General features: G+C 36.6%; 1 protein-coding gene across 1 annotated transcript; it reads left to right on the top strand.

The window, feature by feature from the left end:
* Positions 1 to 47,793: 47,793 nt before the first annotated feature.
* LOC128555004 (uncharacterized) lies at positions 47,794 to 63,274 on the top strand. The gene is made up of 7 exons (XM_053536347.1): positions 47,794 to 47,997; positions 57,553 to 57,996; positions 60,501 to 60,665; positions 61,502 to 61,643; positions 61,950 to 62,050; positions 62,476 to 62,802; positions 62,993 to 63,274. The coding sequence occupies exons 2-7, from the start codon at positions 57,562 to 57,564 to the stop codon at positions 63,257 to 63,259; spliced, it is 1,437 nt and encodes a 478-aa protein (XP_053392322.1). The 5' UTR covers positions 47,794 to 47,997; positions 57,553 to 57,561; the 3' UTR covers positions 63,260 to 63,274.
* Positions 63,275 to 63,779: the final 505 nt, after the last annotated feature.

Raw genomic sequence — 63,779 nt, 5'->3', positions numbered from 1 at the left:
GATGCTTCTTCACATAACATGCAGTCGAGGAGGGTAAGTGGAGTAACTGCAACATTTCTTAACCGACAAAAAATAAACAAAATTACGGCCATTCTTACAGACATACATATTGGCTTAGTTAAGGTTTAACGCCCTGTTTCAACACTATCTCAGTCATACACATGCAGACAGTCTACCTTACCATCTCTCCAGGAAAGGACCGGTACTAGATTCGCAACTTTCTCACATAAAGATTCATGGTCGGCCCAGAGTGTGAACAAATAGCCCTTTTCAAACGTCAGTCAAATAGTGTTCGCTATACAAATTGTGTTCTTAATACACACCTCGGTTACAAGCAACTAGTTCTCTATATGGATACAAGGAACCTCAGATATAAGGAACAATTTTTAGAGGTCCTAAGCTGTTCCTTATAAGCGATGTTTACTGTAAACATATTTCATTACTATTTAGATGGTGCACATTTTGTAATACAATATTTTTGAAAATTGAGGAATAAAGATTTTTAGCCGAAATTCAACTGCCATGGCCTTCCTGTTTCTTTATTTTTGGCAATACAGTAACACTGACATTGACCCTACATAATATACACATAATATCATGAATATATTATTTAAAATTGTGCCACTGATACCTGATAAAATCATATTTTCCAGGGTTTTTTTTCTTTCTATAATTATTATGTCAAAATGAAACTAGAGCTGCTTTTGGGAAAAGTGCATGTCTCCCACAACTGCCTAATCATTTAAATAGTAAGTCAGTTTTTATTATTACTGTTTACCCACTAAAAATACCTTTGAAGAGTAAAAAGGCTGATTTAGGGTAATTCAAGGGCCATAATTCTTAAGTGCCCGGGGCGATAAACTTGGTCAAGGACTTACTGGCAAACAAATTTTGTTCAAGTTTGGTAAAGATCTGATGAAAATGGTTAGACTTAGAGTATTACAAGAGTAAAAAGGTTGATTTTCCATAATTCAAAGGCCATCATTCCAAAAGTACCTGAACTAATTTGGCTATAGTTATTGAACTTGGCCAAGGATTTATAGTCAAACACATTTTGTTCAAGTTTGGTGAAGATCGGATGAGAAATATTTGATTTAGAACGGACAAGAGAAAAAGGCTAATTTTCGGTAATTCAAGGGCCATAATTCCAAAGTACCTGGGCAGAGTTGGCTAGTTATCAAACTTGGATGAGGACTTATGGTCAAACACCTGTTCATATTTTGTGATGATCGGATGAGAAATGTTTGACTTGGAGTGCGGACAAGAGTAGAAAGGCCAATTTTCGATAATTCAAGGGCCATAATTCCAAAGTGCCTACATGTTTATTAAATTTGACCAAGGACTTATTGGCAAACACATATTTTGTTCAAGTTTGGTGAAGACTGGATGAGAATTGTTCGACTTAAAGAGTGCTGACAAGATTTGTGACAGACGGACACACGGACAGAGAACAGACGGACAGACAGACAGGAGTAAATCAGTATGTCTCCCACAATTTTGACCCCGGCATGATTTGAGCAAACCTGATTGACCATTACAAAATTTGTTACATGACAAACATCTAAGCTGAGCAGGCCATTTAAGTTTTAGCCAAAAAGATTTTTATAATTTTCCTGTATATCCTGTAAACCAGTTGAACCCAATAGGCTGCTACCAAAATGCCTGTAAAATAACACTGAAAACCCTGTTAGTTATATTTCAACTTTTAAGATGTTTTATAGGAGAGATTGCCGTAACGTCACACGTTAACATATGTTTATCTGGTGGTTGGCAAAACAAATGTTTTTACATTGTTTGTGTATAGGATCGGAAATTTTAATTTTTAATATTTTTTGCTCATTAATTTATGGAATTTCAAAATTCAAAAAGTTTTGAAATACTTACAATTTTCATATTCAAATATCTTTTTAAAATGAATAACAGTTTTAAATGAAATATATTTTTAATAGCGGCGTAGTGATGTTCAAAACTTTTAGAAAAACACTACCCAGACAAAATGTTGACCATGGTTGACCATGATCCTCACGGTTTTTGATGGCTGATCATGAACTAACGTGGTAAACCATCAAATACCATGGTGAAAACATGTTCAGGAGCACAGTCGGCCATGGTGAGATAAGATTGGCCATGGTAAACAATGGTCAGAAAAGACAATCAACAGTTTGACCATGGTCTACCGTGGTCAACTTTTTTCAACCACAGTCATGGTCATGTTAGTAATTTTCACAATTATCAAGTTTTACAATGCACCAAAGATGCCTGACTGCATTTTTGCTCCAAAAGTTTTCCTAGATATAGAATAGTTTTCCTGCATTTATAGACAGATTCAAAGGTAAACTTTCATAGTTTGACTATAATTTGTTGTAATCTTAGCAATTTTATGACAAATAAATGACTGACTTGCAAAAATAGATATAGACTGAAATTGAAAATGTATTTTCACGACCCTTTCAAATTTACATTTATACATTTAATTACTTATCTGTGTTGGTGAAATATTTTGATATATTTTAAACAAACCTTATAATTTGTAAAGTGCAAAACATTGTTTCAAATATACTGATTTTAATTATATCAAAATAGTGTATTCTGATTTCTCGTTACAAAGTAATTTTTTCACATAATATACCCAAATTTTCAGTATATTTGCGTAAGTAACTACTACCGAAGAAACGGTCTCTCAAAATTTTGAAATTTTCTCCAATATGATTTTATGGAACAGTCGATCAGTTTCTTTTATCAAAATATGGCCACCGACAATGTTCCATTATAAATTATAATATCATCGAACAAGATAACAACAATCTGAGAGACTGATGCTTCCCTCCATACTGCATACTTCTTTAAAGGTGGTCAATCACATTTAAACAACATTTAATGACATTTTTTTACTTTTTGTATATTCTGGTAGAGAATTATTTATAAGGAACAAAAAGACCGATTACATAGAGTTAGATTCCTATTTGAAATGTATATTTTATTATTTTTATAAAAGTTTGTAATTACTCCCCTTTAATATGAAAGTATATAAAAAGTTGGGTATTTCTTTTTATTTTGACACAATGTCTAGTTTTACATTTGCATTTGATAGACATATCAACTATTGAACAATCTGAACCAAAATGCAAGTTTAAAAGCTGTGTGTAGCTTCTGAATTCATTTATTTCCAATCTATCTTGGTTGCGCAACCAAGATAGGCAAAGGGAGGTAATAATAATTTTTCAAACTTGCGTTTCTAATGAATTCCATCTAAATACATAATTTTAAATGCAAATATTTTACAAATATATTACAATATGTCTAATATTTATACATTTCCTTAGGCAAAGTATGTTTATCAAATTTATACTTATGATAAAATAACTCTATCTTGGTTGGGCAACCAGGATAGGAAAATGAAATTTTAAAAATACCTCCAGTGAAAATCTAATTTGTATTAAGTGTTAAGTGAACATAAATGAGTGTAAATGATCAGATGCTAAAGTTTCGAACAAATCCGTTACATGGCCAAAATCTGATTATCCACCTTTAAAATGTAAAAAAAAATTGCAAGTCGATACATCAATAAATGAAAAAGGAATTAAATTTTAGTAGTCAGATATATATACACTTGATTTTATTTCTGTCCATTTTTAATCTCATGTGAGGACTGGTTCTCACCAAGAGCATTTGAACTTTTGTGTTTGCTAGTTGTCCATCGGGTATCTGTCAAGACTGATCCCTGTGTATATGGTCGACCATGGCAGTTCATGGTCATGACCATGGTCGACCATGTTTTGTTAAATGGCACCACAGTTTTTTAGTCAATAATCACCACGTTTGGCTATGGTCGTGGACCATGGTTGACTGTGGTCCACAACCATGGTCGACCATGGTGATTACTGACTATCAAAAAACGTGGTGCCATTTAACAAAACGAGGTCGACCATGGTCATATGAGTTTGACCATGAACCACCACGGTAGACCATGGTAGTCCATGGTCATATGACCTTCATTTCGCCTGGGTATAAGTTAAGCATTCATAATTTATCCATTTTACTGCCAATTTCAGAATAGCGTGCCGATTCAGTGCATCATACACATTTAGTCACTGATTGATATCAATTTCAGAATAGCGTGTCGATTCAGTGCATCATGCAAATTTAGTCACTGACTGATATAAATTTTCTTATCGTGAGTGGCTAATGTTGTAACCGTCATTTACATATACTCCGCCCAAGACGCGAGTCAAGTTAAACTGAAAAGTCTGTTATAAATGTATTTATGGTTTTTAAAATGGATGATATTGCAGTTTGTAGCCGTATCTCAGACTCAGTTTCAAAACAAACATTTTTTACATGCACTCGGACTGATTACATTATGTCTGTAAAACTGAACTTGATTAATGTTGCATTCTCCCGATCATTTCACATATACATTATAAGTAATTTTTTCCTTTCACCAATGTACAACGATTTCCTGGTGACAAGTCGATAAAAAATAATGTGTACTTTTATCGCTTGGTCAGGGATCTAAATTTACAATAGTAAATCATATTGGCATATGATTGGCATCACTTTTCACATTAAAAATATATATTTAGTTCAAACATAAATGCCCTGTTTACATACATTACTCATTGACAAGTTATAAAGGTAAAAGCTCTATAGGCATTTCGGTCTGTTTGGTAATCCAGCAAACATGCGATTCTGAAGACATGCTTGAATTAACTGAAATCTTTTTCTTTTTTTTTCGTACATTGAACATGTATTTATCTACTTATCAACGATTAAAATTCTGGGCATGTAGCCGTTGTACATGAAGTTAAAAACCTTAAGTGCTGGGCTCCTTCATTTGGCTTTAATAGCAAGCTGAAACTTGATTCAGGATTCATGACTTAAGTAAGTCTCCTTGCCAAGAAACTTGCTCACGATGGAAATTCATTTTCTTGGGTTTAACACCAGATTTCAACTGTTCTTCTTTGATGTCGGGTGGTTAATTTACTTAATTAAGCATCGCTCCTGGGAAGAACCAGCACTAGACTATCGTCTCTGTAAGAAACTACCAACTTTCTCACATAAAGAAATATGGTCGGTAGGAAGGCTCGAACCCGTCCCCACTCCCTAATCAGTGAGAGGTTACAGTGATTTCAAGACAACAACTAATTTTAACCACTCAACTTCGGGAGCAGTCAAACGATGGATGGGTACTACAATTTGGATTCTAGAAATCACATGGCAGAAGTCGACATAAAACTCTCAAGTTGATAAAGGGCGATGGAATCGACTGACAGCTTAGTTTTATCTCTACTTTTTTCCGTTCGACTTAAGTATTCATGACATCGCATACCACATGTCTTCTGCATTCAGTAACAATTTGACAGATTTCTATGAAATAAAGTACATTTTTTTCATATTGAAAACTTTTCCAATGAAATTCTTATCGATGTCGATCCTTTGGTTCGGTGTTTTACAGATTATGTCGTAAATACAAAATAGATTCTATAGAACTTACCTGTCTCAAAAGATTTTTTTATTTATAACTGTGATAGTAAAATTGCACCTCTATGTTCACAGCGTTTGTAGAAGGAGATCTTGCTTATACTTTAATATTGCCTGCCACAAATACTAGTTTTTAACGATCTTACCATCTGACCAATTGATATGGATTTAATCAGAATCACATGTGCCTTTGTTAGTTAAATAGTAACTATAATTTTCCTATCATATAAGCTTGCCTGACTTCAACAATTCTCGGAGTCAAATTTGTAAAGATTGAAATAAACAGCATCAAGGCAACTTTAATTAACCCACTTGAAATCTGGAAGACTGGATGTGGTAATCAGACTTACTCAAGATGGAGGTATAATTATAGTGACCACATCACTTTGTACTTTTTACCGACAATCTGATTACATCCAATCATTGGAAAGGAAATGCGTATTAGTTTTTTTTTTTTAAAAAATTGCTGCATGTTCATCTGCACCATTTAGTAATTTTGAAGCAAAAATGAAAATAAAAGAACAAGAGGGCCATGAAGGCCCTGTATCGCTCACCTGACCTACTGACCTAAAGATCATCAAGATAGTTTCATTAAGATATGGTCATAAATGTGGCCTCTAAAGTGTTAACTAACTTTTCCTCTGATTTGACCTGGTGACCTAGTTTTTTACCCAATATGACTCAGATTCGAACTTGACCTAAAGATCATCAAGATTAACATTCTGACTAAGTTTCATGAAGATACATCATAAATGTGGCCTCTAGAGTGTTAACAAGCTTTTCCTTTGATTTGACCCGGTGACCTAGTTTTTGACCCCACATGACCCAGATTCGAACCTGACCTAAAGATCATCAAGATTAACATTCTGACTATGTTTTATGAAGATACAGTCATAAATGTGGCCTCTAGAGTGTTAACAAGCTTTTCCTTTGATTTGACCCAGTGACCTAGTTTTTGACCCAACCTGACTCAGATTTGACCTGTAGATCATCAAGATTAACATTCTGACCAAGTTTCATTAAGATATGGTCATAAATGTGGCCTCTACAGTGTTAACTAGCTTTTCCTTTGATTTGACCTAGTGACCTAATTTTTGAACCTTCATGACCCAGATTCTAACAGGACTTTGAGATCATCAAGAGTAACATTCTGACCAAATTTCATGAAGATACAGTCATAAATGTGGCCTCTAAAGTGTTAACAAGCTTTTCCTTTGATTTGACCTGGTGACCTAGTTTTTGACCCCAGATGACCTAATATCGGATTCATTCAAGATTTTTTTGAGGGTAACATTCTGACCAAGTATCATTAAGATTGGGCCAAAATTGTGACCTCTAGAGTGTTAACAAGCTTTTCCTTTGATTTGACCTGGTGACCTAGTTTTTAAACCCCAGATGACCCAATATCAAACTCGTCCAAGATTTTACTGAGGGTATTATTCTGACCAAGTTTCAATAAGATTGGGTCAAAATTGTGACCTCTAGTGTTAACAAGCTTTTCCTTTGATTTGACCCGGTGACCTAGTTTTTGACCCCAGATGACCCAATATCAAACTCATCCAAGATTTTATTAAGGGTAACATTCTGACCAAGTTTCATTAAGATTGGGCCAAAATTATGACCTCTAGAGTGTTAACAAGCTTTTCCTTTGATTTGACCTGGTGACCTAGTTTTTGACCCCAGATGACCCAATATCAAACTCGTCCAAGATTTTTATGAGGGTAACATTCTGACCAAGTTTCATCAAGATTAGGCCAAAATCGTGACCTATAGAGTGTTAACAGTCAAATTGTTGACGACGGACGGACGACTGACGTCGGATGGACAACGACGGACACAGGGCGATCACAAAAACTCACCTTGAGCACTTTGTGCTCAGGTGAGCTAAAAATGCCAAGACTTCACGCGATGTACTGGGTCGCACTCAGCGTGCGTTGCGCTCTTTACAGATTTGTCCGATACACATGTGTAGAAGAAAGGAATTACTGAACAAGACTTAGTGTTATAGGAATTACTGAACAAGACTTAGTGTTATAATATAACAGTGACCTGAAAGCATATTCAATAGAGTGACATCAGTCATAAGCGGCACGCTAAAATAGCAATCGACATGACATGTAAACTGGACAATAAGTAATAGTTATTGTTCGAGGAATAGGTCTGCATTGTGTTTATAGACCTGTGAGGGATTTGCAGGCCTCCTAGCAGGCCTGAACAAAAATAAAGGTTTTTATAAAGGCTCCAATCTATGGAAATAAAGGCCTTTTAGTGTAAAATATTAAAAAATAAAGAGTAAATAAAGGCTATTTTTGTCGGAATTCTCCTTGAAAACACATTAATATATATAGGTATTTACTAAACGTATGTGGTCTGGTGAACACAACAGCATTCTGAAAAACTCAAGATGAAAGATACACAAGCAGTATCCTAATAACAACACTTAAAAGGGGGGAAGTAATACAGTAGTATAACCATTACTTGCTTTAAACTGGCACGGCAAGCACTCTGAACAAAAATATAGGTTTTGAGTGAAAATTACAGGCTATTTGGCCATTTTATAGTTTTTTTCAGAAGATTTAAAGGTTTTAAAGGTTTGCTCTGAAATTAAAGGTTTTTAAAGGTTTTAAAGGTTTCACTAGGAGGCCTGGATTTGTGAACTGAGCTTGGCATAAATGTTTATCATAATGAGACGATGTGTCATGCCCAAAACCCACCTCCCTAGCTCCCAAGGTCAAGGTCACACTTATAAGTCAAAGGTTAACAGGGTACGTTTTGTGTCCGGTTCAAAACTCTTCCATTCATTAAGGGACATAAATGTTCCTCATGTTGAGACGATGTGTCATTAGCAAGACCCAGACCCCTTGCTCCAAGGTCAAGGTCACAATTATAGGTCAAAGGTTTACATGGTTTGTTTCTTGTCCGGTCCATAACTCTGCCATTAATGAAGGGGTTTTGAAATTACTTGGCATAAATGTTCCATATAATGAGATGAGGTGTCATGCGCAAGACCCAGACCCCTAGCTCCAAGGTCAAGGTCATATTTAGAAGTTAAAGGTGTCTCTTGTCTGGTCCATAACTCTGCCATTTATGAAGGGATTTGAAAATAACTTGACACAGACTGATGTTAACCATATTGAGATGTGTCATGTTTATGACCAAGGCCTTTTAGGGCAAGGTCAAGGTCACAACATGATATGTGATTTTTTGGGCAAACAACTGTGGCATTTTGGGGCCTACTTCGGGGGCATTTGTCACCTATAGTGACAGCTCTTGTTTTTCATAATCTTCATAAGAAACTTTAAGTTTATTTATTTCTTTAATTTGCTACCTAAATATACATTGCCATATAAACAAGAGCTGTCTGTTGACAGCGCGCTCGACTATTCGAAGCATTGACAAAAGTATAGGGTCAAAATATTACCTGAGATTTTCAGACAAAAGAAAAGGAACAGATAAGACAAACAATGTACATGCATTTGTGGAATTGGGTAAGTCTTGCACTTTATGGCAATGTGTGACCATGTTGGTAAGCAAGTGTTCAAAGTTTCAAAGCCATATATCAAACAGTTAATAGACAAAATATCGAATGGTATGGGAAACCTAACTAATTTCTATGTCCAAATAAGGCCATAATTGAGCTAAAGTCCTTGTCCTAGGTAAGTAGACTATAAAGGTAAACATGCAAGTGGTCAAAGTTTCAAAGCCTTATGACAAACAGGTAAGGCAAAATACAGACTGGAACGAAATCTTAACCGATTTCCAAGTCCAAAAAGGGCCATAATTTAGCCAAAATAGCAGACAGAGTTATGTACTCTTGCCTACAGACTGGAATCATGATGATAAACAAGTGTTAAAAGTTTCAAAGCCACATGTCAAATAGCTTTGACAAAACATTGACCTGTATGAAACTGAACCAATTTCCAAGTCCAAAAAGGGCCATAATTCAGCCAAAATAGTTAACAGAGTTATGTACTTTTGCCTACAGATGGTAATCATGATGATAAACAAGTGTACAAAGTTTCAAAGCCATATGTCAAATAGTTTTGACAAAACATGGATTTGTACAAAAACTGAACCGATTTCCAAGTCAAAAAAGGGCCATAATTCAGCCAAAATAGTTGACAGAGTTATGTACTCTTGCCTACAGATGGAAATCATGATGATAAACAAGTGTTCAAAGTTTCAAAGCCATATGTCAAATAGTTTTAAAATTGACAAAACATGGACTTGTACGGAAACTGAACCAATTTCCAAGTCAAAAAAGGGCCATAATTCAGCCAAAATAGTTGTCAAGAGTTACATACTCTTGCCTACAAATATAAATCATGATGATAAACAATTGTTCAAACTTTCAAAGCCATAATCAAATAGTTTTGACAAAACATGGCCTTGTACAAAAATTGTACCAATTTCCAAGTCCAAAAAGTGCCATAATTCAGCCAAAATAGTTATGTACTCTTGTCTACAGATAGAGACTGTTACATTAAACAAGTGACAAAAGGTTCAAAGCCAAATGTCAAACACTTTACACAAAATGTGAACTGGTACGAAAAACTTAACCAAGATTTCTAAGTTAAAAGGGGCCATAACTCAGCTAAAATACTTGATGGAGTTATGTACTCTTGCCTAAAACTGGACACGGTGATGGTAAACAAGTGCTGAAAGTTTCAAAACTTTATCTAAAAAGACTTTGTCAAGAAGTGGACTGGTACGAAAAAACTTAACCAAGGTGTCATGCCGACGCATACGCCGTGGTGTGTAGGACAGCTCTACTTATTCTTCGAATAGTCAAGCTAAAAAGTATCGATATAGATTTATCATCACAATATCACAAGAAATGCTATCATAATATGACCGTGATCATGCAGGCACACGCCAAGAAGACAAAACAAATGTGCTAAAAAACTGCGGGCTCACCATTGTCTTCCTGACAATGAAAGTAATAAGTACAACTAATTAAGAGGCTTGTAGTTTGATGCCTCTGTTTTAATTGACATGGCAACGATTTGAATAAATATATTTCATAGTTTAAAGTCGTTCTGGTCCTCCACATCTGATTCACCTGAAGAAGTCAGATTCTTGTGGATGTAAATACAAGTACAGAATCCAGGAAACTGACAGTTTTACACGAATGAAAGACTGCCAGGTCAACAAAACTTTGTACAGTGCAAAATATCTTAAGATATTTAAAGGAATACAAGAGATCACAGAGTGATCTTGGCGCCCACCAATGTGCCATTTTTGAGTGTTCCAAATTTCAAGACTTATTGACTAGCTCAAGGTCAAATTTAATTTCCGTACATAACACATGTGGTCCAAATTCGAAAGCTGTAGCTTGAGAAATGTGAAAGTAGGTCAATTTCAAGGACAAAGTATTTTGTACACAAAACTATGCATGTTCACCAAGTTTGAAGGCTGTAGTTTGAGAAATTTGAAAGTAGGTCACTAGGTCAATCTTAAGGTCAAAGTTTATTTCGGTGCACAAAACTATGCAAGTGGTCAAACTTTGAAGGCTGTAGCTTGAGAAATGTGAAAGTAGGTCACTAGGTCAAAATAAAGGTCAAATTTTACTTCGGAACACAGAACTATGCATGTGGTCCAAATTTGAAGCCTGTACCTTCAAAAATGTGAAAGTAGGTCACTTGGTCAATGTAAAGGTCAAAGTTTGTTTCGGTACACAAAACTATGCATGTGGTCCAAATTTGAAGGCTGTAGCTTGAGAAATGTGAAAGCAGGTCACTAGGTCAAAATCAAGGTCAAATTTCATTTCGGAACACAAAACTATGCATGTGGTCCAAATTTGAAGCCTGTACCTTCAAAAATGTGAAAGAAGGTCACTAGGTCAATGTCAAGGTCAAAGATTTTTTCAGTGCACAAAACTATGCATGTGGTCCAAATTTGAAGGCTGTAGCTACAGAAATGTGAAAGCAGGTCACTAGGTCAAAATCAAGGTCAACTCATGTCAAGGTTCATCTTGCCACTCAAAAGCATACATGTGGTCCATTTGAATGTTGTAGGTTATTGACAAAAAGATTTTAAAAGCTTTTCCCTATATAAGTCTATATGAACCATGTGACCCCCAGGGCGGGGCCATATTTGACCCTAGGGGGATAATTTGAACAAACTTGGTAGAAAACCATTAGATGATGCTACATTACAAATGCCAAAGCCCTAGGCTTTGTGGTTTGGACAAGAAGACTTTAAAAGTTTTTCCCTATACAAGTCTATGTAAACCATGTGACCCCCGGGGCAGGGCCATATTTGACCCTAGGGGGATAATTTGAACAATCTTAGTAGAAGACCACTAGATGATGTCACATACAAAATATCAAAGCCCTAGGCCCTGTGGTTTTGAATAAGAGGTTTTTCAAAGTTTTTCCCTATATAAGTCTATATAAACCATGTGACCCCCAGGGTGGGGCCATATTAGACCCCAGGGAAAGAATTTGAATCATCTTGGTAGAGGACCACTAGATGATGCTTCATACCAAATATCAAAGCCCTAGGCTCTGTGGTTTTGGACAAGAAGATTTTCAAAGTTTTTCCCTATATAAATCTATGTAAATTATAGAAATAAACAAAGGGCCATAACTCACTAAACAATTGTTGAACCAGTCTGATTTTCAGGGGGACACAACTAGGGTACCAATACATCATTCTGACAAAGTTTGGTCAAAATCCCCCCAGTAGTTTCTGAGAAGATGCGATAACGAGAAATTGTTAACGGACGGACGGACGGACCACGGACGCACAGTGATCATGATGATGGTGGGCTAAAAATGTCAACTGTTAATTTGATATGAATTAACGACATTCAGCAAAATAAGAACATTTTTCAGAAAACAAGATATGTACTTTGACCAGTTACCTACCAACTTCCACTGCCTACAAACTGCCTTTAAATATATTTAAACTGTCAATCTTACTTCAGACATGTTTGGAATGTATCACGTTCTTTAAACTGGGCTATTTTCTAAATTCATGTTCCAGGTTGATTGTACAGAAAACTGTCACAATTTACAATAGCAGATTCAGAGCTCCAGATAAGCTGCGTATTTCACTATTTACACAATTAAAATTGTAGAAAACCCAGTTGAATTCATACAGTGTGCATACTAAAACGCAATTAAAATTCCTAATACCCAATTCATAAAAAAATCGCTTGCGTATCGCATTTTCCTTATTTTATTTACTAGAATGGGTACGAGACTTTAACGCTATAGACAAATGACTGGCTATACTGTATTGCAAAACAGGTTGTGATTTATTGGAAAAACCACAGGACCATTCAGTCGGCTGATCGGTGTTATTTGGATGTTTTGTAAACAATTTTCTTTACACTCAGATAAAATGTAAGATTGTTGCAGCACAAACAAATTAGTGGGATATTTTGCTGTTTAACAATGAGTTATCTTTTTGTGACAATGTAGTGTCACCGATACTGTAAGAAATCTTATGGAAGATCGCATATTGCAGTGAACACATCTTTAGGGATACTGATGAATTGATCTCCGACTTAGTTAAAAGTGAAAAAGAAAAGAGCTGTCACTAATGGTGACAAATGCCCCCGCAGCGCCTTGACCTTTGACCTGGTGACCCCAAAGTCAATAGGGGTCGTGTACTCAATAAGTACTATCAGCCTGTGCAGTTTGAAGGTCCTGGGTGCAGTGGTTCGCGAGTAAAGTGCCTTCATGCAAGAAGTTTACGTTGTGACGAACGAATGAACAGTTGAAAACTAATATGCCTCCCTTCAGGGGCATAACAACAGTATAGATCAAAAGTATCTCAGAATGATTAGAGAAAAATATCTTGGGTACTATGAATTAAAAAACAAATGTTTATATTGATTACAGGCATGTAAAAGCATTTTAAAAGACAGTGTACTGTTTTAATAAATCACATTTCATTACAGTTTTAAACACATTTTTGTATTAATCATTGAAGGGTGCTATTAAAGTACTTTTAGTCAATCCTGGTTAATGATATATATTGTAAGCAAAAATACTCTATTGTTTGTGCGAAATAGTGAAATACCCAATTAGTTTTAGCAAATACCCAACTACTTCTGAAAAGGCTGGATAATGATATTATTTTTACCCAATTCAGATTTCCAGTACCCAATTCAGACAAAAAGTGATGGGTAAACATCCAATTGCACCAAAAGCTTATCTGGAGCTCTGGCAGATCACTGGCGCCAGATCAGAAAGAAATGCCTCTGTACATGTTATACCCTACCCCTAGGTATTCTATAAGAACCATGGTCGTGAACGGGAAAATATACTAACCCATTTCAATCGCGTATTTCATATCTAAAACACGCAGTTCAGTAAATGTGTACTATTGATATTAAACAAGTGGTAATTTATCTTCCGTTGTGTACCGGTCACATTTCTTCAATAGTTCTTATCTTAGAAAAACAACGTGTAGTTTACAGTTTTTTCACAGGTACACAAAAAACTTGCTTGAACTTCCCTGGTGAAGTTCCGTTCTAGATTATAGACACACTCTGATTGGCTGATGTGAAAATGTATGTCAGTCGTCATTTTACTACACGTGTACGCTAAAATGTTTATATGTAGCATAAATGTGCAAAATGAATTAAATAAACAGAATAGATGTATAACTATGTATGATTTCAAATTCAAAACCATATACAAGATGAATTTCATTCATCATTTCGAGTCTTATCGTAAAACTGTGAATATATTGCATTCTGTTTTTGTTTGTTTACATTTCGCTTAACATGTGCACACTGTCGTGACCTCTAGACCGGATGTTCATTAGGGAAGTTCACGCAAGTTTTTTCTGTAACGTTGACTAAAGCATAAAATATACGGAGCATCTCTGCAATATGGAATATTGAGACAAGGTGACTGGTGCACGATTGAAGATAAATTATCGCTTGTTTAATATCAGTAGTACACATTTACTGACCTGCGTGTTTTAGGTATGAAATACGCGATTGAAATGGGTTAGTATATTTTCCCGTTCATGACCATGGTTCTTATAGAATACCTAGGGGTAGGGTGTAACACGTACGGAGGCATTTTCTTTCTGATCTGGTGCCAGTGTGGCAGATTAATGATTAACCTGACGGGAATTTGTGTTGTTTGTATTTTTTGCAAATTTTATATCATTGTCATTATTTTTTATTGTAAAATAAAATGTCCTGTTTCATGAAGCATTCTCCTCCTAGATGGACATGTTTGCCCGTATTTAAATTTTCAGACAAAATTTAATATCAAGACCTTTTTAGAATTGAATGTTAAAACTTTACAGTAGAGTCAATTGTTTATATCAATTTTCAAGATACATAAAACTGGTCGGAAATTTCTCACTTAAAACGTACTTATTTTGGTGAAACTATATTTATAGAGTCAGTCATGCGTTCACCTTATTAATAAGTGCATGACAGGCACGGATTTCTCATGATTCTACTGCATTGTTTCTGTCGCTTACGCATAAATTTAATTTAAATTTAAATTTAACCTCTGACAAGTGAGTAAATGTGTCGACAATTTGGCTTGGTGGTCTAAGAGCATTGGACTATCATCCATGCGACTCTGGTTTGATTCCCGCTACAGGCACTTGAGATTTTTCGTCATTTCCCTGTAAACAGTAGAGGTCTGACAGGTCTGGAAATTGTTATAGACCTCTTAAGTGGTCTATAAGGTGTTTATAGACCTCATGGTAACAAAGAAGCCGGTAGGTAAAGCTTTTTATTACAAAATCTGGTGCATGATCTTAGGTTTCTATTCTCTGTGTAACAAGAACGAAATGCAACAAGCTACACTCTTAACCCTTACCCTGCTAAATTTCTATAATGAACTTGTCCATCTTTCAATTTGGACAGTACCATAAACTGTTAAAAGGAGCACTAACAGCGTGCAGGCTGATCATGGTCTGCACTTGGTCGCAAAGGCAGAAGCACTTGCCACAATCAGGCTAAAAGTTGAAATAGAAGAAAGGCATTATTATAACATACATGTACTAGGTAGATTCTATTACCAGATGTTCACGATTCTAGGGACAAAATTTTCAGTTGTATATTGACAAGATACTGAATGTAGTTTTAAATAAATATTGCCAAGTTTGGCAACTGAAAGCAAAATGGGTAAATGAACCTTATTGTTCAATGTGAAAGACAACATCGATAATAAGCGGTATTTTTCGCATTTGTAAAAAGTTCATGACTGACATCCATGGATATTATACGAAGACTAGATACATCAATTCAAAATAAATACATGAAACCAGCTGTGTTGTATTTCGTCTAGGGTTGCTATAAATACAAATTATACACATCAATGTCGATCTTCAGACAGTTCAGATCTATAATGCAAATAGTTTTAAGTGTATATGCTGTGTATGTGTACATGCACATGTATGTATATCAGTGTTTTTTCCCACCAATTTTGGAATGGGGCCGGGGCCTTGACAATTGAGAAAAATGCATCAGGAAAATGCCTAATTTGGAAATTGTTAAAACTAATATCTTCTGTTAAAATGTCACATACAAGAAAGGACAGGACCATAATTTATCATCATGCATTAATTTAGCAAACTGTCTGTGTTTCAAATGTTTATAGTGTTAGTCTTGTTTGAAAAAGTTAGAAAAAAAAGTAAATAATGATTAATTAACTTTGCGAATTTTAGCCTTGAAATTGGGAAAAAATATACTATTTTCCATTAGGATTGGGGCCCTATTTCGGCCCCAAATTAGCTAGAAAAAAACACTGTATATTGTAAAGATTATGCAAGATTGTCCTGAAATAAACTCCCGTAATATTTCACTTTTGTAACTAACACTTGCTTTCCACTGCGACCGATAGAAATGTACGTTTGGGCGGAGCAAACTACAAGCATCATCAAATTACCCTCTCACCGATCACTAGAGTGACAGCTATGTCATTTACTACCAGGTAACCTGCGTTTGATGTAAACGCCCATTCGGCAAGCTTTTCTGAAATTGGCAGTATGTTGAAATAATAATTAAAATCAATTAGTAAATTGCTTGTTATATATTTTTTAACATTTCATTGATCAAAAAGTTATTGATACAATCTGTGTTTTGAGAAAGTTTAGGCTGTTAAAAAAGCATCACTGTTTACAAAAAACATGGACGTTCAGCGTCTGCCCACCCGATCACTGTCTTATCAGTTCTAAAAATAGAAAATACAATGGATTTGTATACAAACACGATCTCTCCTATAGGGTAAGACAAGATTAGTAAATTTTTGGACGATTTAAATCATTGCAGAAATGACATTGTCTCATATCTTACTGAGACGATTTGCTTAAACAGACATGGTTTAGAACTTATAAAGACAATATGGACAAAGTAGTAAGAATTTGATAACAGTGACTCAGTTATGTTTTTTCCAAATTGCGAATGGGTCCAGTAAAGAAAAATTGTGAAACTTTAGCATTGTTTGTCTCAAAAATGTGAAGTTTTTCTGCCTTAAATTAATGTGACTTTTTTAATACTGAATCAGAATGTTGCGATCGCTTATCATCAAGACGCTTGATTACAAAATATTTTGTCCTCAGTTGTTTCAGTACACTTTCTATTCGCCCTCCCCCTCCCCGCCACCCCAATATACTTTGTTATTCATAGTACTAAACAACTGTGGAACAAAACCATTTAAATGATAGATAATACAGGGTGACAAACACAACAAATCTTGATCAATCAGACGCTTTTCCTCGCAAACGTTGATATTAAGAAAATTCTTTAAAGTTTTTGGATGTTTTTTTTTACATTTTTCAACTATTTCTAGAGATTTTCACAGCAATAATTTATTTTAATAGGTCTGATATTCGTTGCCTAACATTGTATTACATAAAAAAACAAGAGCTGTCACTAATGGTGACAAATGCCCCCCCGCAGCACTTTGACCTTTGACCTGGTGACCTTGACCTTTGACCTGCTGACCCCAAAGTCAGTAGGGGTCGTGTACTCAATAAGTACTATCAGCATGTGAAGTTTGAAGGTCCTGGGTGCAGTGGTTCGCGAGTAAAGTGCCTTCATGTAAAAAGTTAACGTTGTGACGAACGAATGGACGGACAGTTGAAAACTAATATGCATCCCTTCAAAAAAAAAATAAATAAAAAAATGCTGTGATTTGTGACTAAGACAGATAGCTGACCAATTAAGAGGTTGAATTTCAACAGCCTCTTTCTGTTTTTCTGTAAATCACCTAGTATCAATAGAATAAATAAATAATCTTTAAAAACACAAAAGCATCACTTTAAGATAGAGTTTAGATTAAAGTACAGGCAGCACAGATAAATTTTCTTTACCCAAGACAAAGTTCCCCTACTTAATAGGATACTGTTATTGGTCCACACACATCTCTGCGCATTCTCATGCAGAGTGAAAATCTGGCAAGTGAACACAAACTGCTGTTGAAGAACACAGTTCAGCTGTAAAGTTCTAGTAAATGGAGCCTATATTACACAACAAAGATTGAAGTTGTACAAACTATACAAATTTAAAAATACTTACTACAGAAAGATGAACCTCCTGAACTCGCCATTGACCAGTTGGTTAACTTAAAATCTGAAATGAAGATATCTATCCATAAGCCTATGTATCTCATGAAAATAAACAGTCAAAATTCAGAAACATTCAGCCATATTTGCTGAAATATACTCAGGCGTCACATGCTCAAACATCAAATCCAGAAATATTCAGCGAATATTATTTAAATTATGTAATATGTGCACATGATCAAATTAATTAGTGGCATATTCTAGTTCAAATTCAGAAGACACTCGGCAAGTATTCTGATAATAATTCATAAATAATCAGACAAGACCTACTAGCTCATTTAATTATTTATAAAAACAACAGGGCCATGAAGGCCCTGTATCGCTCACCTGACCTATTGACCTAAAGATCATTAAGATTAACATTCTGACCAAGTTTCATTAAGATATGGTCATAAATGTGGCCTCTAAAGTGTTAACTAGCTATTCCTTTGATTTGACCCTGTGACCTAGTTTTTGACCCGACATGACCCAGATTCGAACTTGACCTAAAGATCATCAAGTTTAACATTCTAACTAAGTTTCATGAAAATACAGTCATAAATGTGGTCTCTAGAGTGTTAACAAGCTTTTCCTTTGATTTGACCTGGTGACCTAGTTTTTGACCCCACATAACCCAGATTCAAACTTGAGCTATAGATCATCAAGATTAACATTTTGACCAAGCTTCATTAAAATATGGTCATAAATGTGGCCTCTACAGTGTAAACTAGCTTTTCCTTTAATTTGACCGGGTGACCTAGTTTTTGTTCCTACATGACCCAGATTCAAACTGGACCTTAAGATCATCAATATTAACAATTTGACCAAGTTTCATGAAGATATTTCATAAATGCGGTCTCTACAGTGTTAACAAGCTTTTCCTTTGATTTGACCTGGTGACCTAGTTTTTGATCCCAGATGACCCAATATCAAATTCGTCCAAGACTTTATTGAGGATAACACTCTGATCAAGTTTCATTAAGATTGGGCCAAAATTGTGACCTCTAGAGTGTTAACAAGCTTTTCCTTTGATTTGACCTGGTGACCTAGTTTTTGACCCAAGATGACCCAATATCGAAATCGTCCAAGAGTTAATAAAGGGTAACATTGTGACCAAGATTCATTAAGATTGGGCCAAAAATGTGACCTTTAGAGTGTTAACAAGCTTTTCCTTTGATTTGACCTGGTGACCTAGTTTTTGACCCCAGATGACCCAATATCATTCTCGTCCAAGATTTTATTGGGGGTAACATTCTGACCAAGTTTCATTAAGATTGGGCCAAAAATGTGACCTCTAGAGTGTTAACAGTCAAATTGTTGACAACGGACGGACGGACGGACGACGACGGACACAGGGCGATCACTAAAGCTCACCTTTGAGCATTTTGTGCTCAGGTGAGCTAAAAATTGGGATTTTTCCGAAATTTTGCTTAATTGTTTAATTCTTAATTTTTTATTTTCTCTGCTGAAAAATCTTCAGTATTCTTCCAATTTAATCACATATTCAAGAATACTGAAGATTTTTCAGACTGCCTGAACGCCTGCAATTATCATGGTCAAGATGTATAAGGTGCACACCGGTTATAATTAGGTATTTTCCCACACGTGATTTGATTTTTATAAACAAGTGCTGATAGTCTAGTGGTATCATGCTTGACTGTCAATCCGGAGGTCCAGGGTTCAAATCCAGGTCCAGGCAATACAAATATCTGAGATGTTTCTCACAAATATCTGAGATGTTTCTCGAGTGTTTCCCACCTTAGAGACCTGTACTGGTTCTTCCCAGGAAAGACGGCTTAATTTGCATGTATTAAAGAACCAGACTGTCTATTTGCAAAGAGCTAAGCTAGTTATAAACAAGAGATCTTGGCGCCCACCAATGTGCCATTTTTGAGTGTTCCAAATTTCAAGACTTATTGACTAGCTCAAGGTCAAATTTCATTTCCGTAAACAACACTGTGCATATGGTCCATGCATGTGGTCCAAATTTAAAGGCTGTAGCTTGAGAAATGTGAAAGTATGTCACTATATCAATTTCAAGGACAAAGTTCTCTGTACACAAAAATATGCATGTGCATCAAGTTTGAAGGCTGTAGTTTGAGAAATTTGAAAGAAGGTCACTCGCTCAATCTTAAGGTCAAATATTATTTCGGTACACAAAACTATGCAAGTAGTCCAAATTTGAAGCCTGTAGCTTGAGAAATGTACAAGTATGTCACTAGGTCAAAATCAAGGTCAAACTTCATTTCAGAACACAAATCTATGCATGTGGTCCAAATTTGAAGCCTGTACCTTCAAAAATGTAAAAGTAGGTCACTAGGTCAATGTCAAGGTCAAAATTTGTTTCGGTACACAATCCTATGCATGTGGTCTAAATTTGAAGCCTGTAGCTACAGAAATGTGAAAGTAGGTCACTAGGTCAATCTTAAGGTCAAAGTTCATTTCAGTACACAAAACTATGCATGTGGTCCAAATTTGAAGCCTGTAGCTTAAGAAGTGTGGACGTAGGTCACTAGGTCAATATCAAGGTCAAATTTCATTTCGGAACACAGAACTATGCATGTGGTCCAAATTTGAAGCCTGTACCTTCAAAAATGTGAAAGTAGGTCACTAGGTCAATGTAAAGGTCAACTTTTGTTTCGGTACACAAAACTATGCACGTGGTCCAAATTTGAAGGCTGTAGCTTGAGAAATGTGAAAGTAGGTCACTAGGTCAAAATCAAGGTCAAATTTCATTTCAGAACACGAAACTATGCATGTGGTCCAAATTTGAAGCCTGTACCTTCAAAAATGTGAAAGTAGGTCACTAGGTCAATGTCAAGGTCAAAGTTTTTTTAGTGCACAAAACTATGCATGTGGTCCAAATTTGAAGGCTGTAGCGACAGAAATGTGAAAGTAGGTCACTAGGTCAAAATCAAGGTCAACTCATGTCAAGGTTCATCTTTCCACTCACAACCATACATGTGGTCCAAATTTGAATGTTGTAGGTTATTGACAAGAAGATTTTCAAAGTCTTTCCCTATATAAGTCTAATTGAACCATGTGACCCCCAGGGCGGGGCCGTATTTGACCCTACCGGGATAATTTGAATAAACTTGGTAGAGAACCACTAGATGATGCTACATTACAAGTGCCAAAGCCCTAGGCTTTGTGGTTTGGACAAGAAGATTTTCAAAGTTTTTCCCTATATAAGTCTATGTAAACCATGTGACCCCCGGGGCGGGGCCATATTTGACCCTAGGGGGATAATTTGAACACTCTTAGTAGAAGACCACTAGATGATGTCACATACAAAATATCAAAGCCCTAGGCCCTGTGGTTTTGAACAAGAGGTTTTTCAAAGTTTTTCCCTATATAGGTCTATATAAACCATGTGACCCCCGGGGCGGGGCCATATTAGACCCCAGGGAAATAATTTGAATCATCTTGGTAGAGGACCACTAGATGATGCTTCAAGCCAAATATCAAAGCCCTAGGCTCTGTGGTTTTGGACAAGAAGATTTTCAAAGTTTTTCCCTATATAAATCTATGTAAATTATAAAAATAAACAAAGGGCCATAACTCACTAAAAAATTGTTAAACCAGTCTGATTTTCAGGCGGACACAACTAGGGTACCAATACATCATTCTGACAAAGTTTGGTCAAAATACCCCTGGTAGTTTCTAAGGAGATGCGATAACGAGAAATTGTTAACGGACGGACTGACGGAAGGACGACGGACCACGGACGCAGAGTGATTTGAATAGCCCACCATCTGTATCTAAACAAGAGGACCATGATGGTCCTGAATCGCTCACCTCTTCCCACATGACCCAGTTTTGAGTACGAAGTTCTTTTTTTCTATTATTTGACATAGTGACCTAGTTTTTGAGCTCATGTCACCCAGTTTTGAACCTGACCTAGATATTATCAAGATAAAAATTCTGACCAATTTTCATGCAGATCCATTGAAAAATATGTTCTCTGGAGAGGTCACAAGGTTTTTATATTATTTGACCTATTGACCTAGTTTTCGAAGGTACGTGACCCTGTTTTGAACTTTACCTAGATATCATCAAGGTGAACATTCTCACTAATTTTCATGAAGATCTCACGAAAAATATGGCCTCTAGAGAGGTCACAAGGTTTTTCTACTTTTATACCTACTGGCCTAGTTTTTGAACGCACGTGACCCAGCTTCGAAACTAACCTAGATATCATCAAGGTGAACATTCAGATCAATTTTCATTAAGATCCACTGAAAATTATGGCCTCTAGAGAGGTCAAGAGATTTTAAAATTTTTAGACCTACTGACCTAGTTTTTGACCGCAGTTGACCCAGTTTCAAACTTGAGCTAGATATCATCAAGATGAACATTCAGACCAATTTTCATACAGATCCCATGAAAAGTATGGCCTCTAGAGAGGTCACAAAGTTTTTTTATTATTTGACTTACTGACCTAGTTTTTTAAGGTACATGACTCAGTTTCGAACTTGACCTAGATATCATCAAGTTGAACATTCTGACCAATTTTCATGAAGATCCATTCAAGGGTATGGCCTCTAGAGAGGTCACAAGGTTTTTCTATTTCAAGATCTACTGACCTAGTTTTTGATCGCAGTTGATCCAGTTTCAAACTTGACCTATATATCTTCAAGATAAACATTCAGACCAACTTTCATACAGATCCCATGAAAAGTATGGCCTCTAGAGAGGTCACAACGTTTTTTTTTCATTATTTGACCTACTGACCTACTTTTTGAAGGCACGTGACCCACTTTCGACCCTGACCTAGATATCATCAAGATGAACATTCTGACCAATTTAAATGGAGATCCATTCACAAGTATGGCCTCTAGAGAGGTCACAAGGTTTTTCTATTTTTAGACCTACTGACCTAGTTTTTGACCGCACATGACCCTGTTTCGAACTTGACCTAGATATCACCAAGATGAATATTCAGACCAACTTTCATACAGATCCCATGAAAAATATGGCCTTTAGAGAGGTCACAAGGTTTTTCTATTATTTGACCTACTGACCTAGTTTTTGAAGACACGTGACCCACTTTCGAACTTGACCTAGATATCATCAAGATGAACATTCAGACCAACTTTCATGAAGATCCCATTAAAAATATGGCCTCTACAGAGGTCACAAGGTTTTTCTATTATTTGACCTACTGACCTAGTTTAGGACCGGACCTGACCCAGTTTCGAACTTGACCTAGATATCACCAAGATGAATATTCAGACCAACTTTCATACAGATCCCATGAAAAATATGGCCTTTAGAGAGGTCACAAGGTTTTTCTATTATTTGACCTACTGACCTAGTTTTTGAAGACACGTGACCCACTTTCGAACTTGATCTAGATATCATCAAGATGAACATTCAGACCAACTTTCATGAAGATCCCATTAAAAATATGGCCTCTACAGAGGTCACAAGGTTTTTCTATTATTTGACCTACTGACCTAGTTTAGGACCGGACCTGACCCAGTTTCGAACTTGACCTAGATATCATCAAGATAAACATTCTGACCAATTTTCATGCAGATCCCATGAAAAATATGACTTCTAGAGAGGTCACAAGGTTTTTCTATTATTTGACCTACTGACCTAGTTTTGGACTGAACGTGACCCAGTTTCAAATTTGACCTAGATATCATCAAGATAAACATTCTGACTAATTTTCATGCAGATCCCATGAAAAATATGACCTCTAGAGAGGTCACAAGGATTTTCTATTATTTGACCTACTGACCTAGTTTTTGACCGCAGCTGACCCACTTTCGAACTTGACCTAGATATCATCAAGGTAAACATTCTGACCAACTTTCATGAAGATCCATAAAAAGTATGGCCTCTAGAGAGGTCACATGGTTTTTCTATTTTTAAACCTACTGACCTAGTTTTTACCGGCACGTGACCCAGTTTCGAACTTGACCTAGATATCATCAAGGTGAACATTCTGACCAACTTTCATAAAGATCCCATGAAAAATGTGACCTCTAGAGTGGTCACAAGCAAAAGTTTACGGACGCACGGACGGACGTACGACGGACGCCGCGCGATCACAAAAGCTCACCTTGTCACTTTGTGACAGGTGAGCTAAAAATGCATTTCTCTCTTATAATCTGCCCTTGGGGCTTAATCTCACGCTGTCCCTCTAGTCACTCTGTGTCTATACTAGTAGAGAATGAATTTCGTGCCCTGTGTGGCTGCGTTTGTGCAATGTAAAGCGTCTCTGAACATGTTTACCATGAAAATGGCGCTATATAGAGTCCATAAAATAAACAAACGTGTTTGTAAACATGAACAGATCCAAACAGAATGAGAAGAAGCATTTAAATGGAAATATTTCCGTAGCCCTAACCAACCTATAAACCTGGCAGGGCTATATTATAAGTACAACATTTCACTGTTGACCCACTTAAACAAGTTGTAAATAATAATGATACTGATAACAAGGAACAGAAATTATTTGGTCACTGAGTCTGTACACAAAAATTCTACTGTTCTTGGTCAAAGTGACCTTGACCTTTGACCTATTGACCTCAAAATCAATAGGGGTCATCTGCTGGTCATGATAAACCCCTAAACCTCCCTATTAAGTTTCCTGATCCTAGGCCCAAGCAAAATTCTAACGTTATCGTGCACACACATTTTAACTGTTACAGGTCACTGTGACCTTGACCTACTGACCTAAAAATCAATAGGAGTCATCTATTGGTCATGATCAACCTCCCTATAAAGTTTCCTGATCCTAGGCTCAAGCATTCTCAAGTTATCGTCCAGAAAAGGTTTTTTACTGTTCCAGGTCCCTTTGTCCTTGACATTTGGCTTACTGACCTAAAACAAGGGAACCATGATGGTCCTGAATCGCTCACCTGTCCCCACATGAACTTAGTATGACGTCGTTTTTTCTATTACTTGACATAGTGACCTAGTTTTAGAGCTCATGTGACCTAGTTCTGAACTTGACCTAGATATCATCAAGGTGAACATTCTGACCAAATATCATGAAAATCCACTGAAAAATATGGCCTCTAGAGAGGTCACAAGGTTTTTCTATGTTTAGACCTAGTGACCTAGTTTTTGACCGCAGTTGACCCGGTTTCAAACTTGACCTAGATATCATCAAGATGAACATTCTGACCAATTTTCATGCAGATCCCATGAAAAATATGACCTCTACAGAGGTCACAAGGTTTTTCTATTATTTGACCTAATGACCTAGTTTTGGATCGCACGTGACCCAGTTTCAAACTTGACTTAGATATCATCAAGGTGAACATTCTGACCAATCTACATGAAGATCCATTGAAAAATATGGCCTCTAGGGAGGTCACAAGGATTTTCTATTTTTAGATCTACTGACCTAGTTTTGGACCGCAGTTGACCCAGTTTCAAACTTGGCCTAGATATTATTAAGATGAACATTCTGACCAATTTTCATGCAGATCCCATGAAAAATATGGCCTCTACAGAGGTCACAAGGTTTTTCTATTATTTGACCTACTGACCTAGTTTTGGATCGGACGTGACCCAGTTTCAAACTTGAACTAGATATCATCAAGATGAACACTCTGACCAATTTTCATGCAGATCCCATGCAAAATACGGCCTCTACAGAGGTCACAAGGTTTTTCTATTATTTGACCTACTGACCTAATTTTGGACCGGACCTGACCCAGTTTCGAACTTGACCTAGATATCATCAAGATAAAAATTATGACAAATTTTCATGCAGATCCCATGAAAAATATGACCTCTAGAGAGGTCACAAGGTTTTTCTATTATTTGACCTACTGACCTAGTTTTTGACCACAGTTGACCCACTTTCGAACCTGACCTAGATATCATCAAGGTGAACATTCTGACCAATTTTCATGAAGATCCATTGAAAAATATGGCCTCTAGAGAGGTCACAAGGATTTTCTATTATTTGACCTACTGACCTAGTTTTTGACCGCATGTGACCCAGTTTCGAACTTGACCTAGAAATCATAAAGATGAACATTCTCACTAACTTTCATTAAGATCCCATGAAAAATGTGACCTCTAGAGTGGTCACAACCAAAAGTTTACGCACGCACACATGGACGGACGGACGCAGGGATGACGGACGCTGCGCGATCACAAAAGCTCACCTTGTCACTATGTGACAGGTGAGCTAAAAATGAACAAGAGGACCATGATGGTCCTGAATCGCTCACCTGTCCCCACATGACCCAGTCAGGGTTCGAATTTAAGCTGGCATACTTGCGAAATGCGAGTGCAAATTTCAAACTGCGAGGTGAGATTTCAGACACCAGCATTTTTTTGCGAGTGAAAATTTTTGGCCGAATAATGTGCATTTCTAACGGTCGTCTCGATCTTACACTGTTCTTTCTTTAACAACTCGCCGTCATTGCAGCGCATTGTCTTTTGCAGAACGAATTTCGGAGCACTCTTTCATCTTTCGTCGTAAACAGAAGTTTACACTCGATACATGTCCCGTGCGCATGTCTTTTCAACTGCTGACAAGTACCTGCGCTAATTTTGATGACGTTTACCGCATCCGGTGGGTTTTTTGGTAATCTATAATAAGTTACTATTTACATAGCGCAGATACGATTGGCTTGACTCGTCACGTGGAGTTTGTGTTAATGTTGTAATATTAAAAGTGACAAGTCGCGGAAAATGCAAGTTGTTTTTTCATTAAGCAAGTTAAACAAGAGGACCATGATGGTCCTGAATCGCTCACCTCTTCCCACATGATCCAGTTTTGAGTATGACGTCGTTTTTTCTATTATTTGACAGTGACCTAGTTTTTGAGCTCATATGACCCAGTTTTAAACTTGACCTAGATATTATCAAGATAAAAATTCTGACCAATTTTCATGAAGATCCATTGAAAAATATGGTCTCTAGAGAGGTCACAAGGTTTTTCTATTATCTGACCTATTGACCTAGTTTTTTAAGGCACGTGACCCAGTTTCAAACTTGACCTAGATATGATCAAGGTGAACATTCTGACCAATTTTCATGAAGATCCATTCAAGGGTATGGCCTCTAGAGAGGTCACAAGGTTTTTCTATTTCAAGACCTACTGACCTAGTTTTTGATCGCAGTTGACCCAGTTTCAAACTTGACCTAGATATCATCAAGATAAACATTCAGACCAACTTTCATACAGATCCCATGAAAAATATGGCCTCTACAGAGGTCACAAAGTTTTTTCATTATTTGACCTACTGACCTACTTTTTGATGGCACGTGACCCACTTTCGAACTTGACCTAGATATCATCAAAGTGAACATTCTGATCAATTTTTATGGAGATCCATTCACAAGTATGGCCTCTAGAGAGGTCACAAGGTTTTTCTATTTTTAGACCTACTGACCTAGTTTTTGACCGCACATGACCTTGTTTCGAACTTGACCTAGATATCATCAAGATGAACATTCAGACCAACTTTCATGAAGATCCATTGAAAAATATGGGCTTTAGAGAGGTCACAAGGTTTTTCTATTATTTGACCTACTGACCTAGTTTTTGACGGCATGTGACCCACTTTCAAACTTGACCTAGATATCATCAAGATGAACATTCAGACCAACTTTCATACAGATCCCATGGAAAATATGGCCTCTAGAGAGGTCACAAGGTTTTTCTATTATTTGACCTACTGACCTAGTTTTTGATGGCACGTGACCCACTTTTGCACTTGACTTAGATATCATCAAGGTGAACATTCTGACCAATTTTCATGAAGATTTCAAGAAATATATGGCCTCAAAAGAGGTCACAAGGTTTTTCTATTTTTAGACCAACTGACCTAGTTTTTGACCGCACGTGACCCAGTTTCGAATTTCACCTAGATATCATCAAGATGAACATTCAGACCAACTTTCATACAGATCCCATGAAAAATATGGCCTTTAGAGAGGTCACAAGGTTTTTCTGATATTTGACCTACTGACCTAGTTTTTGATGGCACGTGACCCAGTTTCGAACTTGACCTAGATATCATCAAGGTAAACGTTCTGACCAATTTTCATGAAGATGTTGTGAAATATATGGCCTCTAGAAAGGTCACAAGGTTTTTCTATTTTTAGACCTACTGACCTAGTTTTTGACCTAACGTGACCCAGTTTCGAACCTGACCTAGATATCATCAAGTTGAACATTCAGACCAACTTTCATGCAGATCCCATGAAAAATATTGCCTTTAGAGAGGTCACAAAGTTTTTCTATTAGTTGAACTACTGACCTAGTTTTTGATGGCACGTGACCCAGTTTCGAACCTGACCTAGATATCATCAAGATGAACGTTCTGACCAACTTTCATGAAGATCTTGTGAAATATATGGGCTCTAGAGAGGTCACAAGGTTTTTCTATTATTTGACCTACTGACCTAGCTTTTAATGGCACGTGACCCAGTTTCAAACTTGACCTAGATATCATCAAGGTGAACGTTCTGACCAATTTTCATGAAGATCTTGTGAAATATATGGCCTCTAGAAAGGTCACAAGGTTTTTCTATTTTTAGACCTACTGACCTAGTTTTTTGAAGGCACGTGACCCAGTTTCGAACTTGACCTAGATATCATCAAGATGAACATTCAGACCAACTTTCATGAAGATCTTATGAAAAATATGGCCATTATAGAGGTCACAAGGTTTTTCTATTATTTGACCTACTGACCTAGTTTTTGATGGCACGTGACCCAGTTTCGAACCTGACCTAGATATCATCAAGGTGAACGTTCTGACCAACTTTCACGAAGATCTTGTGAAATATATGACCTCTAGAGAGGTCACAAGGTTTTTCTATTTTTAGACCTACTGAGCTAGTTTTTGACCGCACATGACCCAGTTTCAAACTTGACCTAGATATCATCAAGGTGAACATTCTGACCAATTTTCATGAAGATCCATTGAAAATTATGGCCTCTAGAGAGGTCACAATGTTTTTTTTCTATTTTTAGACCTACTTACCTACTTTTTGAAGGCACGTGACCCAGTTTACGGACGCACGGACGGACGACGGACACCGTGCGATCACAAAAGCTCACCTTGTCACTTTGTGACAGGTGAGCTAAAAAAATACCACTTGCGAAAAAATGCAAGTAGAAAATCTGGCTAAATTCGAACCCTGCCAGTTTTAAACAGAGTATGATGTCGTTTTTTTCTATTATTTGACATTGTGACCTAGTTTTTGAGCTCATGTGACCCAGTGTTGAATCTGATCTAGATATCATCAAGATAAAAATTCTAACCAATTTTCATGAAGATCCATTGAAAAATATGGCCTCTCGAGCGGTCGCAATTTTTTTTATTATTTGACCTACTGACCTAGTTATTGATGGCATGTGACCCAGTTTCGAACTTGACCTAGATATCATCAAGGTGAACATTCTGACCAATTTTCATGAATATCCATTTAAAAGTATGGCCTCTAGAGAGGTCACAAGGTTTTTCTATTTTTAGGCCTAATGACCTAGTTTTTGACTGTAGTTGACCCAGTTTCGAAAATGATCTAGATATCACCAAGATGAACATTCAGACCAACTTTCATACAGATCCCATGAAAAATATGGCCTCTAGAGAGGTCACAAGGTTTTTTTATTATTTTACATACTGACCTAGTTATTGATAACACGTGACCCAGTTTCGAACATGACCTAGATATCATCAAGCTGAACATTCTCACTTATTTTCATGAAGATCCTTTGAAAAGTATGGCTTCTAGAGAGGTCACAAGGTTTTTCTATTTTTAGACCTACTGACCTAGTTTTTGACCGCAGTTGATCCAGTTTCGAACTTGACCTAGATATCATCAAGATAAAAATTCTAACCGATTTTCATACAGATCCCATGAAAAATATGGCCTCTAGAGAGGTCACAAGGTTTTTTTGTTATTTGACCTACTGACCTAGTTATTGAAGGCATATGACCCAGTTTCGAACTTGACCTAGATATCATCAAGGTGAACATTCTGACCAATTTTCATGAAGATCTATTCAAAAGTATGGCCTCTAGAGAGGTCACAAGGTTTTTCTATTTTTAGACCTACTGACCTAGTTTTTGACCGCAGTTGATCCAGTTTCGAACTTGACCTAGATATCATCAAGATAAAAATTCTGTTCGATTTTCATACAGATCCCATGAAAAATATAGCCTCTAGAGAGGTCACAAGGTTTTTTTATCATTTGACCTACTGACCTAATTTTTGATGGCACGTGAACCGGTTTCAAACTTGACCTAGATATCATCAAGGAGAACATTCTGACCAATTATCATGAAGATCCATTAACAAGTACGGCCTCTAGAGAGGTCACAAGGTTTTTCTATTTTTAGACTTACTGACCTTGTTTTTGACCGCAGTTGACCCAGTTTCGAACTTGACCTAGATATCATCAAGATGAACATTCTAACCAACTTTCATACAGATCCCATAAAAAATATAGCCTGTAGAGAGGTCACAAGGTTTTTTTATCATTTGACCTACTGACCTAGTTTTTGATGGCACGTGACCCAGTTTCGAACCTGAGCTAGATATCATAAAGTTGAATATTCTGAATAACTTTCATGAAGATCCATTGAAAAGTATGGCCTCTAGAGAGGTCACAAGGTTTTTCTATTTTTAGACTTACTGACCTAGTTTTTGATCGCAGTTGACCCAGTTTCGAACTTGACCTAGATATCATCAAGATAAACATTCTGACCAACTTTCATAAAGATCCCACGAAAAATGTGACCTCTAGAGTGGTCACAAGCAAAAGTTTACGCACGCACGGACGACGGACGCTGCGCGATCACAAAAGCTCACATTGTCACTTTGTGACATGTGAGCTAAAATTATATGAGTCACCTGCTGGTCATGACGAACCTCCCTATCAACTTTCATGAGCCTAGGCCAAAGCATTCTTGATTTCTCATCCTGAAACCTTTAAACTGTTCCTAGTCACTGTGATCTTGACCTTTAACTACTAAACTGAAGATCTACAGGGGTCATCCGCTTGTCATGACCAACCTCCCTATCAACTTTCATTATCCTGGGCCTAAGCATTCTTGAGTTATCGTCCAGAAACCGTTTAACTGTTCTTGGTCACTGTGACATTAACCTTTAACCTACTGATCTCAAAATCAATTGGGATCTCTGCTGGCCAAGACCAAACACCCTATCAACTTTCATGATCCAGGGCCCAAGCATTCTGAGTTATCATCCGAAAACCAATTAATTGTTCTGGGTCACTGTGACCTTGACCTTTTACCTACTGATATCAAATTCAATAGGGGGCATCTGCTTGATACGATCAACCATCCTATCATTTTTCATGATCCTAGGCCCAAGCGTTCTTGAGTTATCATCCTGGAACCGTTTATCTGTTTCGAGTCGCTGTGACCTTGACCTTTGACCTATTGATCTCAAAATCAATAGGGGTCATCATCTGGTTATGACTAACCTCCCTGCCAACTTTCATGTTCCTAGGCCCCGAGCATTCTTGAGTTATCATTTGGAAACAGATTGGTCTATATACCAACCAACAGACCGAACAACCAACCTACCGACATATGCAAAACAATATACCTCTCCTTTTTTGACGGGGTGGGGGGAGGCATAAAAATGTTTTTAAAAATTTAATATACTGCACTGTGTACTGAGTTTTTAAAATGATATTTAAAGGTCCATTACTAAAACCCGAACGAGAATTATATGAAAACCAGAGTTTGTAGCTGAGACTTCCATTTTACTGAAAATATGGCCCACTGCATCGGATCTGACCAAATAGTCAAGAATATGTTCAAGAATAACTAAACAAGAGCTGTCGGATGACAGCGCGCTCGACTATTCGAAGAATTGATTGAAGAATGGGGTCAAAATATTTCCAAAGATATTCAGACAAAAGAAATAAATAGATTAGACAAACCATGTTCCTATATTTCTTGGATTTCATTAAGACTTGCACTAAATGGCAATGTATGAACTAATTTCAAAGTCCAAAAAGGGCCATTATTCAGTCAAAATAGTTATGTACTCTTGTCTATAGATGGAAATCATGATGATAAACAAGTGTTCAAAGTTTAAAAGCCATATGTCAAATAGTTTTGACAAAACGTGGACTTGTATGAAAACAGAACCAATTTCAAAGTCCAAAAAGGGCCATAATTCAGCCAAAATAGACGACAGAGTTATGTACTCTTTCCTACACATAGAGACTATCATACTAAACAAGTGATAAAAGTTTCAAAGCCATATGTCAAATACTTTACACAAAATATGAACTGGTACGAAAAACTTAACCAAGATTTCTAAGTCAAAAATGGGCCATAATTCAGCCAAAATCCTTGATGGAGTTATGTACTCTTGCCTATAACTGGACATGGTGATGGTAAACAGGTGTTGAAAGTTTCAAAGCTTTATCTCAAAAGACTTTGTCAAAATATGCACTGGTACGAAAAATTAACCCAGATGTCTAAGTAAAAAAGGGCCATAATTCAGCCAAAAGCCTTGATGGAGTTATGTGCTCTTGCCTATAACTGGACATGGTGATGGTAAACAAGTGTTGAAATTTCCAAAGCTTTATCTCAAAAGACTTTGTCAAAATATGAACTGGTACGAAAAACTTAACCAAGATTTTTAAGTCGAAAGGGGCCATAATTCAGCCAAAATCCTTGATGGAGTTATGTACTCTTGCCTATAACTGGACATGGTGATGGTAAACAAGTGTTGAAAGTTTCAAAGCTTTATCTCAAAAGACTTTGTCAAAATATGAACTGGTACGAAAAACTTAACCATGATTTCTATGTTAAAAGGGGCCATAATTCAGCCAAAATCCTTGATGGAGTTATGTGCTCTTGCCTATAACTGGCCATGGTGATGGTAAACAAGCGCTGAAAGTTTCAAAGCTTTATCTCAAAAGACTTTGTCAAAATGTGGACTGGTACGAAAAACTTAACCAAGGTGTGACGCCGACGCCGACGCCGATGTCGACGTCGACGCCAACGCCTACGCCGTGGTGAGTAGGAAAGCTCTACTTATTCTTCGAATAGTCAAGCTAAAAATAAACAAAAAATGTTGACTATGTCAAACCGAAAGTATGTGTTCGGATTTTTTCGGAAGAATCCTCCGAAACGAGGCTATGATTTATAAATAGATGCAAAATATATTATATGCCCAAACGATAACATGATTTTTACAAACTTAGCACATGGAATGCAACAATTTTGTAACTCACAAAACCTTCATGAAAAACATTCTTATAATACAGGTAATAAACAGCTATACTACAAGTTTGCGGGAGGACAATTCAGGCCCTTCCCGAATAAAAGTGTTTTTACAACTTCGTCTGCAAACTTTTTCAGTTAATCTCTTTTCAGTATAGTTTTAAGAATATAAATGAATAACTGTCTTACACTGCCGAAACAAAATGTGATTGAAATTTACCAAAATACACTGATTTATGTACATATGGCTACATTAATTTAATAAGATTTTAGACATTAAACACATTGTCTTGGCCTAATAATTTTATTATTATATGTCACTGTCAATTTTAAACATAAATTGTGTACATTTCATATTTTTTGTGCAAGTCGTGTATAATTACCATCATGGAAATACAGTTATTTTGTCGCGCATCTTTAAACGGATATTCGTTTGAAACAATTTTAAAATCACGTGATCCCGAAGAATTTCCGACCGATTACGGAAAAACGATAAACATGAAAGTAGGACAAAATGACCCCCTATGTCAGTCTAAGAAAATACAGAAACAATCATTTGTTTCTCTGTTCTTGTGTTGATTTCAAGGGAATATTGCACGGCTATCATAATGTTTAGTACTATTATTACAAAATGTGTAGTCTTTTTTTAAGATTTATGTCTATTCATTTGTCTTTATTTTGCACCTTTAAACTGTGTTACTGTAAATTATAATGTTATTGAAAATCATGCATTTTTTAGTAATGTGGGTCATTAAAGAGACCAGGCATGTAAAGTCCATAAAATAAACAAACATGTTTGTTACAACATGGACAGTTCCAAACACAGCCGGGGAAGAAGCATTTTATAGAAATATTTCGATGGCAAAATACAATACATATCCGTAGCCCTGATCAACATATAAACCTGGCCAGTCTACTTTATAAGTACAACAACACGGTTGACCAATTTAAATGAGTTGTACAGTCAGTGTTGTGTTTCAAGTTATCGCAAATTATAACCCATTTGAGTTACTGCTTATACTTTCAGAACTTGTTTCAGTTATCATAAAATATTACAAAGCCCTCCTTTGCCATTTCCTCATTTTGAATGAGACTATAATGCAATTCTTTCCTGAATCCTTGAACTTTTATCTTTCCAGCTATGCAGTAAAAATTTTTACACAAGACTGATAAAATTTTAGCAAAAGTTTTAAAACTTTAAAACTCTTAACATCCCATTATGCTTATCAGGTCATGATCAGACTAAAAGAGAATTTGATTAACTACAGTTTGCTACTAATTTCACTTTAAAGGACACTTTGTGAGAACAGCAAAAAGACTTTTTTTGAATAACTTTACTTACCTGAGTTAACTATATTTTATAACTAATACAGGTTATAAAATGCTTAAATGCTTGAAAAAGTAACTGAAATAGGTTACACAACTTAAAAAGTTACACCCCTGACTACTGTAATTATTGCATTTACCTTAATGACTGTAATTTAAACAAGAGGGCCAAGATGGCCCTAGGTCACTCACCTAAGTAAAAAACCATAACGGTGTAAACATGTTTTTTCTTGTGATTTCATGGAGCAAATATTCTGACCAATTTTCATTAAGAACTGGACCAAAAAAATGTGGCCTCTAAAGTGTAAACAAGCATTTTCTTTGATTTGAACTAGTTTTTAACCCACATGACCCAGATTCAAACTTGTCCAAAATTTCATGAAAACAAACACTGTGACAAAGTTTTGAGAAGATTGGAGCAAACAAGTGGCGTCCCAAGAGTGTATATATTAAGCTTTTCCTTTGATTTGACCTAGTGACCTAGTTTTAAACCTCAGGTGACCCAGATCTGAAATTGTCCACTTCATGATAACAAACGTTCTGACCAAGTTTTATGAAGATAGAATCAACAAGAGAACAACCAAATAGTCCTAGGTCCCTCGTGATCGAATTTTAATTAATATCCTGCTTTAATGCTACTTTGATTTGACTGAGTGACCTAGTTTTTGACCCAAGATGACCCATATTCAAGTTTGATCCAGATTTCATCCAGACAAACATTATGATCAAATTTCATGAAAGTTCAGTGTAAAATGCAGTCCCTTATTGCAAGGGTACACATGGTTTATTCTCTTTGACCTAGTTTTTGAAACCAGATTACCGGATTATCTGAATCTGACCTTGATTTATCAATTTTTAGGCAACCATTCTGACTAAATTTTACGAAAATCCAGTGTAAAATGCAGCCCCTACTGCGTACACAAGATTTTTCTTTGATTTGACCTAGTGACCAAGTTTTTGACCCTAGATGACCCATATATTCAAATTTAGCCCAGGTTTCATCAAGGCAATCATTCTGATCAAATTTCATAAAGATCAACTGAAAAATACAGCCTCTATCGCATATGCAAGGTTTTTCTTTGATTTGACCAGATGACCTAGTTTTTGATACCAGCCCAGCGGGCACACGACGTCATTTCAACGTTGAAATATGGTTGAAATATGGTCAGGTCATAAAACAACGTTGATCCAACGTTGATTCAACGTCGGACTCGCAACGAAGAGATGCTGTCGAAAATCAATGTTGTTTCAACGTTGAAATAAGGTTGATTTTTCAACCTTGAAATATGGTCGAAATTACGACGTTGTTTCAACGTTGAAAAATCGTTGATATCTGACCAGTGTCAGAGATATAAACTATATATATATATATATATATATATATATATATATATATATATATATATATATATATATATATATATGCATTGTCTTGCCGATTCTTTTAGTTGAAACAAAACAATTCAAATAGCATCTACAAATACCTATGTAGTATAAGAAATCTACCTTAATTTTCCGCGAAAAAATGAACATGTATCTAAACTGTTGGGGAAAAATATGATATTAGATAGATATGTTGGTTCAAAAGTTTGATAATTTCCTTAATTCATTATAGAACTGACAGGTAAATCTTTTTTATTGTATTTTCAAAATACAATGTATCTATTAGCGTTCCAAAATTCATGAAAATGGACTAAAACTTATAGATGATATTTTTGCACTTCCCGAAAAATGTTCCTCATTGTTATTGTAATTTGTGTGTTGTTTAGCTCTTTTCGAAATGTTTTAATTACTTTTAATAATAATATTCATACATTTTAAAATATTCGGGATGATTATACTGGGATTTGTTGGGAAAATTTATAACACGTTTGTAACCATGGTAACTAAAGGTCCATCTCTCTCTACACATGTTATCTATTAGTCACGCCTGTATCCTGGTATTAGTTTACACATTAATTCAGTTAGTCTGGTAGAGGTTTAAGCTAGCTGTTTATACAATCATGTACAAAAGAATGACGCAGAGGAAGTGAGTACAATACTTTAAACATTATTATAACTTAGTAATTATATTCATCAATAATATTATGTTTATAAGACTGACGTGTATGTACTTTAATATCATTAGTTTTTTTTTAATCTGCATTTTTCTTTAAAATCGACTCATACTTAAAAACTTGGACGGGATATAGCTTAATCAGAAAATGTTGATAATATTTTAAATGCATCCATTAATTGTTTTATCAGCACGTTATTCATCATCACTGTTTTTGCATTTTTATTTAATTTACATGAAAATTTTAAATGATAATTGTAAAACAATCAGATCCTTTTATACATTTCAGGTGATACCAGGTCCAGTTGTTTTGCCGTGATGAAGATTTTGAGAACTAAGCTATTAATGGATTTACTTTGTTATTTAGATAAAAGACGATCACAGATCTATGAAATAAAGATCAGAAAATATATATGCTGATTACAAGTGCTAAATAAAAAAAAAACAATGCCTAAAATACCAGTTCTTTTATATTCGTTGGATTATGGTTGGAATTCTTAAAACAGACATTAATGCCTTATTTTTTCTTGTCATAAAGACATCATTATAATGCATCACAAAAATGTCTTTTAAGGTACGTCATATTTCAAATTTGAAAAACCGTCGGGAATTCATATGGTTGAAATCCTGACGTTGTTTCAACGTTGAAATTTCAACGTCATTTCACCTTTCAAATCCAACTATATTTCAACGTTGTTTCAACGTTGAAGTCTGACGTTGTTTCAACGTTGTTGTGCCTGCTGGGAGATGATATTTCAACGCTGTTTCAACGTTGAAGTCTGACGTTGTTTCAACGTTGTTGTGCCTGCTGGGAGATGACCCATCTTCAAACTTGGCCTATCCAGACAAATATTGTGATCAAATTTCATGAAGCTCTAGTGTAAAATGCAGCCCCTATTGCATACACAAGCTTTTTCTTTGATTTGACATGTTTCAGAAATATTCAGAAAACAAAAATTCATGAGGGCACTCTAAGCAACAGTTGACTCCATAATGATAATAGCTAGATCTACTAGCATTTAGGAGTGACCTGTCGCTTTTATTAATAGATTTGAAAGGTTACTGGAATAAACCACTTCAGTTAAGAGGTACCCTACCTTTTTATAACTTATTTTTTTTTTTTTTTTTGGTTTGGTTTAACGTCGCACCGACACATTTTAGGTCATATGGCGACTTTCCAGCTTTAATGGTGGAGGAAGACCCCAGGTGCCCCTCCATGCATTATTTCATCACGAGCGGGCACCTGGGTAGAACCACCGACCTTCCGTAAGCCAGCTGGATGGCTTCCTCACATGAAGAATTTAACGCCCCGAGTGAGGCTCGAACCTACATCGATGAGGGGCAATAACTTATTTTTATAATAAATATTTAAACGACTGCTATCTTCGAGAATTAGACACCGTGGTGCAGTGGTAAGCACGATGGCTCTAGAATCTAACTTTTGTGAGTTCGAATTCCATCAGCGATCAATTTTTTTTTTTTTTTCATTTTATACATTTTTTTAATTTTATATTTTGCTAACATACATTTTAAAATGCTGATAATGTTAAACATGTATTTGAATCGCATTACTTGTATCATTTTATCATATCATTTATCATATAACATAGGCTTTTCAAATATCTTCTTGACTGTGAATTATTCAACATGGCTGGCATCAGCTCTTGAGAATTTGGTCATATTTCAACTCGCTGATGACACTGATTCGGAGGGAACCGACACCGCCAGCGAGTGTGAAGATGCTCCATTGGACGCGTGTGTTTGAAATGTATTGAAATTGTACGAATAGAATTAAAAATGAAAATGAAATGATAAAATAAAAAAAAATAAAACAAAATTAATTCAGTCATAAAACAAATCGCCTTCTGTGGGATTCGAACCCACAGCCTCCTAATCACAAAAGTTAAATCACTAATAAGATTCCACAATTGTACCAACTGAGCTACCGATGCAATTTCAGTCTGTACTGTACATTATTTGAAATATATTTATATAATTATAGTTTTAAAAAAGTCAAATATCTTTCAAACCCTTATTTGATAAATGGAACAGTCTGGAAAATCCAAATCTAAAAATAAAAGCTACAGGTCACTCCTTATTGCTAATATAATTTCTGAAAATAGCAAAACAGCCACATAAATAGGACAAAAACCAGTATTAAATTTCTTTTATTTTCTGAAAACTGGTTCTGAAAAGTTCTATGTCATAGGGGTTTGGCTCATGCCTAGGTCCAGTGCCCCCACTGGTACATTTGTCACAAATAAAGGGCAATAATTCAGATGTTTGCAGTCTTAAAGAGGTATAGTCTGAACAAACATTTTATGAAAAGCATTCATTATTCTAGGCCATATACTTTTGAGCTGAGCATCACAAACAAAAAACATCCTTTATTTTGGCTATTTCAAGGGCCATAACTCTGTAATAAGAGCTAAAATTCTCATGAAGAATGCCAAGTGTGCAAGGTCACATCATGATAAAGACTCAAGCAAGGTTTCATGAATTTACATCAAATACTTTTTGAGCTAGGCACATAATTAGGTGAAAATGTACATTTTTGACTATTTCAGGGGCCATAACTTTAAAAATAGGGGGTGGAGCCAGCCAAAAAGAGGTGTGCATGTTTATATCATGATAAAGACTTATGCAAGTTTTCATCCATTTATAGCATATACTTTTTGAGCTAGGTATGCCACAAGTGAAAATGTGCATTTTTAACTATTTCAGGGGGCATAACTCTGAAAACATGGGGCGGATATGACAAAAAATAGGAGGTGCTCAAGTTCATATTAGTGCTGGGACGATTTCAAAATTTTGAAACCGGTTAATCATTTGTATGAAATCGAATCGAACCGGGTAATCGGTCGGCATATTTAAAATGCTTTTTTTTCCCCCCTGATGACCGTATCAAGGTTCTTCCAGCAGCTGACTTCATCAGGAACTTACAGACTTTGTTTGCAAGCAGTCTGGTAGTAAGTTATATTTTGGTGTATTTTATTTTTATTTATATCACGACAGACAAATCCGATACTACTGATTATGTTCAAGTTGATTAGTATTAGCTTAGATATACTGCGAGTCTATCATATAATTATATAGTGTGTGCCGGTCAAGGAAATGTCAGTGCCGTAGCCAGACACAAATTTTAACCGAGGCAATTTAGGGGGTCCAGGGACATGCCCCCCCCCCCGGAATTTGTTTTCCCCAGGATGTCTCTGGTGCGTTCTGGAGCACTCTCAGACTGTATTATATCACAGTAAAAATCATCCTTTTAGCCCTATTTATCACAGTTACTTTCATATTTTAAGAAAAAATATATTGCCCGGCGGGCTTACGTCAGGATTTTTTTGGTAGCCCGACTAAAATTTATGGTAGCCCGCGGGCTCCGAGCAATGGATTTGTCGGACACTGATTGGTAACAAGGATAATTGTGCATTTATCCTAGTCTAATATGGTCGGATACGATCATTTTTGTAATTGAAAGGCAATAAAATCAGAAACCAGAGCTCCAGATAAGATGCGTATTTGCGTAAATACGTTTTGAAATTTACAAAAAACGCATTTAAAATCAAACCTACGCGTACTGATACGCATTGAAAAAACGGGATACGTATTTTACTCGATTTAAGTGCGTAATCCAATTTTATCGTAAATCATGCACATCCTTTTTGTAATCGAGTACAACAAACAAAATGGTGTCTCATAAAAAAGCAAACGCAAACGATATCGTAAAATAATGCCATTTTCTTCTTCAAGTATATTAGTGTGTGACAGGAGATGACTCGGACAATGCCTATCGCTAAGCATGTGATCTATGATATATAATGGGTAACTGTTGAAAAAGCCGAAGCACATACATGTTGGTGTTTCTGAAAAAAACATTGACAGTCAAAGTATCACTGGCTGTTGATATATCGCAGTGGTCAGTAACTGAAATTAAGATGTAATGTATGCAGTAAACTAAATGTTAAAACTATTTGAATGAAGGCTCAAAAATATTCAGGAAAACAGCATTGGTCAACAAAGGCACTTCAACGGAGCACATGAATATCAGAAAATTATAAATACAAACAGTTATTATTATTACCCTTTTAAATGATTTCGAATTCTGAAAAACCATTTAGAATTCTAAAATACCCTTTTGAAAAAACATCTAGGAGTAAAATACCATTTGAAAAAAAAACTAGGGGGTAAAATACCCTTTAACCTAAAATCTTATCTGGAGCTCTGAGAAACACATCAGTAAAGACATACAACAACATGCTATTTATCAGTTTACTAGTAGTTTATTAGTTTATAGCCTGAGAGTGGGTAGGTACGAAAGGGGGCTCTGTCCGTGTTAGGGGTGGGGTGGGAGGAATCAGGGTTGTCGCCCTAGAAAATTTTGAAATACAGGTATAAAATGGTGGCCTCTGATGTTTTTTTTTATATTTGAGGTACTGAAGGGGATAACCTCCTCATTCTTAGGGTCTTGGGGTGGTAGTGGGGGGGGGGGGTATGGGTCAGGGGGCTCTGTTCCTGGGAAATTTTGAATACAGATACGAAATGGTGGCCTATGGTGCATTTTTGGTCTATGTTTTGAGGAATTGTATGAGAACCACCTCATTTTATGGGGCTCTCACCCTTGGAAAAAAAATGAAATACAGGTATGAAATGGTGGCCCCTGCTGCTTTTTTTGGGTCTAAAGTTTTAGGTATGGGAAGGGGTTCCCCCTCATTTAAGTGGGGTCAGGGGCTCTCTTCCTGGAAAACTTTGAAATACAGATACGAAATGGTAGCCTATGGTGCATTTTTTGGTCTAAATTTTGAGGCACTGTAGGGGAAAGCCCTTCATTTTAGGGGTTGAGGGGGCTCTCGCCCTCGAAAAAAAATGAAATACAGGTATGAAATGGTGACCTCTGGTGCATTTTTTGGTCTGAATTTTAAGGTATTTGGGGGTTCCCCATCATTTTAGTTGGGTCAGGGGGGCTCTCTTCCTGGAAATTTTTGAAATACAGATACGAAACGGTGGCCTCTGGTGATTTTTTGGTCTATTTTTTGAGGTACTATATGGGTTCCACCCTCATTTAAGTGGGGTCAGGGGACTCTTCCCCTCGAAAATTTTGAAATAATGGTATGAAATACTGGCTTCTGGTGCGTTTTTGGGTTTAAATTTGATAAAAGTAATAAATAATTTGGTGCAGCTTTGATGAGTATAGGCATGGACCCCCTCGGTCTGGCCTTGATCCGGCTATCAATATGACCGCTAGGATTTCTGCCTCACCTTGCCTCAATGATGTCATGAGGCAAATGATATTCTGATGTATTCTAATGATATTAATATATTTTTTGAATTTTTATAACTGAATTTTATCAGTGGCCTTTTTTTACTGTCTTTTTTCTGGCCCCTCAAAATTTAACCGAGGCAACTGCCTCGGTTTGCCTCAGTGTGGCTACGGCGCTGAATGTATAAAGTACAATTCGTGATGCTTGCTGTTTGAGAGCGATTAGCGGTTTTGCAAAATTGAAACTGGAGTCACCTAGTAATCGAATCGGATCCTATTAACCGGGTAATCGCAGACTCCAGTGTTCACTTCTTATTCACCGCAGGACTTGGTATTTTAAATATTGTATCATTAATTCACTTTCTATTCACCGGAGAAACTTGAATTTCATGATTTGTGAATAAAATAGCTGCACCCATTTTGGCGGCAAAATGGTTTGTAGAGTTTGAAATTCTGGACCATGCAGAGCACAGCAGATTTATGTGAATAGCATGGTATCAGCTACAGTAAGTGCCTTTTAATTGTCTATGATATACACAAGACATGTCAAAAGTAAAATGTGATATATTTTTCAATTTATTTGGATCATGTAATTCTAAACAGATGTAGACTTATTTTTGTCATCAGTTTTCATGACTTTGATTTCTTGTGCGTGTAAATGTATAGAGGTTTCCAGCTAATTCACCAGATTATTGTCAAGGCTTGATATAGTCGCCACTTTTGGCGGTTTGGTGTATGTGCTTCCGTGCATCCGTCTGTCCGATTTTGTCCGGACTTTGACATGCATGGACCAATCTTGTTTATATTTTGCATGAATGTTTACCTCAATGAGGTGTGTCATGTTCCTATCTCAAAGGTCAAGGTCACAGTTGAAGGACAAAGGTCAAATTGAAGTCTGCCCGGAGCATTTCTTCTTCATGCATGGTGGGATTTTGATATATTTTGGCATGAATGTTCACCATTATGAGACGGAGTGTCATGCACATGAACCAGGTCCCTAGGTCCAAGGTCAAGGTCACACTTGACAGACCGCTGGCAGGCTCGACATTCTGCCCTACAAGATGATCGAAAGCTCGCAGCTCATTCACCGCAGACTGTTCACACTTTATTCACCGCAGGCTTCGCAGCTCATTCACCGCAGACTGTTCGCAGCTTATTCACCGCAGACAGTTCGCAGATCATTCACTGCAGAATGTTCACAGCTCATTCACCGCAGACTGTTCGCTGCTCATTCACCGCAGTCATTCACTGCAGACCTCATTTGCATGTGAAAAGTTAACGAAAAGTTAATGAAAAGTTAATGGTCCCAACTTCATTCACTTTCTATTAACCAATCATTCACCAACCATTCATCGCATCCATTCACCACAGACCATTTTTTTCCGTAAGGGTAGGTGCGTCACAAGGTGAAAATGTGCATTTTTTTACTATTTCAGAGGCCATAACTCTGGAAATAGGGCAGACCTAGATGAAAAATAGAAGGTGCACAAGTTCGTTTCATGAAAAAGACTTAGGCAAGGTTTAATAAATTTATATTAAATACTTTTTGAGCTAGGCACGTCACAAGGTGAAAATGTGCATTTTTGGCTATTTCAGGGGCCATAACTGTGGAAATAGGGGGCAGACCCAGATGAAAAATAGGAAGTGCACAAGTTTATATCATGATTAAGACTCATGCAAGGTTTCATGAATCTACATCAAATGCTTTTTGAGCTAGGCGTGTCACAAGGTGAAAATGTACATTTTTTACTATTTCAGGGGCCATAACTCTGGAAATAGGAAGCGGAGCAAGATGAAAAATAGGAGGTGCGCAAGTTCATATCATGGTAAAGAAAGACTCATGCAAGGTTTCATCAATTTATATCAAATACTTTTTTAGCTAGGCGTGTCACAAACTTCGGACGGACGCACGGACAAGACCAAATCTATATGCCCCCACCACTCATGGGGGGAACAAAAACACCTCATAGGGTTAGTCCTAAATATAAGACCTGACATAACTCATAATAAGGCCTAAAAAAAATATTCTTTGTTTCCGGTAACATGCTCAAAAAAGTTGGGGTTGAAATGTCCTCGGGTCGAATTGTCTCTTGGGGTTGAAATGTCTTGGGGTCGAAATGTCTTGCTAGCGGTCGGGATACCGGAAACAAACAATTTTTTGTTTTACGCCTAATCACTTTATAAGTTCATTTTAATTTATATTTTACATCTTTTATTTTCCATGTTATGTTGAAAAAGGCTTTGATAGTAGAAATGTAAAATGTCAGAATATTGAATGTCAAATGATAATTTTTTCAGGTCTAATTATTTGGACTAGGGGTTGGGCCTGGACCTAAGCATGAGCCTGACCCCTGTTTTTTGCGTAGGAATGTACAGTTTGCCTACACTACCATTTCCTACGGGTACTTATTTCCTTATTTACACCATGACTGGTGATATCGTTTTTATATTTAGAATCTAACAGAAACAGATCAATATCTAGATTCCCAGTAGATCTACAGAACAGTACAGTACTGTACTGGTACTGATGATAAACCCGGACAGATGATAAAGTCGACCACCTTGGAAATATTCGATTGCAATCGGTTATTTATAAAATTGAACACACCATCTAATAGTTTCCACTTACAACACCAACTGGTGCAAACAAAAACAAAATTGGTAAATATTCTGTATAAATAAATTACTTGCATTTATTTGTATAAAAATTATTTGTCCAAAATTACTGGGGAAGAGTGTGTTTTTTTTTGCCCATGCTCACTGTCGAAACATGAAGGCCTGACATTTGGTAACTTTTCATTACTTGATCAGGAATGACTGTTGCAGCTTTTTGGGGAAAGTTTCAATATAATACTATGAGGAAAATTTTTTAAATGTCAAAGCGTTCGAATTTATCAACAGTCGACATTCATACAGTCCCTATTTTACATACCCCTTTCAGGACCTCACTTTATACGAGTTTGCTTACTAAATATAAATGTGAATTATGTCAAGTTTTCGGCAAATGTTAAGCTTTAATTATTTTGATACCGACCATCGATTACAATTGGCAGAAATAAAAAAGTTACAGGTAAAAAACCTCATTTTCTGTTCGGGTTTATCATCAGTACCAGTATGGCTCGTTATTTTTGGGGTTTTTTTTCTTTTAACTGGTGTTTCACTTCAACATTGACATCAGTATTCATTTCCTGAGTGATTAAACTAGACTAGATACAGTAACTCTATTTACAAATCTGAATAGAAAATTATTTTAGAAAAATTATGTCACTTACTTGCTTAATTCATAGCCGCCGTGTTGAAAAATGAGACTGTTTCACCACGATGACCTACGCTAGCTTTTATCAACACCCTAGTGGAAAGACAACACGAAATCTTCTGATAGTGCGTTTGTTAGAGCCGTGTATTTGATACTACATAGGCCTACATTATATAAGGCACCAATAATCCACCTAAATGCATATAAATGGGTACTTGGGAATACCGAAAACTACTTCATTACCGAAACATCATAATAATAATACTTTTAGAAATGTAATGAAAACTGGTTTTTGGTAGTTTTCGGTAATACAAAACGTAGATCTACTGTAGAAAGAAGGGCTAAAATTACTTCGTTAACACATCTTGCATAACCAGGTCGCCATCCCACTACCGGACTACCTAACACCCAACACTAGATCGTCCAGAACCAGAACCACTCATTCCCAGGCATTCGTTCAAGTTTCACCCTCATCCAACTATCATAAATTTTCATTCTTCCCTCGTATACAGTATATCATTGGAATGCCTTGCCTTCAGATGTTGTCAACTCGCCTGGGCCAGCTTTTAGTCAGGCTGTAAGCCAGAATGAGCACATCTCACCTTAAATACACCTGCCTTGTTTTTAACCTGTTTTTAGCCATTCTCCTTCTTGCTTTTTACTACTACTTTTTTACTCGTTTAACATTCTTGCTAGTTGACGCGCAAAGTCTAGGTCCCCAGCAGGGGTTTGACTATATGGAAGATAGATGTAGATAGATAGATAGGTAGTGTTGAATTTCAAACTAATTGAAGAAAAAAAAAACTGGAGCAACTTTGGGTAGATCTATATTCGGCACCTTTTAGCATAAAAAACGGTGAAGCGATTTTTAATTCAGAATAACCGATATGAACATTTAATGAAAACGAAAGTAGATCTTTTCTGCGTCTTCAGTATAAAGTGCTGCCCAGTGATAGCTTCTGAACTACGCCGTCAATATGATGGATTTTATTATATCTTTATGATTGTGGTCGTCGTGTAAGTACGACATCTTTCGGGTCAATTTGACATTATGATGTAGTTTTTAAAAAAAAATCATGATGAACGGTATTTTTTACAACTACGTTAAAACAGCAAATATCGCAACAGACATAACACATGGTTTTATACTGATGAGTTAGGCTCTAATTTTTCAGATTTTATAATTTAAGCTGTAAAAAGTCAAACAAAAATTAATCTTAATTGTTTAACTGATAATACAAACACCAGCTGATTGTTTCGGGAAACAATTTAATATATCATAACACTGATGTACAGTGTTGTTAGGGATACACGACAAGTCGAGTATTCAGTTCGTCACGGTGAGTTAGTGTCTATTTATGCCATACATAATTCACAAACATACGGATACTTAATTAACCGCTTTTAAAGTTCTTCTGGAATTTCATATAGAATAGCATCTCTAGTGCAAGAAATGTGCCGTCATCTTGGGCACGACATTTATCCATCTGTCATAATCGCTAGCATCTGTGGCACAGTCCGGACACACCTTGAATGCTTTTCTTCGAGGTCGTCATAAATTCTTATTGCGTATCAAAAACTTAATCATTGGTTCGGGGTATATACATGTGCATGCTGATTAACTGTACAGAGCTGGTGCTTTTAAATGCACAAGTCAATGATGTAAATGGCGACATCAGCTCAGCATTATTATACATACTTCAAAAATCTGCCTACACAAATTGAGCGGGAATAAAACACTGAATATGGTAAAAAAAGGCGATTAAACCACTTTTATGTCTTAATTATCCTTTGAAGACGATATTATTGAATATATTTAATTTTGAATGATATGTCGAATTTGCAAGACAATGTTTCACCTTGTCGTATAAATTCGTCACCCCTAATCAATGTCATGCTCTGAAACCGGAGAATATTGTTTGTTTCTAAATATCAGCATCAAATGTTTCAGTTAAATAAATCAAAATGCAATTGTGGGAGTAGTTTTACATACCCGAGTGTCCTTGACCATTCTTATAGAATATTGTAAGTGCGGATTTCGTCCAAACTAGTTTTGAAGGTCGTAGTTCCCCAATGAGCGTATCAGTAAAAGTAATAGTGCTATAAAAATCATACTTCTTTGGACAAACATGCACAAACAGAAATTACAATTACAGGAGATTAAAGATTCTTAAATGAGTATAAAATGTTAATACAGAAATAAAACAGGCTATGTTGTTTCTATACTGACATTTATATTGTCCCTTTGACAGTCTGTACACTAGATAAAATATGATATTTTTGATGCGCATCCAGTGCTCTGCAAGCCATAATGTAGCTTGTATAACACTTGTATCTTATGACATTTAATGGCATTTTTTTTTGGTAACCAGTTCACGTGTCGTTAGATCGCACGCATCAACTTTGATATAAATGGGAACTACATAAGTATTTTCTAAGTATTTCAAACAAACTAAAATAGACATTGATATTAGAAAAAGTTTTCTGAAAATCAAGTATTACTGGCTTAAGAAATTGGATTTTAATGAGATAAAAAGCACTCACTTTCTGATTATTAATTCTTTAGTTAAATGTGTTGGTACTTGTACAGGTAGCTCTACATATTAAAATTTGTACGTATCAGTATCAGAACAGTGTAAGTGTAATCAGAGCAGGGGAAAATTTCTTGAAAAACCCGATGACCTACATGTACAGTGGCGAGTGTGTTTTCGAAAAATGTGTAAACATCTAGTTTCGATTTTAATTCTTGGTGAGATTTGCTGACACAGGTGTTTTATACCATTTTTTGAAAAAGCGGACATAGATTTGCTAGATATAGTCTACTTTCCGTTTCAAAATAGCTGCACCGTGAAGTCAAGGATTTGATATATTTTACAAGGTAGCTATAGACTAAATTTATTAATTTTAGGTTGGGGTGGGGGTGCGGGACACAGGTACACGACACATACCGAAAATTCCACCTATAGTATATATAAAGAGCTCTTTATATATACTATAGGTGGATTTTTCGGTATGTGTCATGTAGGCCTACCTGTGGTGCAGGACTACCCAACTTTGATACTGATGGTGCGGTGTCCCAGAGCCGGCAGGTAGGCCTACCTTGTGGCTGGTAATATAGCCGTCGACCAGGCCTACCGGCGTGATCTGACTGTTATTTCTCGTATCCTATATAATATACAGCACAGGTGCCCGGCCAAACTCCAACGCAGTGATCTCCAATGAGCGAAGCGGTAAGGGAGATCACTGCGTTGGAGTTTGGTGCCCAGCGCGTGACCCGGACTCTCTCTCCCCCTCCCCCCCACACACACTCTACAACCCCCATGTTTTTAAAAATAAAAAATGATCATCCAAATCCAGTAAAACACTGTCAAATATTCATATTACTATTAAATAAAATAGTTTCAAACAAAAATATAAAAGTATACTATGGGTACGTATTTTTGTTTGAAACTATTTATTTGATAGTAATATGAATATGAATATTTGATAGTGTTTTACAGGATTTGGATGATCATTTTTATTTAAAAAAAAAGAACATGGGGAGTTGCGGTGGGAGGGAGGGGGTCCGGGTCACGCGCCGCGCACCTTTGATAAAGGCCTACAGATCTAGTTATGAAATAGGTACCTCAATAGCTTTCTATTTAAATGCTCCGATGATATTTTTAATATCGTGGGCAAATTCTGAATATTTCAAAGAAGCATTTAGAATTTAAATCGAAAGCTGTGGTACGGAAGAACATCAATTAATTAAATAAGTGCCCAAAGGGGTTCGGCTCATGCCTGGGTCCAGGCCCTACCCTATAAAGAACACGGGTAGGGCCTGGACCTAGGCATGAGGCGAACTCCTGTGTAATGTCAGGTGCGTTTTATTTATTTACTTCGAAATTTCGAGTTACTTAACTTGAAATTTGAGATACTAACTTAAGCTTTCGACTTAGGCTCAAACGTTCGACTTTCTGTCTCTAAATTTTGACTTAATGTATGTATATCGTAATTTCGACTATAACTAACTTGAAATTTCGGATTAGAAAGGACCAACCCACAGATTGACTTGCAAACTCACTCTTATATATACCAACACCCTAAACTTCGTTTGCGGGGGTATAATGATTTCATGTATGATCTAGCTTATCTGAGGTGGTGAACTTGGCCTTAGTTTAATATCCTATTTTTGAGCTTGATTGCGATGAAAGCTTTTTAAAAGCTTATTTGGATCACTCTCGAGTTCGCTTCCTGGAAAAACCAGTGCTGGGGGCATATGAGAAGTCATGGTCGTGACCCTATTTGGGCTCGAACCAACGACCCCCGGCTTTAGCGGTCGACCTTAACCACTAGACCACCGCGCACCTTTAACTGGTCTTTGACCTCATGACAGCGGAAGTCATCTGCTGAGCACAGAATATCAAATAAGTTTTTCTTTCTTTCTTTTTTTGTTTTGTTTTGTTTTTGTTTTGTTTGTTTTTGGTTGAGTTGAGCATCACACCCACACATTTATATGTCATTGGTGACTTTCAAGTTTTTCATGGTTGAGAAAGCCCCTTCGCGCATACTGTCAGACACATATGTAGAACTGCTGACCTTCCACATGCCAAAAGGTTACTTTCTCACATAAAAGAAATCTACACCCAAAAAGACATTTCAATTCAAAAGCTGTGAGAAATGTGTGATTATAAGCACGCAACCTGAACTAATCGGCCACTGAATCCTTTTAGGATTTTTTTTACAGTTTCACTTCTGCACGTCCAAGAAATCTCAAATAACTGACAGAAGAACCACCTTAAACCCAAAGGCCATTGTACGAGTTAGAGTTAGTCTGTCGAAATTTCGAGTTAGTTAGTCGAAATTTCGAGTTACATATAAGTCATATGATACATGTACTAGGAAAAACTCACACTGAAGTGAACCTTGAATTTGTTAAGACACATCCGAATATCAACAGTGATCAAAGTGTCATGTAGCGGAGATTTTAACGCCTACGACCCTTTTTGTACAACACCACTCTGTGCCAGCTGATAGACACTTTTGAGGATGACTATAGTTGTAACTGTTGCGGGGTGGATTTTTTGGACGTAGAAGGAGAAGAAAAGGGGCATAATTATACAAAATTTAAATAGCCTCAGGAGTTATCTCATGTGAACAAAACACAGGCTCTGAACACAGACTATACTTTACCAAATATAATGGCAAAGCATATATAAAGAAACCGGACAGTTTTATGTAAACTTAAAACTAGCTAGTTGGCTTCCTCGCGTGTCCCAACCGGAGTTTCCGCAACATCTACCACTCAGCTACAGAGGACCAGCTAGTAAATATATGTCAGACGATTCAAATTTGCCATAGTATAGAAGGATATTCTCAATGGATCCATTCTCGAATCATTTGCTACCCTACATTGCACATCAAATTAGACTAGAACTGAAAAAAATCATATTTACATTATGTTATAAGTACGTAATACTATATGGCTCGAAACTGGCAATTTCTGAAAACAAAACAAACAAAACAACGCATATGGTAGTGGCAAACACTGATTTGACACAGACCATTGAACTTTTCTGCGCAGAAGTACAGCTTATGCTATTTTGAAAATATTGACTGTTAGTATCTATTCAAGAGTGATTGTTAATTGCAACTGAATATGTTCGTTACTTTTTTAGTAAGAGGAGGTCATATCATAGCCGCATCTGAATAACATTTGAAAACGAGAGCTTCTCTCAGAGAAGGACGAAAACGATCTAGAGAAATTGCAAAATTTAAAGATTTTTTTTTCGGAAGATGTGAGGGGGATTGTGGGTGGGGGAGCAGGGAGAGTGTGCGCGCGCGGTGGTGGTGACAGGATACTATATAAAGGGCAAGAAACTAAATGAAAAAAAAGTTTGTTTGATTATGAATGGGTTAATGTGTGTGGGGGTGTAATTTAGATTGTTGCAGTCTGCTCATCGTCTCCTCACCACCTGCATATTCCAAGTTTCAAGTTAATACCCTTAATAGTTTTAAGTTACGCTCTAGACACGAAAAATGATGGGCAGATTCGACCTTTGCTGTGACCTTGATCTTTGACTAACCACCCTAGTTAATCCACTCTGCACATCGTTTTATCACCATCTACCTACATCCAAAGTTTGGAGCCAATATCTTGAATGATTAAGTTCCACACATTAAATATGACGGATAGATTTCAAATTTGAGCTTAATTTGTGATCTTGAACTTAAACCTACCAATCAGGTTCATGTTCTCTGCACATCACATCATCACTACCTTTAATACCTACCTACATGACAGGTTTGAAGTCAAACCTTTAATGGTCCTGACACGACATATGACGGACAGATGTCACCCAGGAGCTCAGTTTGTGACCTTGACCTTTGACCAACAGACCCGGTTCATGTGCTGATGTCATCTATCTACATGCCATGTTTGAAGACAATACATTGCTTGGTTCTTTAGTTATGCTTCTGAACACAAAATATGATGTATAGTTGTGACCTTTTAGCCCAGTTTGTGACCTTGACCTTTGACCTACAGTGCCAAGTCAAGCATTCTGCGTATCGTCTCGTCGCCATCTATCTGTATGCTTAGTTTAAAGTATATATCTTTAATGATTATGAAGTTATGCTCCGGACACGAATTATGACGGACGGACGCATAGCATAATGCGTCCCATTTTTACAGCAACGGGCGTATATAGGTGTCGGCCCAGTACAATTTCTTCTTCTTTGCTGTATAGTAAAACAAGCAACTTCTGACATGGATTGTGACTTTCACAACAAAATTGCAGCATTGACAGTCCTGTACTTCTGAAGAATGACCCTGTTCCAGTCAATATAGCTTAGAAAATCACTATCATCAACGATGAACTTTTTTGCTACACATCAAAGTTTTAAGTCCATGTTTATATTTCCAATACACATCTGTCATGTCTACCAGTCTGGAGTAGTTTTTTAATCCATCCGCACAGGAATATAGTCCTGAAAAACACAGACAAAACAACTGTTAAAGACATCAGAAATGGCACAAAATGTACACAGTGTCAGTAAATACATTTAAAATATAACATGTCAAAGTCGGGATGGCTTTAAATTGGGAACTTCAAAATTTCAAAGAACTACTTCCTAGGATACAACGACCGGAAGTACTTCAATACCGGGGTGACACCTAAATCTAACCAAAATTTGAATTAAGCCAAATTTTTTACCCATATTCTAGTAAATTAGGGTATTGCAAGAAATACTCAACAAGGCATTCTCACCACAAACTAAATTCTGTACCGTAGTAACACTTTAAACATGAGGCTTACTCTGCGGACAAATTGGCTCGGAAACCGGTATTTCAAGTGAAAATAGACACATTAGGAAAATTGTCATATCTTGAAAAATTTTTGATGGATTCTTATGAAATAAAGTTTGGTGTCACCGGCTTGTCTTGTAGAATCTTTTATATAACAGTATGCCTTATTTTTTCTGTAAACTTATATATCAAATAAGAAATTACTAAAAAAAATAAGACATTTTTATTTAAAAAATACAGAATTTGCTAACTAAAATGAAAATAAATTTATATTTTAAAGATTTAAAGGACAAAATTCCATGACTGAGACCAATTAGGATTACTGCAACTAATATCTGAAAGTAAAACACACCCATACACCACACTATTTACTAATAATATCAATTAAGATCAAAAGTGATTATCTAAGACTTAACACCTCTTAATGATGCACTTCAAACAGACTTTCTGATAGCTGGATTAGCATATATTATCCTTGAAAAAACAACCTGAATGTGTTAATAATGGCACAAAAAAGACTTCTACTTACAATACTGCCAGTCTTTAAGCAGACAGCATCAAAATCTTACATCAACTGTATAGAATTCAACATGGCAAAGGGCAAACTTAAGCGCCGTGCTGCTGGCGGACATTTCAAGCCAGGAAATAAGAAATCACCTGCTTACCTTCTTCCTTCTAAGGCTGCAACCGATCCTGGATGTAGTTCAGCTGTAAATGAAGACCAGCTGGATAGGGGCTGCCCAAAGAAACCCGAACTTCGACCACGACAGCTGGATCTGAAAATGGAATGTGAACCATTAGGGAACAGGGTTGTGAATCTGGACCAACTAATTTACCTTATGAACAGTGTGTATCAGCAACATAGTTCTGGAAAGTGTAAACAGTTAAATATCTCACTGCACAAGGAAGAGAAATATGGACTAGGCTCAAAACTGCAGTTCAAGTGTAATTCCTGCCATTTCCTCTCAAATAAAATGGAAACATATAAAAAACGTCGGGACGGCAAAGGAGCAGCAATTAACATGTTACTTGCTTCTGCCCTTCAGGATACTGCCATCGGAATAGAAAAAGTGAACTTGCTCTTAACATCTATGGACATACCACCACCAGCTAGAAGCAACATGCAAACTTTACTGAATGCTGCCAGCCTCAACACTGTCAAGCTGAATGAGGAGGACATGGCAGCAAAAAGGCAGCTAGTCATTCAGCATAATCTGGAACAAGGACATCAGAACCCGCAACTTCTAGACCTGTCCTTTGATGGCCGCTACAATGCAACAAGAATGGTGTCTTCTTACAAACCTGGACAGGCAGCTTCACAAGCCTATGGAGTTGCCATTGAAAACCATACAAGCTACAAGTATATAGTGGGACTAGCTGTACAAAATAAACTCTGCTGGACAGGAGCCTATCTGAGGAACAAGGGGTTCGACATAACTTGTCCTGGTGGCCATGCTGAATGCACAGCAACAATATCATACATGCAGCCTCATTCTGAAAGAAAAATGGCATATGGCATTGCTGAGCAGTTGTCAAATGAAGACCTACTTGTCCGCACACTGACAACTGATGGAGATACAGCAGCTCATCTGGGAATGAATGACTTCTATGATAAGCTAGGCTATGCCTGGAGTGTCAACCGCCAGGCAGATCCGCATCATCTTGGCAGCAGGCAAGTGAGAAAAGCCCGGACTTCCAACTGGAGCCAGACAGTATTCGAAGGCAAGAAACTGACAGGCAGTGCCAGACAACAAGCCATTTCCGCTCTGGGTAAAGATATCAAGGCCAGATGTAGCGCCATCATAGAGAAACTTCGAACCGATGGAAATGGACTGACAGAAGAAGTAGTAAATCGCTTACCGGCAATAAGAGCAGCTACTATACAGTGCTACGCTGGAAACTGCAGCTTCTGTCCACATGACTCGATAGTTTGCTCTGGTCTAGGGGGTGTTGGTGACTGGTGGTACCATTCTAAGTTTCTACCAACCCATGGAATTCATCACCTGCAATTGAACAAAAATGACCGTGAGCTGTTGTCAACAATTCTTGAGATAAGACTCAGTGAGTGTGCCATCATGAGTGTGAAAAACAACACTTCAACACAGAAATGTGAGGGGTTCAACAGGGCAGTACTATCTACTATGCCGAAAGATATTAACCTGTCCAGAAACTTTGCTGGTAGTCTGGCATCAAAAACACTTCAGCTGAACAATTCATTGCAAGCTTCTGTGGAAAAAAAAGTCAAAAGCATTACCGGACTGGCTCTTTCACCACAGGCAAAAAGGTATCTGAAAACAACTTCAAAGAGGTCACAGAGACACAGAAATCATCAAAAAACAGCCAAGTTCAAGACCCGCAGAAAAAATAATCGAGCAAAGCTGGAATATGCTTATCATCAAGCCCGCAGTTCAGGCCAGTATTCGGATGAGTACGTGAAAGGACAACTTGATGAGGCTCCATCAGCAAAACAGTGTTTCTAAAATTTAATGCCTTAGAAACATGGCGGTTGTTCACCTACAAGGGAAAGAAACAGAAAAAAAGGGAAAGAGCACCGTCACATTCATGGCAGAATGTCTGATGATGGCCTGATGCCGGCCGAAACGGAAAGAGCTCTTGAACATTTACTGAAACTAAAATAATACATAAACAACAATAACAACAACAAGAACCAAAACAACAGGCATAACTAGTATCCATCTCAAATTCATTGTAATACAAACATTGCCCTGTAAATTAAAAAAAATAACAGAAAATTAAAACTATAGTCAATGTGTTGATAAATGCACTAGACAGTCTGCTAAGCGGTGCCCTGCCACATCAAAATGCCCATAACACCTAGAATGAGAAAAACAATTTTTCCTTAAATTATTTGTACTGTTTCCCTCAAAAACAAGGTGTTCAACATTTATGCACAGTTTATTATTGCACAAATGTGATGCCTGTTGACTGCCTGAAATATCAAAATCTCTATAATGAACCATTAATGCAACACGGTGACTGGTTCGTGTTCTATAACCGGCAGACGGTGGGTCTCTTGGATCTCTGTAACGAAACTGGCCGTAGCCAAATTTGTTAATACAACCAGTCCAAAATATACATTCTCCATTTTCATGCAAGTCACTGTTGATCTGCAGTTTGTTGCGGCAATGTTCCAGTAGGTCATCCATCCTAAAAAAACTGTTCGAAAAACTGATACACAAAAATAGTGATTTTTTTTTAAAAAGTAAACAAATTAATTTTTCTCTATTTTTTTTTAAAATTAATAAAATCTGTCTGATTTTCTCTTATATAGCCCGGTTAATAGTCTTTTTCTTCTTGAAAGTCTTTGCACTATTGCAGACGACTGAATAATCAAAGGGAGATGACTGTTACTTAATTTAAATGAAAATTTAACTATTAAATTTTTAAAAATTCAATAAAATTAAAATTTCACAAACCTTGATAAAATCCTTTTAGCCACTGGTTTTTATTGTTATCAGCTACTAGTGTGTGAAGTTTCATAGCTGTAAACCCTTTGGTTGCTGAGATATTCAAAATTAACTTTTTCCCATATAGGTGTCGGCCCAGTACAATTTCTTCTTCTTTGCTGTATAGTAAAACAAGCAACTTCTGACATGGATTGTGACTTTCACAACAAAATTGCAGCATTGACAGTCCTGTACTTCTGAAGAATGACCCTGTTCCAGTCAATATAGCTTAGAAAATCACTATCATCAACGATGAACTTTTTTGCTACACATCAAAGTTTTAAGTCCATGTTTATATTTCCAATACACATCTGTCATGTCTACCAGTCTGGAGTAGTTTTTTAATCCATCCGCACAGGAATATAGTCCTGAAAAACACAGACAAAACAACTGTTAAAGACATCAGAAATGGCACAAAATGTACACAGTGTCAGTAAATACATTTAAAATATAACATGTCAAAGTAGGGATGGCTTTAAATTGGGAACTTCAAAATTTCAAAGAACTACTTCCTAGGATACAACGACCCGGAAGTACTTCAATACCGGGGTGACACCGTATAGGAGAGATCGTGTTTGTATACAAATCCGTTGTATTTTCTTTTTTTAGAACTGATAATTTTAAGACAGTTATCGGGTGGGCAGACGCCGAATGTCCATGTTTTTTGTAAACAGTGATGTTTTTCTAACGGCCTAAACTTTCTTTAAACACAAATTATATCAATAATATTTTATCACTGGAAAAGTTATAAAACAAGCAATTTGTTAATTACTTTTTAATTATTATTTTGAAATAAAATGGATTAATTATGAACACTTAACTTGCAGTGTTTTTCTAAACAATCACTACGCCGCTATTAAAACTATATGTCATTTAAAATGGTTATTCGTTTTTTTGTTGTTTTTTTTTAAAGATATTGGAATACGAAAATATGAAAACGGGGAGTATTTCAAAACTTTTTGAATTTCAAAAATCCATAAATGATCCAAAAAATTATTAATAATTAAAAATTCCGATCCCATACGCAAACGATGTAAAAACAATTGTTTTGCCCACCACCAGATTTATAAACAGATGTTAATGCGTGACGTGTCTCGACGATCTCTCCTATAGATAAGAAATACGTTATCCGTACTTCAGGTTAAGCAAGTTTTATATAAGAGTGCTATTGAAGTACACAAAATATTGATACCTGGTAAACTCATATAGTTTTGGCATCATTTGAAAGTGTATTGCCTACTGAAAAAGAAAATAGAAATAACATGACACTATATATTATAGATGTTTTGACTTTTCAGTTATAGTCTTCAGTGATACCTGAACAAAAAAAAAAGTTGTTTCAGTGTAATATTTATCATTTCGTTGTCAAAAGCATGACTGTAATGATTCTTGCATATTATTATGGACATCCTATTTAGCCTAATTAAAATCCCCACCTACCTTCCCAATTTTTTGATGGCATGTAACAGGAACCACACATATTTTTTTTGCCCTTTCTGATTCTTGTTCAACAGACACAACTCTTTCAAATGATATAAAAAAAACATGGGCTTACCAGGCAACGAAGTGGATCGGATACCTTAAAGCACGTTGCCTACGTTTACATCTGCTTTCCTAAACTAATTTAGTCGTCTTCTTTGAAAAATGTAAATATAGAATTTTCTTATTTTTTTTTCAGAAATGAAAGATGGCTGACACATTTGAAATAGCATTTTCTTTCGACACAACTGGATCAATGTACAGCTGTCTTGAAGAAGTTCGAAGACGCCTCAGAGAAATGGTGCAGGATCTGAAACGCAAAATACCTGGTATACGTATTGCTATATTTGCCCATGGTGATTACTGCGATGCTGGGTCAAAGTATGTCACAAAATACCTGAATTTTACAAACGACCCAAACACGCTCTGCAGTTTTGTCAGTAATGTTTCCAGTACTGACGGAGGAGACACACCTGAATGCTACGAACTTGTAATGAGAGAAGTACAAGAAAAGCTCTCTTGGAGTACCTACTCCCAGAAGGCCTTGGTTATGATTGGCGACGCGCCACCGCATGAAAAATCTGAAAGCCAGAACTATCGTCATCTAGACTGGAAAGAAGAAACAAAACTTTTAAGAAAAATGGTAAGTGATCCTTTACATGATTTTCCAATTGATTTTACATTATCTTATAATTACGGACTTTGAAAACGCAACAGTGGGGTATGTTGGATTTTACCAGGAAGGCAAATTTAACCCACTTATGTAGTGATATACACAGTGTTATACACCGTTTTAAATATCAACTTCATAGTACCGTCATTTTGATACCAACATATGTACTATCAAATGAGTAATGATGGAAATTTTATTGCATGGTAAAGACATTGCTCTAGAAAATGAAAGACGTTGAATATTAGCATGTGAGCAGATTGGATTTTTAAAAGGAATATGTATAGTGTTGCACTCTATCTTCAAATGCCAATGACATGTCAAATGCGACTTGTACTAAAACTGTTGCATGATAAAGATCATCGATATGACAACGCGTACAGTATTCAAACTCAATACAATGGTTTAGTACCTCTCGATAAAGGTCTGAAACGATTTTAGGATTAGTGGGTCAAAGGTCAAGGTCACAGAGACCTAACTATTTTTTTTACATTTTTCATTTTCGGACTCAGAAAGTATATCAGATACAACAGTCAATCTTTACTTGATGACTAAGCACCACTTGCGTTTTTGTGGTCTAAAGGTTAAAGGTCAAGGCCACAGTAACTGGGAGACTGAAAATGGTTTCCAGACTGTAAATCATAAACTATAATAGCAACCGATTTCAAACTCGACACGATGAATAAATACCATTAGAGCAAGAACAGTGACTCAGAGGTCAAGGACAGGAGGCTGAGTCACAAAGTAGATCAGATACAGCATTAGCATTCAAGACTAGCTAGTACCACTTTTGGAGTATCCCTATTGTTTTGGGTGTATAGGTTAAAGGTCAAGGTCACAGTAGCCGGGAGACTGAAACTGGTTTCGAGACTGCAAATTATTATGTAAAATAGCTCCTGATTTCAAACTTCAAACTGAATAAATACCTCTGTCAATTTTGGGATCAGTGACTCAGAGGTCAATGACACAGGGATCTTAAGGGTAATTTGTTTGTTTCCTAGGCTCTAAATCAGAAAGTATGACAGCTTCGCCTTTCAACCTTTACACAATTACTAAGCACAAGTTGAAGAAGATCTCTATTGATTTTGGGGTCAGAGCCTGGCAGGTCAAGGTCACAAGGATCCTTTTGTTTAGCTTCTGTAAAGTGTCTTGATATTGTATCTTAGTATACCTCATTCTCATCCTGCACTGTCTTCCTACTGCACTCCCCAACCCACACCCCCACCCCGCCCTTGCCCTGTCCTGTACGCCTGAAACAGGCGTATTCTACTCCGTTAGACGCATTCTTTTTGACCAAACACCTAGAAAATAACAAAAACCATACCACCACACAGTTTGTGTTTTCTATGTTTTAATAAGTAAGATTTATCTTTTAAAGTACAAATAATATACTGGTTTGTTTTTTCTAGTAAGAGAGATAATTTGTATACATTATTTAAAGTACAAGATATGTCATACCATCCTTTATAGAACTTTTTAAAGTTGTATAAATATTATCGATATTACACACATCAAACACACTGACTGCTATGGAGTGCCGTTTTACTATTTATTCACTATCATTATTATGTCTCCCAGCACACAGTGTGAGAGACATCACTATCATTATTATGTCTCCCAGAACACAGTGTGAGAGACATCACTATCATTATTATGTCTCCCAGAACACAGTGTGAGAGACATCACTATCATTATTATGTCTCCCAGAACACAGTGTGAGAGACATCACTATCATTATTATGTCTCCCAGAACACAGTGTTAGAGACATCACTATCATTATTATGTCTCCCAGAACACAGTGTGAGAGACATCACTATCATTATTATGTCTCCCAGAACACAGTGTGGGAGACATATTGATTTACTCCTGTCTGTATGTGTGTCTGTCTCTCTGTCTGTGTATTTGTCACAAACCTTGTCCGCACTCTAAGTCGAACATTTCTCATCCGATCTTCACCAAACTTGAATAAAATGTGTTTGCCAATAAGTCCTCGGCCAAGTTCGATAACAAGCCAGATTGGCCCAGGCACTTCGGAATTATGGCCCTTGAAACTTGTTTTGTTAATCAAAGCACTGAAAGTCTGATAAGGCAGTTGAGGTTTTGGTGCATGGTTGACTCATATACTACTATTCGGATCATTAGGCAGTTGTGGGAGACATGCGCTTTTCTCAAAAGCAGCTCTAGTTTATAATTGATTATCATAAATCACCCATATTTTTGTATATCTTTAAATGATTTATTGATATCATAAAATATATTTTCAGATAGATCTACCATAATATGAATTTAGAATACCAGTATATCGAATTAGAGATGTGTAAAAACCGTGTGGAAAAGTCCTCTAATACATGTTCAAGCTGTGGAACTCTGGAGAGAGATATAAGGTCATCATTGACCTTATGTACATTTTAATTTTTCAATTTTCTGCCTTATTGATTCGAACCACTGTTTACTAATGCTAGTATTCTCATTTCAGGATATCAAAGTCTATGCGGTCCAATGTAACTATTATTCCAGTTTCGAATATTTCTATCAACATATTGCGGCAAGAACGTTTGGTTACTACATGCGTTTGGCAAACATCAATGAAGTGAAGGACCTTCTTATGAAGATTTGCTTCAGAGAAGCTGGTCTAGAAGACGTAAGACCTTTGTACATTTGTTGGATTTTGAACGGGTTTTGGAAGTCACAAACAAATTTTTGTCATCTACAGTCTGTGTTTTATCTCACTTTTACTTAGACAAAGATTTGTCCGGTTTAGACATTTGCGATTTGACTTTAGAGCTACAAGCAGCAGTGTTATGTTTCTACTTATATTTTAAAAGCAGTTCTGACAAAACTAAGTGTATAGTATTGTATAGCAAGCTTAATATATAAAGACCTGAATTTATATTGTAACTTGGGCCTGAAGGAAGGCTAAGGATTCATTTACTTAAACCAGAAAAAAATGATTTATTTTAGAAATGAGACATTGCTATTGAAAGTTAGTGTGTATATGGCGTAAAGGGAAAAGTGTTGACATTGTATTTGAGGATGTAATGGTCAAAGTCAAGCTTTTGTTACTTAACATAGTTCCAATTAATAACACGTTTATAATGATCTATTTTGATCTGTAATTAGTATGTAGCAAACTGATATGGAGACATGACATTGGTTGGACCAAGGTCGTTGTTACTATGAACAAAAAGGCGAATCTGCTCCATCAAAGTAAAGACGAAGTTCGCACTACTTTGTATGTATAAGTATCATATGAAACAATAATGTTAGTATTGCATTTTGGACCGCTGAGGTCAAGGTCAATATTACAAAAAAATAGAAAAATATTCATCCAATAGAACAAGCTTGGAATGTCAAATTCTGAAAATACTCGGACGTAGGTGCTGTGAGTGATCAACATACGTTTTAGAATCACAGTCATAATCGACTTACATGTAAAAGAAGTTAGCATAAACTACAACTTGGGTATAATTGTTTCAGATGCCGAGTTCAGCTGTAACCACTCCCCATGTTTTTACTCCAACACCATATCCAGAAGTTGTTGGAAAACGGTCAAGTCCCATTGCTGAGATGATTGCTAGGGAGTCCGATGATGACGACGATGCAAGTGATGATGAATATGGTAAAATATTTATAGTTTAGTTTGGCGATCACGTGAGTAAAGAGCTATCACTCGGGCTGTTGATCCGAGCTATATACATGTAATTTTATGGTCATACAATCAATAATTTTATAAAATAAATGAAAAATACATGAACAATACTTTGTCATACCTTATTGAATCTTTCAAAAGCAACGTTTTGAACTAAACATTTAACACTAGGTTGTAAGCTTAGGATGTAGTGTTCTCAAGTATAGAGCTGTTCAAACAAAAGAAATATCAAAGATTACTCGAGACAATTATTAGAAATCTTTTTTTATATTTCAGAGCTACAATGTTTTATGTGCAAAAAGTCAAAACCACCGAATGAGTTTCCTAAAACACCTATATCTGACAGCTGCAATCATTATCCTGGACATTGTCTAAGGGTGAGTGGACTTCTTGTGTCATACTGGCGTTATTCTTTCAGTACAACTTCCGCGCAGTATTAGTGTCAGACGTTCATATCTGCTGTACCAATAAGGGGAAGTAACACTGTTGCTTTCAGTACAGTATCTTGCAGAGAACGCATGAAAATAATGCACAATGTAAGATTAAATTAAATGACCCTTTGAATGTTTAACAAATATAAATTATACACCTATCATCCTGCGTTTTCATTTTTAGCCCGTCCAGTCATACAACGCTATTGACAGACTTGCTTTGTCCAGTTTATATTCCGGGAAGTACTTAAATAATTTCGGACAGATCTTATGATTCTTTTAAAAAGGTGTAAATCGTATCATTTTCCAATGCAAGATGTATGTTAAGAGAAGGAAGTCGGTTCTATAAACATTTTGAAACTTTATTTCAGTGTGTTGTAGAATACGTCAAAAGGACAGGTCAGTGCCCACACGAAGAATGCGATGTTGTGGTTGAACCAGACTGTGAAATGGTTAATTTCTTTGAATCAAAACTAGACAGAATGTTTGTTGATTACTCAAAGGTTTTAGAAGAGAATCGCAAACTAATGACAGGATATGGAGGACCGGTCTTCTCCGTGTCAGCAATGAACGGGGACACTGCCTGGGTACCATATGATCCAAGAATGGCGGTTGCAGACTTGAAGAGAGAAGTAGAAACACAACTTGGTATCAAGGAATCACAGCAGAAGATTCTATACAAGGAAAGAGGTCTTAAGGTAACGAACATTATGTTATGGCCGTCGTTAGTTATTTAGCATGAATATCAATTTCCTTGCGTAAGTCTGTAAAATACACAAAATATAAATGAAATTACTAGTTTAAAAAGATGTCTGTCGTCTTTGTCATCAGAAATTAAAGGTAGACGTTTATCTTATTGATTGTATAATTGGTATCTTTATGTTACAGACCACTAAAGGACCAGGTCAGCCATTCACACTCTCAGACTATGGAATAACGGAAACCAGCTCACTCAGCTTGATAGTGCCTTTATACTGTATACCAGAGAACCTGGATCATGTAGTGTTCGATTTGTCCTGGGAATTCCCCAAAATTAATCCGGATTTTCTTGATGCATCGTGCCTTGCATTTGAAAAACACGAGTTTATCCAAGTCATAGACTGGAACCACTCAACAAACGATTACTATTTGAAAGGTATATATTTACACTACTAAAGACAATAGTTACCATTCATGATTTGGTATGTCATACATATATTCAAGGTCAAGCGAGACCTTTAACGCCCTCTTGATGTGAAATATTGTCAGAAAGTTTGTCTATATGAAATCTAGGATAAGTTTGAAACTAGGCATGTTGGGGTAAAATGTAGGAAACATTGTTCAAAATCGTAGTAAACCCTTGTTAGTACTCTTATCTAGAAGCCATTTTTATGCCCCGCTTCGAAGAAGGAGGGGTATATTGTTTTGCAGATGTCGGTCTGTCGGTCGGTCGGTCGGAATGTAGACTCAAGAACTCTTGGGCCTAGGATCATGAAAGTTGATAGGGAGGTTGGTCATCACCAGCAGATGACCCCTATTGATTTTGAGGTCTGTATGTCAAAGGTCAAGGTCACAGTGACCCTGAATAGTAAAACGGTTTCCGGATGATAACTCAAGAACCCTTGGGCCTAGGATCATGAAAGTTGATAGGGAGGTTGATCATGACCAGCAGATGACCCCTATTGATTTTGAGATC

This window comes from Mercenaria mercenaria, unplaced genomic scaffold (assembly GCF_021730395.1).
Source record: "Mercenaria mercenaria strain notata unplaced genomic scaffold, MADL_Memer_1 contig_934, whole genome shotgun sequence".
NCBI lineage: Eukaryota > Metazoa > Mollusca > Bivalvia > Venerida > Veneridae > Mercenaria > Mercenaria mercenaria.
The sequence above is the reverse complement of the archived record's forward strand: the minus strand, read 5'-3'. Positions and strand labels throughout refer to the sequence as shown.

Coding starts and splice junctions, on each gene's coding strand:
- LOC128555004 (XM_053536347.1), top strand. CDS start 57,562: ATGGCTGACACATTTGAAATAGCATTTTCTTTCGACACAACTGGATCA. Junction 60,666..61,501: donor GAGAAGCTGGTCTAGAAGAC/GTAAGACCTTTG, acceptor TAATTGTTTCAG/ATGCCGAGTTCAGCTGTAAC. Junction 62,803..62,992: donor ACAAGGAAAGAGGTCTTAAG/GTAACGAACATT, acceptor TTTATGTTACAG/ACCACTAAAGGACCAGGTCA.